This window comes from Schistosoma haematobium, chromosome 4, assembly GCF_000699445.3.
Source record: "Schistosoma haematobium chromosome 4, whole genome shotgun sequence".
NCBI lineage: Eukaryota > Metazoa > Platyhelminthes > Trematoda > Strigeidida > Schistosomatidae > Schistosoma > Schistosoma haematobium.
The window spans coordinates 10,497,768-10,569,856 of NC_067199.1; the positions used below are offsets into that span (position 1 = coordinate 10,497,768).

General features: G+C 36.7%; 1 protein-coding gene across 1 annotated transcript; it reads left to right on the forward strand.

Moving 5' to 3' along the window:
- Positions 1-4,751: 4,751 nt before the first annotated feature.
- Positions 4,752-29,239, forward strand: CHD1_2 (transcriptional regulator; the record flags this gene model as incomplete). The annotated part of the gene is made up of 10 exons (XM_035730077.2): positions 4,752-4,830; positions 5,108-5,168; positions 12,881-12,995; positions 13,151-13,357; positions 18,130-18,296; positions 18,504-18,575; positions 19,309-23,092; positions 24,771-24,943; positions 28,015-28,443; positions 28,542-29,239. Coding segments are annotated over 10 exons (5,544 nt in total), but the record flags the coding sequence as incomplete, so codon positions are not given.
- Positions 29,240-72,089: the final 42,850 nt, after the last annotated feature.

Here is a 72,089-nt window from a genome sequence, read left to right on the forward strand (position 1 = left end):
ACGAGCCGGCGCAACTGCAAGACAGGCCATCCCAGTCATAAACTCGAATAAGATGATAGCGTGATCGCATCTCCCTAGAAATAGTAGGAAAGTCATTTGACCGACATCATCACCGTGCGTGAAGACAAAGTCCAAGAGAGACGAGGAACTGCGTAATTTATTTATGGTGGGATCTCTAATGTGCTGAAATAAAGCTAGGGCAATTGTCGTTTCTAAATATTTGCAGTCCAACGACGCTGTCGATGACTCTACTTCTAAGTTTACCCAGTTTATGTACTACTCATTAAAGTTTCACACTGTGAGGCTTTTGCCCCAATTGCAACATTAATAAAGTTTGCTTAGGAGGAAGTCATCCACTACATATCCTGGACTGCGGAATACTAAAACTGATTCAATATCTTGCCGTCTAAATTTCAGCCTGCAAAACACCAGTTCATATGTTCCTGAATCGTATGCCAATTTTTCAACAGTTCGTATGGTTAGGGTACTTTTTGTGTACAGGGTAACCCCACCTTCCCCATGGTCTAGTCTATCCACTGGATAAAAAAGCAGTCGGCTGAATTTCATTACCAAACACTTATGACCTTAACCAAGTTTCTGAGACAGCAATGACATCTGGGTTCTCTGTATCCATCATTGTCCTTAGCTACACTGTTTTACAAATTTTACAAATGAATAAAAATACATGCGCGCACTTTATGAACCGAAAGTCTAGTCCTAACGTGATTTACATTTCTCAAACTTTTGCTATGTCCCAACGCAACAAAAGTACCAATTATGAACTAAAGAATCTGTAGGGCCGGTGAAATGTCACTGAGCCCTAGCCAAATCATCCGGCAGTTGGATCACTGAATGTCGAACAGATCATCGCTCTCTGCCAAGGTCAAGTACAACCAACGCGCATTAGTTAATCGTATACCATGGACTGGCCCATGCGGCAGTTGTCTTACTTTCGCTTGTATCTACTTTAACTAATATATTTCTGTATTAACATCCTCTGTGTTGTACAGTCTTCAAAGCATCTATGGTACCTTGATACGCCAATGGGGTAGTCCACGTAAAGCGCTGACCATGAGGTGTGACTTGGATGTTAGTTAGTTCGTCACAACATTCACGTCCAACTCGAGTAGGCCTCCAATCATTTCGACATAGATCATCTACGTTGGTGATCTACAAATCTGTCCTGAGATTTACGTTCGGTAGATTACTTTTCTTTTTGAGTTTTACCCGGCTTGATAGTTAAATGTGGTTTCGCCTCAACTTACTATTCGGTTTTTCTGTTTTTTACGTGAAAACTAGTTTCAATTTATCTTGACCTTTTGTACCACCCGTTTTTGTCCATTTTTATCATCTTTTAGTGTACTGTTTTTTTACGGTCGTAGACTTTTGCTAGTATCCATGCAACAATTTACGTAACTATAGTCGCAGAGTATTCATGCAAGCGAAGCAGTTGTCGTTTTGCTGTCACTTCTGGCATGCAGTGTGACGATTGCAAGAGTTCGTTCCACGAAGCGTGTACAAGCCTTAAAGTAACTGCTTATAACAGACTCAATAAGTCTGATCAGAAGTGGGTAAATGTCACGTGCAACCCGAATGCAGGGGTTCTGCTGAGCAACATCATTCTCTTGACAGATCTACGGAATAAGCTGTCAGCAAACCTGAATAAAAGGCAGTCCTAAAACGGGTAGGCGAACAAAGATGTGCAGCGAAAACAAGAAGAGGGATCTCGACAACGCTACTATCGATGTGGTATGTAATCACATTAGTGATGACATGCTGAAACTCAGGGCCATCATAACATCGACGGTACTAGACTCTCTCAACAAACTTGGGTCTCCCAGCACAGCATTCCTGAATGCAAAGATGGTTCCCAAAATCTCTGTAGATGATTGGACACACGTTAAAAAACTTAAAAAAAGATCGGGTGTCACCGTCTAAGAAGCTGAACATCCCAATTATTGTAGTGAAACCAACTGGTGATTTGAACGCACAGTGTTCTCACAAGAATGTCCAACCGGTCAGCAAAGAGCATAGAAGTCGGAAACGCACTTCGATCTCCAAACAACAAGGTCCTCAACCTGAACGTACCCGAAAACAATTGTAGAAACATGGTATACTTCGTTATTAGTACCGCTCTAATAATGGGCTTAATCTTAAAATTGTTGATTTGTCATGATGTAACTGTCTAATCTATAAGATCTTACGTAGAAGTCACATTATTACTTTGAATCACTCATCTCGTCGTAAGTCATCAATATATGGTGAAGAACACACTTAGGCTAGAGATAGAGCAATATATTTAATATGAATGAAAGATATATAGCAACACTCAAGAATGACCACGTCTGCAATGCCGAGCCATCCAATCCGATCAATTTGAATTGATTCAATTAGTTGTTGCCGCTTTCTACATCGTTCGGTTTTTCTACACGTTAAATATTGAATATCTATTTTCCCAGTTGTCTTGTCTTTAGCTTAGAGGATTGTGGGGTTATGGCCCAATGCCACTGCACAGCAACGATTCGCGGTGGTTCTCTCATAGTTATGAACCCTGAAAACAGTCCTGAGCTTCCCTTTAGTTTGCAGGACAAACATGATAGGATGCTCTGGGAAGGGTTAAACAAAATGCTCGAACTTCTCAAAATTAACCCTTTGACATTCACACGGCTCACTCGAGGAAAGGACTCTAAGCATCAAACTCACAAAAATGTACTTCGTGTAACACTCACTAACGCTACCGACGTAGAGGATATTCTACTGGCTAGCCACTTACTGCAATCAGATGGGAACGTAGGAATACTGCCTGATATACCGTATTCGGAGCGCAATCCCACCAAGAACATTCCCAAGGAATTTCAACAGTTAGGTCCTAATGGCCCGACCAATAACGACGGCGACGCCGCTAACCTTTTGGCTGAACAATACTCTCGGACATTTCAACCGACCCACACTAACTACATTGTTGAAAGCTTCATCTTCAACTGCACTGGACTTTTTGAAGCGGACCTGGGCGTGTACCGGAAACTGCAACACCCAAAAAAGACACTTCTCCTGGTCCGTATACGGTTCATTCTGCCATACTGAAGGAAGCAGCTTCAATCCTGGCAACTCCACTTAGCGTGATGTTCTCAACTCGCTAAGCCGGGGCACATTACTGGTAAATTGAAAGCTGGCTGACATCACGCCAATTTTCAAAGGAGGTCAACGCAGCGAACCTTCAAGTTACCGACCGGTGGCCCATCTCTCTATAACTTCAAAAATCATGTAGTCCCTGATATGTGGTGGTATTCATAACTATTTGCTGGCCTGAAAATTTCTTCTCACCTCAACAGCATGGTTTCAGGAAGGGTTACTCTTGTATGACCAACCTGCTGACTAATAGGACAGATGGACAAGCATCCTCGATTGCAAGGGAAAGGTTGATGTCATCTACCTTGATTTCTCAAAAGCTTTTGATAAGGTTAACCACATGTGTCTTATCAACAAGCTCAAACGACTAGGTATCAAACCACCCCTAATCGATTGGCTTACTTCATACCTAAAAAATCGACACTTTAAGGTTAGGGTTAATTTCACTTTATCTCAGGCTATGGAATGTCCTAGTGGGGTCCCCCAGGGCTCAGTACTAGGGCCTCTTCTCTTCTTGATCTACATAAATGATCTTCCTCAACAGGTAACGTCAGATTTATTACTTTTTGCCGACGACGTGAAACTTTGGAGAGAGATACGCAACCAAGACGATACACAGGCACTTCAGGAGGATCTGACTCGACTTCAAAGTTGGGCAGACGATAACGGACTTACCTTTAACACTTCAAAGTGTAAATTAGTCCATCTGTGACATGTCGCAGACTACAGTTACAACTTAAGAAAGTCCTGTCTAGTGGTATCAGGAGTCGAAAAAGATTTAGGAGTCCTGGTACGCTACGATTTGAAGTCTTATGCTAACTGTGAGAAAAATGCCTTTCGAGCAAACCCAGCACTGATAACATTGAAGTGCTTTTTTGGCCAGTTTGACGGAAAACTTTCCACATAATCTTCAATAGTTTTATCCGTCCCCACTTAGGGTACGGAAACATAGTATTTCCTCCCTCACTCCAAATTGATAAGGACACTCTGGAGCGTATACAACGGCGAGTCACGAAATCAGTTCGGGGACTCAAATTCAAGTCTTATGAAGAGCGCCTCCATTCACGAAACCTTCACTCATTTGAGTATAGGGGTCTTATAGGTGATCTGTTGGCTTACAGTATCCGTAATACTTCTGGACATCTTAAACACTTAAGTTTAGCTCCAACACAAACCTTAGATGCAACACCCATAAACTGAAGACACAACACAACAGAACGGACTGTAGACACAACTTCTACTCCTTATGAGTTGTCGAATGCTGGAATTCACTTCCTGCAGAGCTGGTCCAGGTGATTTTCCAGGAGTCCTTTAAGAGGAAACTTGATATGTTCTTAAGGAACAAGGATAGTATTGTACTATGGTTAACGAATTTCTTTTTGTTCTTTTATCGTTAATATACCTAGGTTCCTGCCTGGAGGTATCAGTGACCCACTGATACTATAGTCACGGAATCTCGTTAAGTAAAAGCTATTCCGTCCACAACCATTTGAACAATAGTGAAATTACAAATACATAGGCATATGAACTATTACTTGTTTCTCCGTCTTTATAGGCAGTTTTGCAAGATTAATATGCCTTGAAATCCGTCCTTGTTTTATCAAGTTTTTGGCATTACGTGTTTGCTTTTCAACCAATCAGAGGCTTCAACAACGGGCAGCCATCTTAGTTTGTCTATCTGTGTTCAGCCATTGCTACCAGGTCAGTTGTGTTTATGGCTGTCTGCTGTGCGCTCGTTGCTCTGCGTTGTTACTCACTTTCCTTGTATCTTCTGTGAAAATCTCGAAATGATTGTGCGTCTAGACTGGGTTTTTGTAGTTTGTATCAACCGTATTTCTGGTTTTCTTTATAATAGTCGTTTTTTGCCGTGGTATTAGGGACTTCATAGCTACATATTGTAGGCGTATGTGTCTTACGTATTGTTTTTTATGTAAATCTGGATGGATTTCTTAACTCTTCCTCCGTCTTTTCGTTCCAGTTATGGTGGATGAACTTCACGTTCTTAAGAAGAGGATTAGAACACTCAGTGAATCCTCCAGGTATGATTTTAACAAACGTCTGTACTCTTTTCTTCGACTCTTAATCGATGTTCCGTATTCATGCTGTCCACACATTACGTTTTCTATGCATTCATTTGTTCACAATGCTTTCTGAATGTCAGCCTAGGCGACTTTAGTTAGGTTTAAGATAGTAGGCTTTTACTTCAAATCTCTTGAAATCGGAGCAGTGACAACAAACACCAACTGAAGACCAAAAACGTGCCATGAAAACAGTGTCAGTGAAAGCTGTGTGTTTTTGTTCTATCATGAGATATTAGGTTGACTCAATGTACTCGCTATATGCTAGTACTAGGACATCTTATCCTTTCATTTATCCAAACGTCACGTCTCATACCGACCAAGGTAAATTTACTGAATACCACTTTAGAACGTCGAGGTAATTTCGTAGATTTCCTGAAGTAACAATTACTGTGTTGCTTGACATTTTCCTTCCCTATGGTGGGATGTTGCTTATTGACAGACCGGAATGCCTAGTGGAAAGGTATTTTTATCTGACGGGGTGCACTATCGTACAGCGATCAACCGCTGACCGGGTAGTCACACATGACTAACCCTCGTATACGTTTTAGACTAACAGGTGTATTGTGATTGTCTGTTTTATGCCTCTGAATGCTGACCCAAGTGTCGTCTGAACATGCTTCAATGGTCCTGTAGATTTTTTATCAGTATACATTGAGTAGCGCAAAAGTCAGCTATGTTTCCATGTATTTATCCACTATTTACCAGCGAATCCAGACCCTCTAATATTGTGCAAAATAGTAAACATGATTAAATTCTACTCACTTAATCAAGTATCGCGAGACGTAATTAGTCTCAGTCAATTTACTAGGTCTTTTAGTGGATAAAGTGGGTTGAGGGTTGTAACGTTTTGGCTATAGTTTGTCGATTAGTGAGTTCTCGTATCTGTTGCTGCTACAACATAGTACTGGGACCAATGCACTCACATTTCTCAATATATACTCAAGATTTGCTTCATTGGTCAGCGAATATTTTTTAAGTACGGAATGTCGATGTGTAGTCTGTTTTGTAAAGCAAGATTTACATTATTCCTCTGTATGGACTCATTTAAAATGTATTCTCATAGGTGACAGATATTGACTTGTATATGCCACTTCTAAGTGTTCGTCCTTGGGAATGTAGCTTTGTGCAATAGCATGGATAACTTCCTAAATACTTAGAAATATTCTGTGTAAAAGCAATTGGTGGCGTTATTCTATCGTTCGAGGAAGCGAACGGAATACATCAGATGGCAGTATGGCATCTCCAGAATACTCTGTCAGCCACGCTTCGAAGGCTTTCGGTAGAATGTTTATCAACATCCAAATGACTGGTACAGGTTGTCTCTGGATTATATTTACCAGTACTGAGTCACAACGGATAGTATTCGGAACCAATTTGAAACACCACATAATGCAAGAAGTCACACTTGAAAAAAGTCCCGGCAATAAGTAAATAATCACCAGGAATATAGCTCAAGAAACGTTTAAAACCACATGATGATTAGTATCAGCTTTTTTTAAACTAAACAAACTTAGACTAGCTTTGTGAGATCTGCTAATGTTACAGTTGCCTAAAGCACGTTGGTAGGACGTTGCTTAAACCTCGTGACTAACTGTGGGTTTTTGATCACTGCTGTAGCACTGGATTTCATGATACTCGGCCATGTAAAACAGTCAAGACAACGAATGTAGTTGCGCTAGTGTGGCCTGTACGGAAAATCTTTGGTAGTTCTCTAGTAACGTTGGTTTTAATCCTCGGTCAAACGAGTTAGGAATTCTCAAAATTCGCTCCCATTTTTTATCGACTGAAGTGCGAACTGTAACAGCCACTCGCCTCCAATCCACACTCTTGCGAGCCCTTGCGACATGTTCAGAACTTCTGATCCTCACGGTGTGCATCCTTAAGACTCATGGCACCTGCCGAATGCTAGGAGCCTTAGTGTGTGCTACATCGATAATGTTAGCTACGTTAGGCAGTGCACGTTAGATATGTTTGGTGACCAATTTTCACAGTATCAAGTACAGAAAAATAATCTTTTTGACAGGCATGCACCTACGCTCTAACCGGTTCTCGGAGCTGTCACTGATTAATCCTACAGACAAAAATAACTTTGTGGTCCAGATCAAGCCGTCATCAGATATATGTCCGCATACTCAGCTGTAAGCTACATTTCCAAAAGCAGCAAATGTGGTTTCCCGTAGGTGGACTAAGGTTCATTGGTCTAAATCAAGCTGTGCTGTGCATCAAACCACCGCTCGACCACTAAGCTTTGAGTGCACAAGTACTCAGGCAAAAGTGCTCAAAGGTGAGACTCGCGGCGTTGAGTTTCTGCATCTCAGCCGTTATGAACATTCGTAGGTTCTGTATAGACTCTCTCTTGGAGTTTGTTTATACTCAATTTGCTATTTGTATCAGGTGATTAAGGCCAGTAAAATCAAATGGGTTAGTAGCGTTCCACGTTGGTCATCATGTTCCAAGTTGTTAAACGACATTTGAGGTCACTACTATAGGACTTCAAAAATGAGTTAACCCCTTAGAGACTTGTGTATTGTTACATATTGGTGACCAAGCTAAAGGAAACTCAGCACTACACTAGATAGGGTTGGGGGCTACTCGTACGACCGAATTCTTTATGCGGCGTTTGTTACCTTGAAGTTCTTTGTCGTCGATCATGAATTCATTCTTGTAAAGATCCATCCTACTTATACTGAGTACTCTAGAATCGGAATGGTAACACGGTGTTTTTTGTAAGGCTATCTTCCTTCTTAGAGGTATCCTGCTTACACACCTTAGTTTCCATCGTAGCTAGCATACTTCAGATTCACAGGCTTCAGTCTGGGATCCTCAAAAAGTTCTAACCGACAGTACTTCATTAAAATGGAAATTATCATGTTTCGGCGTTTAAAGTTCAGGATGAATATATGGGTCGGTTGATCAGTAAATCTTATTCTTCTACAACTTCCACTTTTTCGGAAATATGGTATCCCATCTGACTTCAATGTACAAACCTCAAATTTTCAAAATTACAAACCTAATATATTTGAAAATGCTACATTAATGTTTGTACATTATAATCTTCAATATAATTCCTATTGTAAATTTTCTACGCATTTTGCACTCGAGTTCAAGCAGGGATGCTAATTTTTCTTGTATAACTATAAGAAAAAGTAGTAACAGTTCAGTTGAGTAGTTGTGCTAATTGGTTCTCGCATAATTTTGATCAATGATAAAGACCAAAAATTTATGTTAGTAACAAATAAGTAGCATCAGTTGTGGTGTACACCGATTATCTCACAAAAACAACATCCAAACCTGTTTCCATATCTATATCCAGTGCCATAAACAACTATCACTGGGAAGCTCCTATACTATTATTACGAATATATCTCTGATCTTACTGCTCTCCACTTTCATTTCAACAGGTTTTTTCATGTTAAGTATAACGTGGTGCAGTTAACTACTCTGCCCCATTACTAGTAGTGACATAAGTTTGTACCTTAACCATTAAGGTTAGTGGGTTATAGTATAAACTTTCGGATGTTACGTACATACCGGCTAGCGTATTGCTGTATAATTAGCAAGTCAGGTGTAGGCTCATTTTCTTCAACCCTGCTTTTCGTCGGTACCTAACCGCTTGATGTGTTTCCATGTTTAAAGCATATGCTAGGTGGGACCAATCTGCACTTGGCTCGGAAATAGATAAGCGTTTCTAAAATATCCAAGTGAGATTCTACTTCAGCAAAAATCAAGGAGTTAGTGCTGTATGCTCGTCCAAAGGCGATTACGCTCTACACAAAAACCCCTAAGTCGAAATCTATCCTGGCTAACGTATCCACGTATACACTAATTTGTGTATGAATAGTGTAGTGTCTCCACAGTTCATATTTGCGGTCTAATGTCGGCGTTACCGATAAGTCGCTTAATAACTAACCAATCACTCGTAAAGAGACGTCCGGTCGCTCTCCGTTTTCATGTTAGTTGTTCTAGGGTGTAGCGATACTTGTCATGCTTTTTATATGTAGCTCTCAGAATCCTCAGCGAATAAACCACTCCTGTTGAGCATAATAAGTGGAGTTAAGCTGTCCTAATTTAGTTGAGAAATCCGTCCGTCTACGCACTTGATCGTTTCCAGGTTTATTATACGATTACCTAGACAATGTTGTATAGTTTCCGACGTTCACACATTGGTCAGTGGAGTTAAGTTTTGAGATCCAGTTGTTGCTGCTTCTACACATAGGCTAATAAATGCAATCCACGGGTAGTATAAGTTAGTTATAGTTACTTTAGGAGTGATTATCATCAATCCAACGTAAGAGTACTCGGTACAGATCTACAGCGGATTTTAATTTGCCCAACAATTGATGTCAGTTCTTCAGTAAATGTAGCCGACATTGGTACCTAATTAGTAGCTTTACACCTGTAACATTAGCGCTCCCAGGTTAACTGTTCAGTTTCGTCACGTCTAAAAGTTCTACCGACTTCAGTTTCTCGAACTGATTAGGCTTTCACATTATAGGGTTCCTGTTGTGTTGCTATCCGAGTAGTAGTTACTAAAACGGCATCTGGTGCTCGATCAAGTTCCATAAGTTGCTGTTTGAACTGGAAACCCAGTGACGTGAGATCTAGACGTTTGTTGACTCTCAATGAAGCTATTTTGGTGTATGTTAATGTAGTGTAGCTCATACAAGCACAGGTTTATATACTAAACCACATTTGGCGCCCAGATGCAGGTGATACTATCCGACTACCCAAACCGAAACAGATGTAACGGGATTCCAACAAGCAAGTTCGTGGTGTATATATTATCTGATTTAAAACCAATTAGAACCCCACACAGGGTGCCTGTGACTAACAATTACCGTTATTTCCATGAAACAACAGGCGCGAGACTCAAGATTCCTGTCTAGTCATGGGATACAGTTTAAGAGCGGACGACTTATCACGTTTGGTCAGATCAAACGGGATGATATCCAGACGACTTCTTATGCGTTAAATCATAGTTCAGGTAATTCCCAAAAATTGGTCACACCACTAGAACTTTTTGATTAAGGCATTCTAATCTAAGGATTCTTTATGTGGTTGGAAGTGAGATCTTTTCATCAACAGCATATACTGATGGCTGTGTTTACATGTACTAGGAAGCATACAGTACACCGCGTACCCTAGGAAATAACGTATCATCAGATGTCGTTCTCGGGTGTTATTTGTGAATTGATATCGCCTGCTTGGACCTAGATCAAATAAGAGTTCTGATTCCCATTCTTTAATAATTGATCAGGTCACATTAGCCCAAGTAATGGTTCGTTGACATCATACGCTTGAATCGTAAACCCTTTATATTTTTACATCGATGTACTTGGCAGCTGATGAACGTGTGTGTTGCCAGCTTAGTCTTTCATAAGGTAATTAGTAGATCGATTCAGAATTCTGTTATTTGAATGCATTTTTTGGTGGATATAAATGTCTTCCTAGTCAACAGAGTAGTCATGTCATAAAATCTTATTGGCATGATACTGATTTAAGCTTGACCTTCGTCTCTTAATCTCCATTTTATATCAAACAATTATTTCTTTTACCTTCCTTTGCTTTCCATGCTTGATTATCGTAAATGTGAGACGATCTGTTATGTGCCTTGTATTGCTGTGCTTATGATCATAGCTAGTGTGACTAGCTCACAGGAAACAAGTTTAATTTTCTACAAAAACTCATTTCAGACAAGATAGTCGTCTTTCATTCCAAACTACCTAATATTAGCTTTCGCAAGGATCCCGAAAAATGCTCAAACAGAATTAGGCCTACATCTGTAATAAGGTATGTTAAGTACGTCTTAAAAGTTCCTGACAGTATGAGGTTCCGTGGTTTCGTAACATACTTTATGGTGTTAAGTGTATGCTGGTGTGCCATTGAAAGGACCTGCATCCAAATCGTTGATTACTAACGAACCAACTAGATTTGGGTCTTTTATTGTCCTTTTATCGTGTAAGTGCCTGGAATTCGTGAGTGCTTATTCCCAACTCAATTTTTATGCATATAGTCGTGCAAAATGTACGCCAATCGCCTACCCGCGCATTCAGATTTCAATTTCAGTCCCAAAGACACTTTAGTAACATTTACACAAAATGTATATTAATTGACCTTGAGCGACTAGATAAAGTGCACCACAGCATACAGTTCTTGTTCAGTGACTGCGTCAAACTTTTATTCCTGTTCAGTGTAAACAAGATTTCAATGGTGAATAGTCTTAACGAAACAGGTAGATATCAACCGTCGAGTACCTTAAAGTAAAAACAGCCTACAAATTTGCTGTGCAAAAGACTAATTCATTTCTCGACAACTTTATTTAGTTTACGATTTGTAGTACATGATTAGGGCTTCTGCTAAACGAATGTTTCGAGATGAAGCACAGTGTGAACAATATCCTTCTTGATGGCAAAAGAGCTGTTCCTACCACTTTCTTAAAATACTTTGTTTCCTATAGTTACGTTGGTTGACCTATGGTACAAACCCATAAATTACCGTTTTCGTATTTGAGTACGTCGTTCGACTTTTAGGGTCAGTCTTCTGGATGAGTATCTACATTATTTACAGTCCATTTATCGTTTGTGGACTTATGGTGCTGTGATTTTGCGAATCGTAGGTTTTTTGTTTGCAGCTTATAGCTACTACTTATACCGGAAGTGAAATCCGCACGAGGATTTAGTGTCTCTAAGCTTAAAGCCGTTATAAGAAGCTAGTTCACGGGAAATACAAGCTGACTTTCTAGCATACAAGAAAACCTCAGTTTCCTTTTTCGGAACTCGACACAACCATATCTCCGGTGTTAGCTGCTATTTCCTATCCAGCTTCATAATATCAGAACATAGTCCACGCCAGTCGCTTAGGCTAAGCGATCACTTCGTGATTTGATCCATAGAATTCGATCGTCACTAAGACGGCTAGACGTAGGCGATATTGGTCTTCGCTCTGTGACAAATCAATGTTAGCAAGAATATTACTTTGTAGTCTGTGCGATTCAATTGAAAAGGGATAGATTATGCTTATTACCGAGTTTATATACATAATTTTTAATTAAACAACGACATATAATCGTAGCTAAAATTGAATTAAGGATTGTAAGTTTCACTGTCAAGCTTCTTTAAAGTAATTGGTTTTTGGTTAGAACCAATCTCAAGGATACAAAGTAATTTTTTGAATATTGTCTTGCAGTACCTGGGATTGTTTTATTTTACAAAATAGTATGAATAAGTTATAATTGAATTTACATGATATTATTATTTACATAAAGGTCCATCCTACGTGATACATTACTTGAGATTGTCTACGATATACTAATTTTCACCAAACTGTGTATTATATCCAAATCCTCAAATAGTTAATGAATCGGTTGAACATCAAGAATTTGTCTTCCTATGTTGGTGTAGCTATCTGTATATGTATAAATTCGATGCTGATAGATGACACTTATCTAAGAATAGAAATGAATTGTTTTGCTGAATAATATACAAGACACCGTATTACTTTTAAGCTACTTATATTATTACGGTATTCTCATCAGTTTATAATGAATCATTACTTGATTTCTATGTTTGTTCAAGATATATTCTAATGTAATCGACATTCTAACATTATCTGCTTAATTAGCAATACCAAAACTACCGTAATATTCTTCGCTTGCTTGTTTGTTTTTGTAGGAGCGATGGATCCATATCTCACACAGACCAATCTGAATCTTCACCTCAGGAAGACACTGTTTTATCAAATTCACCACCACAACCAGTCAGATCTAGAAAGCAAAATATAAGAGAGGTAAGCTTTCCTGTTAGCTATAGTCATTCCGCATATGATTATAGATAATACTCACCAAAAAATCACTTTAATATCATAATCTTTATTATTATTATTTTTAGTTGGAGATTGATATTAAAGAATAATTTGTTTTTTCCGTTTTTGTTTACGTTTAGCTTCGTGAAGAATTTGAAGATTATCCTGAATTGTATGGTATACGTAGATCTGCACGAAGTCGCAAAGAACCATTACGTTTCAAAGCATCAGAGAAAGATACACCTGATGCACTTTTTCGAGAAAAGAGAAGAAATCGTTTTCCTAGCAGTTCAGATAGTAATAATGTAACAGATAGTGAAACAGACGATTGGAATGATAATATATCAGTAAGTTTTTAATAACAGTATAGACAGATTTCTGACAAATTTTTCTATCTTGATTGTCGTACTAATTTTGGTCTTTAATATCACAAAAGTTTAGGAATCGAAATAAAGTAGAGTGAGTGTAAGCTAATGTAATCAACCATGCGTCACCGCATCTCTGAAACTCAGCTGTCAAACTTGACTGTTTTTTGAACTTGAATTTCTTTGCTTAGTACACGTTAACTGTAAATAGTTGGATTGTGGATTGATTATTGTGTTGAGTAGCATAGCTCACTGTTAAACATTCCGTGTTGTAACTCAATTTATGTTTGGGGATATATTGAACTTAGTCCAAAATCTATAATTGGTTTGTAGTAATAAATGAAATAGCCTCATACTCTTAGTATTCGTAAACATCTCGTTGACATACTACTTATTTTGACGTGATATCTGTCGATTTATTCATTGACCATTATTGAATTGAGCGGTGTTGGTATGTGCAAACTACCTGATTAGGATGTGATAATTAGGAGTATTCGAATTACTATACAAACTAGGAATCCCAGAAAAAACGCAATTTAACCAAAAAGTACTAGATGAGCACAAATGAACGTATTGTATTCGGAATTCGAAATCAAACAGTCATCAAGTACAAAGGAATCATTAGTTCATACAAACACCACAACCGCCGATGCTTAAATGAGAATCCAGATTTCTGCGATCAATCGTACTTCTCCTTATGTTCATCATATGTCTGTCCGATTGTGTATTGAATGTAAACTCCTTATGATCTGGAATGCACTCATTAGTATTAGAATTATCAACTGAAATTGGAGCGGACTCACCTGAGCCCTGGAATTGTATACAATCACCATGTCGGCTGTGTAGTGAAACCACTGATATCTAGAATTTGAATCATAGATTTTTTAACACTACCCTCCCCCACGAAATAATGTTGGGTCCTTACGTCGCAATGTCATGACCGACTTGACGTTCCCAATTCGCATTATCTTTTTATGTCTCACATTTCGATTATTATATGTGAGTATTTGGGGATATACTGACTTATAATTTGGGGCATTCCATCATGTGACAAGTCCATTGTTTCAGTTATCAGATAAATATGCATTGATTTTTGTAATTGATGCATGTGATTCATTTAGGCTTGATTCACCTGCAAAACAATCAAGTAGAAAATATGCATCTGTCTCATACTCATTAGGATAATCTTGGACTGGATTTGAATTTTCTACCTGTGCAAACTGGTTCTCTGAATGCTTCGGGAAAACTTGCCATTCCCTCTGATTCTTCATACCATTGACTAGGGATTCTATTCGACATACATTGGTTGTGAGACTATCCAACATGAGATATAATAAAATCAGAAATGTGACTGGAATTCAACTCATTCGGAACATATTTGTCACATTCATTAAGGATATCACTGGAGATGAATCCATTGTGCGAACAAATAACATTTGATATGACATCAGGATTTGGTTCTTCTGAAATATTTTCCTCAAATTTATTAAGAATTTCATTGGAGAACAATAGATCATTAGAAAAATCAGCATCTATCAAAACTGCATCAGATTTTCGATCACGACTTGATTCATTCAACATATTTTCCTCAGATTTATAAAAAATTCCATCAGAAATATGTGAATCATTTCAGGGGGTTTTCCTCCTTTACAGCATTCGAAATTTGTATACTTAAGGTGGTCTAGTAATAGTTCCTTGAGGGTTGTATAAGGAAGCGAAATAGGCTTTTCTGGAAATGCCTAAGTTTTTAGTAAGCTGTATGCTTCTTTCCCGATAAATGTAAGGAAATGAGCCACAATATTAACATCCTCAGCATCCTCCTTGGTCATAGTCCGGATTTCGAACCTTTCCACGTAATCCTCAAAAGCATCAAGATCTGAATGTATGTCCAATTGTTCCACCACAGGCTCCGTAACGACGCCAATGCGATAATTAGGGGTATTTGAATTATTATACAAACTAGGAATCCTAGAAATAACGCAATTTAACCAAGAAGTACTAGATGAGCACAAACGAACGTATGGTATTCGGAATTCGAAATCAGGCAGTCATGAAATACAAAGGAATCATTAGTTCATGCAAACACCACATAGGGTCAGTACGATAACCGAAATCAGCGGATGGAGATATGGGGTGGGGTGGCTCAGAATTGGTTGCAATTGTTGTCCAGATGAATCCACTGTTTTCCCTTATATCATCAACTCCATAACTACCCTATGCTGTTTTATTACAACCAATTCATGTCTGTTTTCGAATCATCTTGAATGTAATAGTTACTACTTATACTACTCTAGGATTTGTTTTGATAATTTCATCTTCTTGTGCTAATTGTGGTGTGGCAGTTTGAACTAATGCGCACATTTGTCTCAGATTTTTCATTCCTTATGGCTGATTTATTCATTTTTCTTCCACATAAAATTTACATCAGTAATCAAATATCGTTATATTACTCAATTATTACTTGTTATAATTGTGTATTTAAGGCAAAAATACTGTTAGGATATGTGATTACCCTCTGATAGTAATTGGTTAGTTTATCGATACTATAGTTGGTGTTAGCTCGGTGGGGATCGGAGAAAGAAGGGCGAATAAACACTTTTCAGAAAAAAATTTATCCGTAGTCTTATTGTAGTTGTAGTAGATAATTACCTGTAAGCTGCTCTTTGAGTTCAAAACTTCCTATCAAGTACTTCTAAACAAATGACATTAAAACAATATAGATCATAATTAGTCGTTTAGATCAATGGTCACTTTGTTATTTGTTTGATAGAATTCGATCCTAATAAAAAACGTGATAAAAATTATATTGGTTATTACTCATTAACCAATTGGTATAAAATAAAATAAAATTAATAGAATATATAATTGAAGTACAGTGAGAAATAATATCACTTTCGAAATATACCACATCAGTTTTATTTCTCATTCAGTCTTCGATGGTTTTTTATTTTAGTTATTCCGATTTCGACTAACGGGTTATAGAATAAAATCCTAGTCTACCTATCAGGGTTATAGTACAAGTAGATGTAATTCACAATGATTTGCAAACCCATCTTCCAATAGTATATATTCTATGGACTGTCTCATTTTTCCAATTGTATACTATTTGTTTACTAGCTGAACAAGATGAAATCCTTAAAGTAATGTTAATAATCAATGAAATGTTCTTGCACACACGAATTGTTCTCCCAGTTATATCATTTGCATTTATTCTTGAAATTCAAAACGTTATTGTTATCTTCATACTTTCTCACTAGGCTTATGTTACGTAATTTTGGTGTCTCTAAATTAATTATGTTCGTGATATTTGTGTAACTCCTGGTGTTGATTATCTTTAGAACCCGTTCGTTATTTTTGGTTGAAATGTAAAAACCTATAAAATACATAATCTAGTCCTCATTGCCATCGGAATTCGATTCATTTAAGTTCGAAACGTAATTAGCAGATATTGTAGATCATACTGACACTGTCATATATGCTTCGTCATATTCATCATTACGATGTAATGATCACCTTTAATAAAGTGATCCATAAAGTTAATCTATGTACCATATCAAACATTTCATGTTGAAGTTATACTTCTCCCCGCTGGCTCTATAGTTTTGTAATTTCTGAGAAACCTTCAATTCTTAGGTTCGACTCCATCTCCACTACTCTGTAATTCTACTGGACAGTGATTAAATAGCAGAATTATTCGGTTTTACTCCACTAGGTCTCAAGTTCTAACTCCGTTCCACCTTTGTTTGCGATTTTTGACATTATCACTAGTCTCTGCACAAAATCAAATGTAACTGGAAGTTGATTACTTAAACCTATAACTATAACCTATAACCTACGACTAGCTTTTGCCAACTTGCGTCATTTATGGCGTAGGCGAGATATCCGTCTATCAACCAAAGGACGTGTTTACTGCGCGGCAGTTCGTTCCGTCCTACTTTATGGCAGTGAAACATGGCCGGTAAGAGTAGAGGATATCCGTAGGCTACTAGTATTTGATCATAGGTGTCTTCGAAACATTGCTCGTATATCATGGGACCATCGAGTAAGTAACGCAGTTGTTAGGAAACGGGTACTAGGTAAGGATGGCAAATCAATTGATGAAGTAGTGAAACTTCATCAGTTGAGATGGCTGGGACACGTGTTACGTATGCTCAACGACCGACTGCCTCGACGTGCGATGTTCAGTGGTATAGGAGTAGGTTGGAAGAAAGTTAGGGGCGGCCAAACCAAAACATGGCACAAGTCCATGAAGTCACTGACAAGTGGACTGAGTCATGTTGGTAGGTGTAGACTACCTGGTTGGGGACCGCGAGATGATAGCAACCGATGGTTAGAGACCCTGAATGACATGGCTCAAAATCGTTTGCAATGGCGCAGGTGCATCCACTCTCTGTGTTCTCCCAAATTCTAATCTTCTGAATTCTTCATGTCCCTTTTTTTCCTCTTTCCAAATTTATTTCACTGGATTATACTCTTTAAATAACATCTCCAAACCCTAATCTTCCCGATTACTGCTTATACTCTTATTACCTCTACCACTATGGGATTTGAATCGACAACTGCATCTCTGTGCTAATGTGGTGTGGCAACTCGAACTGATGTACGTACGTACGAAGTTCTACGTTGTTACTGACTGACTGACCTATAACTAGTTATTAAGTTGACAATTTCCTTACCTTTTATGTCTTATTGTCTGTCAATCTTCCTAATCTACATGATTCACAAAATATATCTGTTATTTGTTTTTATCTAAGACAAGACATCGTACTGTAAGAACACGAGGAAATCGTGTCAATTACAAAAGTGCTTTCGTAGATGACAGCTTTGATGAATCTAACGATGAACCATCGGAACGATCTAGTTCGAGTATATTTAAATCAATCAATCAACGAACTTCATATGGCACTGTACCAATACTAAAGTAAATACAATATTTATTATTATTATTATTGTCACAGATATTGACAGTTTATGTTTTCTGCATGTATGCAATGGATTTACTGTGTATTTTCATCTCAAACACATACATATATGTATTTTTATAATCTCTCGTCTTTTTTAATTATTAATTTACTATCGTTGTCGATGATGATGTCACTTGCCTTTTTTTCTCTGGCTGACATTTCAGTCAACAAACGTGTTTCCAAAAGCCAAGAGGTCCTCTGGTCCGAAAACCTTATGCACCAGTCTTGGCAAGCAGGTTAGCGATATGTTACTTTTACTGTTTTATATATATATATATATATATATATATATATATATATATATATATATATATATATAATTCATCTCCAAAAAATTAAGTGGCTTCAACCTATTTGGCTTTTTTATTCAGTTTGTCTTGATACTGTCATTGCTTTTTTATCCTACGTAATCCACAATATTTTAATCCTAAAAATTGCCGATTTTGACTTTGGTTTCTTTGAAAAAGCGTTTTCCGTATTTTTAGTAAGCTTTTTGCATCAGTTCACAGTGTTCTCACATATGTGCGCTTGTGTATTTGTGCTTGACGTAGTTTTGTGTTGTTCCCCATCTCTATCGAGAAATAACGTCTCATGTTTGTATACTAGGAGGGAGGCGGGCTTATGGAAATTGTTGGTGGTATGGATGATAGTCGCACAACATCGCGAATGAACTGAAGTTATTTATGTGGACCACTAGATGACAACTTAGCAGTCTGAAAGCTAAGTGGTTTCCGTGATGCCTGAAGATTCTGTTCTTAGTCGTTCACGAGGTTGTAGAGATGCTCTTGATGAAAAGTCGTATGCTGGGGCGAAACAGCTGTCCTGGTACCTCCAAGTTTTTAATGGTTATTTGACTACAATTATTCTGTAAGTGGTTTAGACAAATAGTGTTTTTGTTTTCATTTTTATTGAACTAGTAATTTCCTCCATCTTAAAATTGTTTTGTTTACCTCCTCTTTACCGTTTTAGAAATTCCAAGTCGTTCATAAAATCAGAAGATGACAATAATCTGGACCAAATTGGCGTAAATGAACAGTATTCAGAGGAGGATGAAGATGGCGTAAGTGGTGAAGTTAACCGGGAAATTGAATGGGGAGTTGATGATGAAGAAGTGGATGTTATTGAAGAGATATTAACTCATGCTATTCGACGTAAAGGTGCCACTGGTAATCCTACCACTCTGTATAATACACAATTGGAAAAAGATTTAAATGCTGGTTTTAATCCTAAACAAGAGGATGGTGAATTACAATTTCTCATTAAATGGCGTAATTGGAGTCATATTCATTCAACATGGGAAACTGAATCTTCATTACGTAATCCAGATCGAGGTGCACCAGTTGCTGGTATGAAAAAATTCTATGCATATCAAGCAATTATGCGAGAAAAAAGTGAACGTTTACAATATGTTGAAAGGGAAGAACTAGAAACTGTGGCTTATGAAGAAGAACGTGATGAACAATTATTACAAGATAAAATGAATGTTGAACGTATAGTAGCCCATAGCCGTGATCCAGAAACAAACACTTTTGATTATCTCATTAAATGGTTCCGTTTGGATTATCGATTTTGCACTTGGGAATCGGGGAAGGTTATACATTTACTCTATGAATCAGCAGTTCAAGCTTATGAAACTCGTTGTAATTCTACTACACTGCCTAATCGAAAATGTGAAGTGCTTTATACACGACCAAAATTTCTACCACTAATGGAACAACCTTCATACCTTGGGCGCTCAAAGGAACTTCGTTTACGTGATTATCAACTTGAAGGTATTAATTGGTTAATTCGTGCTTGGACTCGTCGGAACAGTGTGATTTTGGCAGATGAAATGGGATTAGGGAAAACTATTCAGACTATTGGATTTCTTTCATATTTGTTTAATGAGCATCAGGTATATGGACCTTTTCTTATTGTTGTTCCTTTGAGCACTATATCAAGCTGGCAAAAAGAACTGCAAACTTGGGCACCAGAAATGAACACTATAATATATACTGGTGATCATGTATCACGACAATTGATTAGAGAGCATGAATGGTCAACTGGAGCTTCTAATAACAGACGTCATCAATCATTAAAATTCAATGTTTGTGTAACTACTTACGAAATTTTATTGAAGGATAAAGGTTGGCTTAGTCAAGTAAATTGGGCCTTTTTAGGAGTTGATGAAGCTCATCGTTTGAAAAATGATTCAAGTCAATTGTATAAAACTTTAAAAACATTTGAAACAAATACTCGTCTATTGGTTACAGGAACACCTTTACAAAATACTATGAAAGAATTATGGGCATTATTACATTTTATTATGCCGGATTGTTTTCCAGATTGGGAAGAATTTGAACAGACTTACAGTGTTTCTCCTGATGATCCAGCTAATAAAATGAATAATGAAGCATTTCATAATCTTCATAAAACATTAAAACCTTTTCTACTTAGACGAGTGAAAAAAGATGTAGAAAGTTCATTACCAGAAAAAATTGAACAAATTTTGCGAGTTGATATGACTAAAGAACAAGCAAATATATATAGATTAATTTTAGCCCGTAATTATGATGGATTATTAAAAGTAACACGTGGTCATAAAGCTTCTTTTATTAATATTGTTATGGAATTAAAAAAATGCTGTAATCATGCTCATTTAATTGCACCTCCATCTGAAGTTGATCAACAATATTTAACCAAAGAAGATCGATTAAGATTATTTTTAAAAGGTAGTGGTAAAGGTACCTTATTAGATAAATTATTACAACGTCTTAAATCAAAGGGGCATCGAGTTCTTATCTTTAGTCAAATGGTTCGTATGTTAGATCTTATAGCTGATTATTTAAGTTTACGTGGTTGGGGTTTCCAACGTCTTGATGGATCAATAAGAGGTGAAGTACGTAAACAGGCATTAGATCATTTTAATTGTGAAGGTTCAACTGATTTCTGTTTTTTATTGTCTACACGTGCCGGTGGTCTTGGTATTAACTTAGCAACAGCTGATACTGTCATCATATTTGATTCTGACTGGAATCCACAAAATGATTTACAAGCTCAAGCACGTGCACATCGTATAGGTCAAACTAAACAAGTATCAGTGTATCGTTTTGTTACTCGTGAATCTGTGGAAGAGAAGATAATTGAAAGTGCTACACGAAAAATGGTTTTGGATCATTTGGTTATTCAAAGAATGGATTCAGCTGGTATTCGTAGTGGTCGACGTGGCGATACAGCTAAAGGTCATTTACTTACTGAAATTCTTCGTTACGGTGCAGAAGGATTATTTAAACAAGCAGACGAAGATGCTACAGAATTGGAAGTTGATATTGATGATATTCTCAATCGAGCAGAAACACGAGATACAGAAGCTACAGTAGAGTCCAATCCAGCTAACGCTTTGCTTTCTTCATTCAAAGTTGTTAACCTCGACGCATTGGAAGAAGATACTGATATTAAAAATGGGAATGACTCATTAAATTCTTCAATAAATGCAGGCTGTGAAAAAACATGGGATCAAATTATTCCCAGTGAGTTTCGGGGACAAGTGAAAGCAGAGCAAGACAGAAAAACTCTAGTTGAACTTGAGTTGGGTCCACGACGTAGGCGTCCTGTCAAAACGTTCCAAGCAGGACTAAATTCCAACCAGTCTTCTTCTGAAACATCGGAGACTGAAGAAAATGACAAAGTTCTCCCAACCCAACTTACAGAAAAAGAAATTCGCGCTTTGGTTCGTGCGATTAGACATTTTGCACGCCCTCTAGAACGTATTGATGCAATAGCAGCTGATGCTGAGCTTCCCGATCATTCTGAGTCTGAACTTCGTGAGGTAGTAGATGCTGTTCTAAAAGGTTGTCGAACAGCCATGGAAGCGGCCTCCATCAATTCAAATGAAGAGTCCCAGAAACAAGCGACTGGTGGTAAAGGACCTGTTTTTCAATACGGTCGCGTTAGTGTGGCTGCAAGACCTTTATTACAAAGTCTAGAATATCTAGAAACCCTTCACTTGTGTCTACCTTCTACCAGTAAAGAAGCACGTATGTCGTATGAATTGCCCTTTTCTCCGAAACTAGTCGCTTGGTCATGCAATTGGGACAATACTGATGATGTTCGACTTTTAGCAGGAGTTTACGAGCATGGATATGACAATTGGGAAACAATCAAACTAGATGCTGACTTAGGCCTCGGCTCTAAATTACTCCCAGTTTCACAAACAGAACGTCCACAAGCCAATCATTTACGATCACGTGTGGATTATCTTTTAAAAATGTTAGCTAAATGCCATTCATCAGTCAGTAAAAATACTGAGCAACAGATGGTTACTAAAAAAAGAAGAAAGGACGACAGAGAGTCAAACAAATCAAATCAAAAAGCTAAAGCAATCACTTCAAAAGCCAATGTAAAACATACTAATAAGCAAATATCTACCCTAATAAATTCAATGCCTAAATCAGCAGAATTTGTAGAAACTGACGATTCATCATCAGAATCAGACTGTAATAAAAATAATGATGACAAGCAAGAGGAAAATGATATTGATAATGATAACACATCAAATCAACTGTTAAAAAACACTAAACAATCTAGAAAAAGCACAAATAAATCAAAAATTAAATCTGAGAAAAAAGATAAATATATTTCAGAATTAAAACCACCTACACTTCAACCTTTATCATCTAATCATCAAGAGAATTTATCTAATGTACCTACAATGTTGTTTACAAAAAAGGAAGAAGATGAATTTCGTAATATGCAAGGTCCAATTTTTGTAAAAGTAAATTTACTCTATATATTTTTAATAACTTCATATTTCATTTTACATTATGCCTAGTTTTCTTTGTATATTACAGTAGAAACAAGTATTTAAAATTAATAGCTTATAGATCATATCTTATGAGAGAAAGTGACTGTTGGAGATTTTGATAAAACCAATACTTTGTATGGTTGATCAATTAATACTTTCTCTATTAACTTAATTTGAAAGATAAATGTTATTTATGTCAAGTTCACTACTGGGTTGATATGATTTATGGTTATGCTGAAATAACACCAGTGTTGGTAACATGTATTCCAAATAGTGTAAATCAACTGCTACATAGTTAATATTCTCTTTAATCTGTATACACAATGATGAAAGATGTTCAATATAAAATAACTTTAAAGCACATTTTGTAACAAAGTTATTGATAATACTTAACTTTTTTGACCATAACTTTTTAACCATAGCTTTAACATTCAGGTCAGTTAAAAAGCTATTAAAATAAAAGCCACAACTTAAAATACAAGGGTGAGGTCTTACTACCAGCTCTACTGAGATCTGACAAAATTAAAGTATTTTCCTCAAATAACCAACATATACACCGCTTCTGCCTTGTCACAACCAAAGTGGAAGGTTGGAAAACATCGGACCTACCAATAACACATCTCACCTTTCCTCTAGGATTTCCGTCACCAGTGTTAAGGTCTAAGAAGTATGAAGCTAACACAAGCGTCTACAATTGGTAAATGAAAACCACCCTCATAAATCTAAAAGCATTCTCCATCATTGAAATACAAAATAAATGGGTCCGGGAGTGGTTAAAACATGTAGCAGAACAGTCAAAAATCATGTGCTTCAATTATTAAATCACCAGTGTACATGTAGAATAACACATAAATCGTTCGGCTACCACTTTTAAGCTATCGTACTATTACTCAGCTAATCAGTTAACTAAACATAATTCATTTCATTAAAATGAATCGTCTTTCTTATAGTCTGTAAATGAATAATCTTAAAAATATGCTCAGCAAGAAATAAAAACTATATATTTATACGGGCTAAAAATACTAATTAACAGTATTTCATTATCAACCCAGCTTGAGTTAAAAAACTCATCATACCAGTATTTTCAGCAAGTCAAATTTGTCAGTAGGCATCAAATAAATTAACGTATATAAGTGTGTATGCGTGTTTTCGTGTGAAGGTTAATATTAAGTCTTGATTAAACAATGCCAAACAATTGCTGAGTGTGTTGTGAAGTGTTAGTTGTCAATTATACTCAGCAGCAATTTCTCTTATCTTAGTCAAAGTTCCAGAGATCAATGTTAAATATGATATTTCCCGTCTCTGCCAAAATTTCCCAGCATTGACTATCACCACAATAGTTATTATAATTGAACATAAACTTGATTGAATGAATATTTGACCAATAATTATTTATTTGTATTGAAAATCTAGAGGTGAAATTTGAATTTGTTGTGTATTGAATTTCACTGTTCCATTGACCATTGAATTATTGATTCTACTCATCAGTTATGGTGTTATTCGAGTTCAACTGCTTTTTCCTAAATTGCAGTAGTCATGATCCCTTTTTTATAACACAAACACAATTCAGTTATATTAAATTATTACCAAAATATTCACGAAAATTTACTGACCTGTTTATGTAAGAAAATTTGTTTTTACTTTTTAGTGTAAAAAGAAATTTGTACCGATTAAGAAGCATTTCAAAGAGTTGGAAGATCTTGAACGAACTGATGAACAAAATCCAGTAAAACTGGCTAATGTCGTTTTACAAATTGGTGATCATATTCATTCCATTGTAGATGTATATCCCGATAAAGAGAAACGTCATGCATGGAAAAAGTATGTGTGTGTGTGTCCATTGTATTATATACGAATCTGGACTTATTTTGTGTTGTTTTGTTCTTGTTTTCTTTGGTTGTCAAATCGTTATGTTTTTCTGCGGAGTAGTTCACTTCTTAACAGTTGTGTTTTATATTCATTTCGAAGTTATATCGAACCCCAACTAAGTAGATCACTGGCTGGAAACCTGTCTTATCTATTTCAGTTTACTCAGTCGGGTAATAATGACAGTAGTAGTGGTATTCAATTACATGTATTAACAAACGTGATTTGGTCACTGAGTCATATTTACTGATATCTTAGTAGATATCCCTCTATTAATAACTCAGTTCAAAAGTTCTGATTTTGACACTTTGTAAAAACTCCTCTTCAATTGTCGTAAAAAGTAACTTATCACAGCAATAACCCTTTTGTTTTATACTTCTGCTATCATGTATCGTAATTCTTATCGCCTGATGTTATTGATAATTCTTGTGTTTTAATTGTGCGTATGCTAACTTTTTCCTGGTAATTTTTGAGGTGGTTTTTACTAAAAATATCGGTCGGTTAGTCAGTTATATGCAATATGCCTGGTCCTACGTTATAGAACATGAGATAGATATACGCATCTGCTCGAGCTGTCACGTCACATTACCACGAGGAGATAAAATTATCAAGATAAACTCCAGGACAATGTGATTAGTAACTGTATCAGTGGGACAATTCAAGGAGAACGAGTGAATTCATGCAATCAAAATAGCATAAGATACTTTTGGAACTCAGTATGTGAAGAGTGACAAAGTGTAAATCCTCACGTTACTCCACTGCCTCGTGGATTATACCTTCAAGTCAAAGGCTTGGGGTGTGGCCCCCTGGGAAAACCACCTGCTTCGGTCTGGGCACCCGGACAGTATCCCAGTCCCCATACAAGTCGAATGATTCATGTGGCGCATATCTGTTTGACGCCTCTTTATACCAGTGTTTGTGTTTGAATATATATATTGTTATCTGTGGTCGTCACTGATTTTTATGTCGGAATCGCTTATTACTTATACTTATAAAGCGGGGAAACACTACAACTCCCACGATGCAAAATTAAGAACACAAAGACTGGTACAAATGGAGATTTACTAACTCCGAAACACGACGAAAACGAGGACTCTAGTCGAAAATGCACTCATATATTGATTCGTACACCTATTTTGATGATTGATTAGGATGAAATCAAATACATGACAAATCACATGCTACATGTCATGTTGAGCATAGTTCATATTGATTTAATACAAGAATATCATATGTTATAGAGAATAAAATATCATACGGGAAAACAAAACGAATACTACACTGAATAATTATCATATTGAATTAAACATACGGAAGTAATATTGAACAAAAATCATGATGAGTAAATCAATTTAATTTTGATTTTTCATCTATTCAATATGACAACTATCTCTCAATAGTTCATTAGATAAAGGGGTTAAACAATAAGCTAATTAAAAATAAATAGAATAGTCATAGAACATGAAATATCATAATCAAATAACAAAACCATTGGACAGCGTCATAGTTGCTAATATCAATCTAAATGAATTTATGATTCATTTTCTGATTCATTCTATTTGCACATATCTGCTGAATTGTGATAAATTGTCATAAAAAATATATATAATTTCAAAATTCAATAATAACACAATCTAAACAAAATTACTCACTAATCAATTGTTTATTCGCTATTATTACATATATTAAGATTTCTGTTAAAAACTGACGGTATATATCGGTGAAAAATTTAGTTGTATGAGACAATTGTATTGAATTTACATCAGTTAAATTTTTATCTGTGTTCATTTACAGATTAACATAGGCCAACTGTAAAGTTGAAACCTTATGACCACATAAACAAGAATGTTTTACATTCAACAACTTTTGTGTGTTTAACGCGCAGAATTGATAAAGTATTTAGTCAGTGGTATTGTTATATAGTGTTTAATTTTTGGGCTATTTAAATAAATAAGTCATAATTTACATTGGCAATATTATCGAACTACCAGACGTAAAAACATATCAGAGGAATGAACGACAACTGCAGAGTTGGTTCAACTGTTAAAATAAGTGAAAATGAGAGATGTTTCAATATTTTGTAACAAAATTCAGTACAAACTTAAAGAATAGTAGTAGATTACTGGAAACATAACATTCAGAGTTTCGTGTGCACTTTAATTTTGTTTGAAACATGAATTCAAAATCTCACTCAGTTTACTTTGACTGTAACAAACAGACAGTTAACATTTAATAGTCTTCAAACAAACGTATATTATAGGAATCCCGATGAATTCAGTATACTTCCAGGATAATTTAATTGCAAGTTCTTAAAGAATAAAGTGATTTTACGTAGATCTAGTGAGTAATTATGTTGTAACGTGTGGGACTGCAGTTTAGATGGAGCAGCGTTTATATCAATCGATTCGGTGACACGGTTAACACGTAGCGAACGACCTAGTGCCCTGATTGGCCCTGCTTCGCTGTCTGTCCTAGCCAGTTGAGTCAAGAACACAAGTCACAGCCTCTGAGTTATAAATCATTGTATTTCAAACATACTCTATTTATATACCAAACAAACAAACCACATCGTACCATAAAATAGAAAACAACATTTACACAATATGTAACGAATGAATTAAATAATAGCCAATAGGGGATGTACATTTTAAGTCCAAGGCCACCATAGACTTAACACGATAATTATTGGTATATTTTTCCGACTATCCTAACAAATTAAAACTAGAAACGCAAACTTTTAAATACCGACTCAGTAGTTTGGAGTTCAAACACTCGCTCGACCTGTAGGTGCTAGATTTGATTTTCAATGGGGTAATAGATACATACTACCAATGTCTCATACTAGGACAAAACGGCTGTCCAGTAGTATTTCATGGTTCTCAGTGGTTGCTTATGATTGGTTTTTGGTGTCAACTATGAAAGTTGTAATTACTCAACTGTTAAATGTCTTTTTATATTTTCATTTCATTCTAAAAAGCTTTATCTAATAAAAAACAATAACCACTCTGTTAACTATTATTTTATAGTTATCTATGGGAGTTTGTACATATCTTTTCAAAGAATTCCACTGAAGAACTTCGACATATCTACAGACATGCTGTGAAACGTCGATTAAAAGAACAAAGAAAAAAAACAAACGATACCGATTTCAATTTTTCGCCAAAACATAAAGATTCATTACGTAACAGCAATAGTAGTATAGATTATTCTGAAATGACATCAAATCGTCATTCTTCAAATCGTGACTACTATAGTAATAATAATGATAACAATACTGGCAACGCTGCATTATTTCGACGATATCATACAAATAGATTATCGTCACATGACCGAAATGATCGTCATGAACAGCATAGTGGGTACAGCCATGGTGGACAGAATAAATATTATAATAATAGTGATAATGATTGGCCTTCTTCCATTACAAGTTCACATAAAGAATTCAATCGAGATAGGTAGGCTATTTCATTTTTGTAATTGTTCTAATTTTCCTTGAATGTTTTGTTTGAATTCGTTTTTATTTTATTTTCCATTTTTATCTTTTTTTTCTCAGGAACAACAATAGTTCACGTTTTGATAATGCTTTTAATCGTCCACCGGGTCAATCGAATATAAAACATCACAAAGATAGTGGGAGTTTTACTTCACAAATGTATTCACCTCGTGTCCCATCTAGTCATTATCATCAACAACAACAGCATAATTCCAGTAGTTATTCTTCTGTTCATCATCCTTGGACTAATTATTCATCATCAGACGATATGATAAATAGTTCTCCTAAAATGGAAACATACAAATATACCTCACATTATCCACCTGTGTTATCATCGTCAACATCATCTTGTATGCCTGAATCGATTATCTCTACTACCATCACTACCAAAGCACCATCATATTTCTCATCCATGGGACAATGTCTTCCCCCGCCACCTCCTCTTCCGCCCCTTCTACAACAACATACAACTAGTCAACTATCACGTGATCCTCGACTATCCTCATCAAGAAGGTGATGTTGGCGATGAATAAAGAGCATACAAAAATAAAATTGAATAGTGTACAGTCAATAAACAATTATGTACAATGTAAATTTATATATATTATATTATATTATATATATATATATATATATATATATATATATAACACCCCTTATCACTTTCCGATTTGTACTTATTATTATTTTTTCTGTAAAAAAAATCCAGAAAAGATTTAAATGCATTTCTCTTGATAATCCTATTTTTATTGATATTAGTGACGATGATTAGTGCTTATATCGATAATGATAAGACCGCTGTAAAGTTGTTTGCTTGCCTCTTGTTTTTGCTTATTTTATCCAAACAAAAGATCATCTCGACTTCATTTTATGACGATGGGCCTGGCGTAGTCTAACAAACTGATATCTATAGTATAAAAAATACGTAGGATTTTTATTTGGTAGTTAGAATCATGGGCTGATCTTTGTTGGACAAACAATAAAAACAAGAGGGCATTAGATAACTGTTTTATCTTAGCATTATGACTTCTCAGCTGTGTTTGTCTGTGACCCCACCACAGGAGGTCGAACTCATGAACTTTAGACCTCGTAGCTAACTGATTACCATTTCTAACTTCTATCAATTCTCTATATATTGCACAACTACCGAGTTCAACAATCTTTACAAACCCCCTGTCTGCTAAACTTATTATTTTTGTTTATTTGACATAAAGTTCGGTACTATTAGGCACAAATAACGATACATACTATTACTGTTTTGAAATACTTGAATTACATCCTGTCAACAGAATGCACAAATTAGCTTGGTGCGGTTATTCGTTATGGACGTAGCTAGACTGACATCTACTGCCTTAACTCAGTCTGATTGGTGGTTCTTTCGTGATTTAACTACCTATTTGTAAGAATTGTAATTTTTCTAATAATTACATTTATCTGGCGATACAGTGCAACTGTACATTCAGCTATTAATGTCCGCGGGTTTTGTTCTCATAGTTCAGTCACTCGTTACTCACTAAGCTTAGCCCACTCCGAATTTCTACTTGTTCCTAATGATCATTTAGCGACGACACCGAAGCATGAAACAATGAGGCATCCAAATAATCCGGCTTTTCAAGAAGGATGTTTTGGCCAATGAAAATGAGGAATGGATGAGAATATAGCCGAAAATGGCCATTTTGGTAATGACAATGTGATTGATTTACCCTGTTTTTTCAAATAAAGTTCTTGTAATCTTGGTCCATTTATTTATTAAGACTCAGTGCTAACCTACTATTAATTTGCTTGGTTTAGCTGCCAGTCTCTCCCTACAAAGTAAATTAGATACAAATGTCTTATCAAACCGTTGAATGACACAAATTGCATTGATTACTATCATAAATTCATAACTACTCTACTGAACTGTTGTACCCATAACAATCGTCATGTTTGTAGATTAAAAGATGTAATCATTGAAGGTGCACCAGTAATAATTGTTGCATAGATTTAATTTCTTTCAAACATTTATTCTATTGACCAAGTTTCTTGCTGCTGTTTGATTTTGATCAGTCATCTAGAGTTTTAAGTTAGGTTTTCGTAATGCAAGGAATTCAAACTCTGGTAGTCAATATTTACATGATTAGATGTCGTGTTTTGGTTTGGTCACCGCTAAATTGTTTCCTATTAATCAAACATTTTTTTGATAATCGTTGAATGATTACTCTACAAAACACTCGTCGTAACCCGACCGAAGCTGCTACCTTGACGCGGTGGTCGGGCTTGCCTATCGTGATCACCCAACCGAGCTATACTGGCTGGAACATATGTTCCTGTAGGTTCTACCATGCCAGGCAGGTCGATTGGAGAACGGTAAGACTAAAAGCAGCAACTCAAGGTCTGAAGGCGAAGTCGTACTGCTGACTGTAGAGAGGTGTGACAGCAGTAAGGTGTTTCAGTCGGACAACCAGCATGACAGCGATGCTGCCTTCCCACAAGGAAGCGTGAGGTTAGAAAAGGTCGACCCTAAAAATGTCATACCTCACGGATTTCCGTCTCCGGCGGTAAGGCCCTTTGAAGAACGGAGCTAACACGTCAAAAACCTTCCACAAAAAGGCCGTGCGCGACCGGCCTCAAGCAGTTGTCCCTTGAGCTCTGCGGTCACGCTCCCAGGTCGTCAAGACCAACACTAATCCAATTTCCTTTTCAGGTTCCTCAAGAAATACCCTTCCACGGTGTGGGCAGCCGGGATGTGACATCAGCCCTCATACCCGTAACAGCACACGAGACCAAGTTGGTCACATTCAAATCCTTCTTACACCTCCTAATACCTCTCTTATCTCCATGACTAACCCTCCTCACGTCTCTTTATCACCTCGCACCGCTAGGGCAAACTATTCGAGTACGTGGAACGCTATTCCTGGTCTTCTGAAACCACGCTCTAAACTACACGTAGGAGCTTTTAACGTCCGAACACTTTGCCAAATAGGACAACAGGCTTCCTTAGCTAGGACTTTAGAATCTCGCGCCATCGATGTGTGCTGCGTCTCCGAAACGCGCATACAGGATCCGAGTAGCGTCATCTATTTGACCTCACCATGCCAAAATAAAGAACCAACTCGATTCACACTTCGTGTATCTGGAAGCCCTGATTCTGCTTCCCGTGGCCTCGCCGGCGTAGGTATAGCATTGAGTTCTAGGGCAGAACTAGCTCTCTTAGAGTGGATCCCAATAGACAGCCGTTTGTGCTCTGTCCGACTGAACGGAACAGTAAGAATCCGAAAAGATAGGGACACTCGTCGTTGCCTCTTCGTCGTCTCTGCCTGTTCTCCCACTGACTGCAGCTCAGATGATGTGAAAGATGAGTTTTACAGAAAGCTCTCGGACCTTCTCTGAAAAGCTAGGCGCTTTGATGTAGTAATAGTGGCCGGTGACTTTAATGCTCAAGTAGGTGAACTAAGCGATAGGGAAAGATACCTAGGTGGATCTCATGGTGTCGTGGCTCAAAGAACAGATAGTGGAGACCGTCTGTTGCAGCTATGCTCAGATAACCGCCTGTTCCTTGCAAATACTAACTTTAAGCATAAGGAAAAACATCTTTTAACATGACGACCCCTAATTCGTCCCAACGTTGGACCCAAATAGATCACATCGCTATCAGCCACCGATGGAGGGGCTCGATAGAAGACTGTCGCTCATTCTGGAGCACATGCTGGGATTCAGATAATGCTCTAGTGCGAGCGCGTATTTGCTTGCGTCTTACTGGACGTAGGAAAGACGCTGCAAGGAAACCTCTTAGGGGTCTACTTAATGATAGTCAAGCTAAGAGTATATTTCAGGAACAACTAGGAAAACAGTTAGGCAGCCATGTTGGTGATGCCCACCCTGATGCAGCATGGAATGATATCCGAAAAGCTGTGGAAACAGCAGTGATATCTGCTAGTAAGGTAAACCAGAAGGTTAGGGAGCAACACTGGATCTCAGCAGCATCTATCTCACTGATAGATGCTCGGAAACTCATTCCACCTGGCTCTGAACATAATGAAGAGCGGAGTCAGCTTAAGCATAAGCTGACAAGAAGCCTACGCAATGATCGTGAACAGTGGTGGGTAGCGAAAGCAAGAGAGATGGAAAAGGCAGTGGCAATAGGTAATAGCAGACAATTGTTCAGACTCGTTAAGGAAACCGGAATTAGGAACCCGACCGTTAGCGATACAATCTCAGAGAAAGATGGACATATTATTCATTCTCAATCCAGGAGATTGGATCGATGGGCAGAATACTTTAGGGATCAGTTCAACTGGCCTTCAGCCACACTTCGGTTTCCCACGATCTCTAGTCAACCTGAATGGCAAGCTAATGTAGGTCCTCCGTCCCTTTACGAAGTTGAAAAAGCCATAGGAAATCTGAAGCGAGGGAGAGCAGCAGGCCCTGACAGATTTACTCCTGAGATTTTTAAGGATGGTGGTCCAGTATTAGCAATGAGATTAACTGAGGTCTTAGGTAGAATTTGGGAACTGGACGTAATCCTATCTGACTGGTCTCAATAACTGATTGTGCCAGTCTATAAGAAAGGACAAAAGTCCTCTTGTGACAATCACAGAGGAATCAGTTTGACTAATATAGTGTCTAAAATTTTAGCTTCAATAATACTTCGACGCCTAATCAAAGCTCGTGAAGAGCAGATTAGAGAAAACCAGGCCGGTTTTCGACCTGGACGTGGTTGTATAGATCAGATATTCACACTACGTCAGGTTCTAGAACACAGACACACATTCAGACGCCCCACAATGGTAGTATTTCTCGACCTTAAGGCGGCATTCGACTCTGTTGGTCGTGATGTTTTGTGGCAGAGTTTGTCACTGAAAGGAGTACCAAAGAAGTACGTTAACCTTATGAAGGCTCTCTACTCGAACACAACTGGTAGAGTGAGAGCTTATGGCGAACTGTTATCAGAATTGATTACCTCAAGTGGTGTTCGTCAGGGCTGTCCACTCTCCCCGTTCTTGTTCAACTTTGTCGTCGACGTACTTTTAGAGATAACACTCCCCTCATCTAAATTTCCAGGGGTTGAACTTCTACCGGGAGGTTCACTTGTTGACTTAGAATATGCTGATGACATAGTTTTTTTGGTGAAGGCGCTGACAAAATGCAGAGTCTTCTGACCACTCTAAGCAACAATGCAAGCATGTTCGGGATGCGATTCTCTCCCTCGAAATGCAAAATGTTGCTTCACGATTGGGTTACATCGACACCCAAACTAGTGATAGGGAGTGAAGTAGTTGAGTGTGTCGACCGCTTCACTTATCTTGGAAGTCTCATCAGCCCTTGTGGTCTAGTGTGTGACGAAATCTCAGCACGGATACAGAAGGCTCGACTAGCTTTTGCCAACTTGCGTCATTTATGGCGTAGGCGAGATATCCGTCTATCAACCAAAGGACGTGTTTACTGCGCGGCAGTTCGTTCCGTCCTACTTTATGGCAGTGAAACATGGCCGGTAAGAGTAGAGGATATCCGTAGGCTACTAGTATTTGATCATAGGTGTCTTCGAAACATTGCTCGTATATCATGGGACCATCGAGTAAGTAACACAGTTGTTAGGAAACGGGTACTAGGTAAGGATGGCAAATCAATTGATGAAGTAGTGAAACTTCATCAGTTGAGATGGCTGGGACACGTGTTACGTATGCTCAACGACCGACTGCCTCGACGTGCGATGTTCAGTGGTATAGGAGTAGGTTGGAAGAAAGTTAGGGGCGGCCAAACCAAAACATGGCACAAGTCCATGAAGTCACTGACAAGTGGACTGAGTCATGTTGGTAGGTGTAGACTACCTGGTTGGGGACCGCGAGATGATAGCAACCGATGGTTAGAGACCCTGAATGACATGGCTCAAAATCGTTTGCAATGGCGCAGGTGCATCCACTCTCTGTGTTCTCCCAAATTCTAATCTTCTGAATTCTTCATGTCCCTTTTTTCCTCTTTCCAAATTTATTTCGCTGGATTATACTCTTTAAATAACATCTCCAAACCCTAATCTTCCCGATTACTGCTTATACTCTTATTACCTCTACCACTATGGGATTTGAATCGACAACTGCATCTCTGTGCTAATGTGGTGTGGCAACTCGAACTGATGTACGTATGTACGAAGTTCTACGTTGTACTGACTGACTGACTCGTCGTAAGCGGTATAAAATAACTATAACTTCTAGTGTTTTAAGGTAAGATAATGAGTGAATACATTCGAACTACTGTGTTGAGTCTTGAGTTTTATCAAATTAGGTCTTCAACCATTGATCAGGATTTTTACTTGACCCTAACTGATTAATGTACTCTCATTAATACGACTTAGACCAACGGATTTTGGTTTGGATATCTAACTTTCTTTTCAATCCGCCATCATACTAGTCAGCATTAAAATATAATCAGTTTTGGGGGACGTTCTGATACTAAACTAGTAACCGATACTGGGACTAGTAATTCTTGACCAGTATTTATGATGAGCATCTGAAGTTGTCTTTTTAAATTTGTCCACCGATTTGTATAAGTGGTAAGTTATCCATAAACAAACAGTTATCCTGTTTCTAAAAGGCTATCAAATATAAATTAATTTAGTTCAAATCTAGTTAGTTGCATCCATGTTACTTTAGTATTGGAGTTTCTGGTTATATTACTAAACTACAAGGTCTACACTTGACCAATGAATATCAACGCAGCTTCACTTAAGTTTACTTTTTAGTTGACATTAACGTCAAATACAACCAGGTTATCCCTAAATATGCCATTGATTATCACTAAAGATTCAATTGATCATGGTTTATTATTCACTATAGGAAAAGAAATTCTCTACATTGATTGATTACTAAATATTGACCAGTGTATTGTGTGTCCATGCCTTAGTATTAGTCGATTTCTATCCACCAAGTTACACTGTTCTAAATCATGTGACATCGCGCTCACTATTTTGATAATTGATTAAGCAGCAACTAGTCACTGCTCAAATAGCTCAGTACTAATGTGTCAGACTGTAAAATCGAGTAAGCCGGGTTCGAATCGTCCTTAGAGTGTCAGTTCCTTCAAGACTGAAGGTACACCTTGTTAATGAATCCCAACCAATATAGAATCAGAGTTGAACAGAGTATCCTGGTGATTGTGTCTGACCACTTGATGAGAACACTTGATTCTTCCAAATTTTTTTAACTTGTCACCAGTTGAATATGATATTCATAACCACTCATTAGTTTCAAGGTATATATAATTACATCACAGTTCCAAGTAAAAGTCCATAACCTATGAAGTCGACTTAAGTCAATTACAGAACATTTACATAATGATTACAACCTAGATCACCAACTAACTGAATTACTAAGTATCCCAATTATCATTAAATTATCAATCTAGTTATATCAAGTGACATCACATTTCTCTTGAGAGAAAAAGTGTTTAGTTGATTTTGTCTGATTCGTATAATGATTGACACTTTATATCAATAAGTGCTAAGAAACTTGAATTGTAATGATAGCTTTTCAATGTTAATTTTTAGTAGTATTCGTATCTATTCTTACTTTTAATTATAAACTAATAACAGCTAAACTGCAACTATTACTAATAATGAATAATAATTGAGAAGTAACTTTAGGATAGAATATGTGTGTGAGTGAATTTGTAGCTTATGTGTTTTTCAATGTTCAACATTTGTACAGCATCATACATTTTCGGATATTTTTCCGTTTATTTAATGATTGAGCGCTGTATTTAAGGTAAGTTTTCACTAAGAATTTCATTTTGAAATATAATTCTCACTTTGTTCTCATTCATCATTTGGAAAGTTGAAATACACTACAGTCAAATGTTCATAGAAGATATATTTAGACAGATTTAGATGATTTTAATGAAATTCTCAATGAAAATTATACTCTTATATTAAGTATTCAATTACTAAATGAATGAAAAAAACTAATTGAAAATGCTTTGATTGAATATTGATAAAAGGATAGTTAACTACACATTGAAAATCATCTTATCATTAAATAGTGTTTCTCTAACATTATCATTTATTGGTTTTTATTATCAAATGATTGTTAGGTTTTATGATTTGAAAAAAAGTTGAGTAATTAGATCCTGGGTTCGATTCTCGTGGGGGGCGGTATCGTGGTTGCCCACTGCTGAGGAGTCCCGTACTAGGACGAAACGGCCGTCCAGTGCTTCCAGGTTTTCCATGGTGGTCTAGCTTCAATTGACTCATGATTTCAACTACTGTATTAATTAATAGTTAAATTTCATTACAAACATGTAATATCTTTATTTAAAAAAATTAAATATGAAATTTGTGAAGAAATTTATGTAGTTTTATTCACATACACAAAAACATGTTCAATTTGTGCAAGAGTTTGGGTTTTCTCTGGGTAATATTAAGGATTGTAATTGATCAGTTTCTGTTTGAGATATGTGCAACATTCTGTGTGGATTGTCTCTGACATTTTATAAGTTTTATTATATTTGGATTGCAGTTGGCAATAGAATCTAGAACATATATTTCATTATATTTGGGACTAATCAGTCGGATATACTTGCATTCAAGTGTTGAAGGGATAGAACTCGAACCTAATGCCTTTCATTTCAACGGGTTTGAAGTTTTATGTATACGGAACAGGTTAGGGGCTACCTGGACTCAGTTTCTCTGGATAATACGCTGTTTTGATAAACATCAACCCTAAGTTGTCAGTACCTACAGTTGATAAAATCCTGAGTTAGACAAGATACCACCTTTGGATTTCAATTCAGATATTCTGATATATAATTTATTTATAGACCTCAAATTTAGTATGTATATATGACTTCACATCTTTGGAAATGAACTCGTTGAGGAGTCTTTCGCTGAATTTTAAACCACGTTAGTTCAACAATAACAATTATTTATACAATATCATATAGTTAATAATAATGACGTTACTACTACGATAATTGCTAATATCTTCTGCTTTCCCGTTACCTGTTCTGTCCAGGGGTTTATATATATAATACATAGAGCTTAGATTATTGATATACAGTGTACTACTTGAGCACTTGAACGCTAGAACCCTCCAAGTCGCAAATCAGAAGACGAAAGGCGAGTGAAGAGGAATGTTATTCCAAAGTGTCAACTATGGTACATAACTCTCAGGTATTCATAGTTTTTAGTAAAAGCGAAATCGTCGTTATAGTGATTCAATCCGCACACAGTGGTTCTTAGAATTTGTTCAAAAAGGAGGCTACATATTGAGATTCTGGAATATTCTTTCAAAAGATGATTGGATGAAATGTCTTCGACTCTTTCTGAGCTTCTTACAACTTCCATGAGTTCACCCATGGGCCGTCCTTCAATATACCATTGAGTTGTAAACCTTATCATTCGGTTTCGATACTAAGGCTTCTTACTCACCCATTCTCAGTGGACTTTGTTTTAAGTAAATTATTTTGATTGGACATCATCGATAGAACTCTAGACCTAGGTTTCATTATGTTTAGCACCCATAACTACGAAGGCATATTGATAATCTCGATAAAACTGGTTTTCTGTGTGGAAATCAAACCTTCGAGTTTTCCTGATAAGTTTCAACTATCGCGAAATGTAGACTCTGAGCTGACATAAGGAAATTCTTTATCAGAACAGGCACCCCAGAATCTCTATTTAAGTAATACCTTTATGTATGAAGCAACCTAGTTTGTTTCTCGTAATTGATAGGCTGAACGAGCCTAGACATATGACATTTCTATGTTCACAAGGTATATCAAGGTCAAATACTAAGTGAAACATCACAAACGAGGCACTATTGGAAGAAGCTGGCTATGATCCTAGTCAATGTTTCGCCTTACATGTCCCTGTCTAAATGAAAAATATAAATCTATATATATCAATAATATGCGTGCTGAATTATGTGGTTTAGCAATCACAGCTTCCTGATCACTTTTCAACCCTCGAACTCACATAACTGGTTGGACAAGCGTTTGAGAAATGTGAGCATTTAAATTAAACATGATGTATTGTTATTCTTATTTTTTCACAATAATGTTATTCGTGATGATGTGAATTGTCAATACTAAACTTTGTGTATGCAATTACACTGAAGAAGAACTCGAAAGGTAGAAGTATAATACACTAACGGTATTGAGTTAACCAATCAGGATTAAGACAATTCCTCATGTATTATGTGTTAAATTTAAAGTGCAGTGATCGGTAGTTTGTATCTTAATATTAAATAGATGAAATTTGACAATAAATAACTGTTAAAATGCTCAGGATCAATAAAAATACCTATTGTGCAATCAAAACGTTAATTTAAGATGGTGCTTAACTTGAATGACAAAACATACCTGTTCTTAAGGGAAATTGTGTGGTAAAGTGCTTAGTGTGATTGAACGCGTAGTTGAGTGTTTAGTGAAGCTATATAATTTTCTCCCTTCCTAACTCTTCCTCTATATCTCAACCCTAAGTTTCTTAAGTTTATAAACAGAAGTGTAGCTAACAATTGCATTATAGTTCATTTCAGTCAATGACGAAAAGTACAACCCTAATTTTCAAGCCTAACTCAAAACTCCAGTTTTACTTTTAATATTTTGATTGAGATCATGAACCGATTGATGTTAGACCACCATTGAAAACATGGGAGCACTGGACGGCCGTTTCGTCCCATTGTGGGGCTCCTCAGCAGCGCGCAACCGCGATCCCGCCAGCGGGATTCGAACCCAGGGCCTTCAGTCTCGCGCGCTAATGCTCAACCTACTGAACCACTGGGCCAGCATCCAATGGTGTTAATGTCTAACCTTAACCAATCCACGAAATTGCGCGACCATCTTCCATCACACTGAGGTAGATACCTATCTCTACCCTACACGGATTAGTTCCGCTGGTCACGGCTTCTCACTAGAAATTCGAGAATTCCCTCACAGAGCTAGTCACTGCTGTGGAGTCCCACAATAGGGCGGAACGGCCGTCCAGTGCTTCCAGGTTTTCTATGGTGGTCTAACATCAATCGATTCATGATCTCAATCAAAAAATTAATAATCTTCACAAACCCTATGGTGATAATTACTTTTAATACCTAGCCTTATCCTTTTTACATTATAACTGATGATATATGTTAATGAGAACCCTATGGAGTGATAACGACAACTCAGACTACTATCCCAACTCTTATTATGTAAAATTATCTTTTTCCTTTACTAGAAGAAATAATTCGTCATGTAAGGATTAATTATTCAAATCAAAGCTGTTATTCTATAACTTTTTATTGTAAATTGTTTTGTAACCATGCGGCGTTCCCAGACTGACTGATAAGTTGCCCAAGGTCATCAGTATATTATACCTTAACCATTTGAAACAGTGAACTATCTACTGATTCGGTTATACATAGTTAATAGACATCGCTATGCCCAATTATTGGCATGCTTATCTACTCTACAAGTAGTTTACTGTTATTTTAAGACAATTTAAGACAATATGCCAAATAAAATTATAAACAGAATATGTATTATACTATCATAGAATAAATGGATTATTGTACGAGATTTCAAACAGTTGGTTCCCTTCACAAATTTGAACGAAGTAAGAATGACAATATTTGCAGAATACAATGAGTTCACTATTTTCTCTTCAACTACAACCAAGCTTACTTACTTACTGATGTGAACAGAGAAACAAGAAACCTTGACAAACTACCAAAGCTATTTTTCGGGACGTTATTTCATTTAATTCAGAGCTTGTAAAAACAGTAACATTTATTTTTGTCCCTAATCTATTCTACAGACCATAAGCTTTCCTTTGGTGTATGATTCACTGCCATACCCTTTTTTGTTCCAAAGCTATTGTGATTTAAACATAATATTTTGTACTGTATTTTCTACTCTAACTCCGAGCTTTGGACGGTAGACGCGCTAATTTCAAAAAGGGCAGTGAATTTTGTACTTGTGGTGATTATACTTGCTTTTGGTACTTATTGCACTAAAAAGCATTCTTGGTCGACTTTAACTAAGAGTTCTTTGGTTAAAGTTTGAAATTTTCTGCTACATTTTGTCCTGAGTACCTGTTTTTAGTCCTTGACTAACACTTGTGTTCACATTGTTATCATTTTTGTTTTTAAACCTTTTAAATCGAATCACAATGGTTGGTAAGACTCACAAATGTGGGCAACCAAACTGTTTGTTCCCTGTGGAAGAGGGGATGCAGTGTGACGAATGCCATAAGTGGTTCCACAAAATGTGCACCCGCTTAAGTCCCACCGCATACAAAAGATGCTCGAAGCCTAACTCACATTGGCTTTGCATGTTTTGCTGTGCCAACAAGGCATTACTAATACAGGAGGCTATGAGCCTGTTGGCTTTGGCCTGTAAAAAGAAGGATGGCATATGCACCGACAACACGGGCACTGACAGCGACGAATGTGTCAGTGTAGTACCTGCTGTTACGCGACGCCTCAAACAACCGACTCTGACTGACGTAAAAGTGGAATCTTCGTTGACATTAACAGGGGGAGTAGTACCACCTGGTACTGACATTGTTAATAATGCACCTTTAATGGGAACCAAAGATCTGGATAAAACAGTCACCGTTCCAAATAGTCCCAGTGTTATGAGGGATGAAAAATGGACTACGGTACGTAGGAAACGAAACGAAAAGAAAAAAGCTGTAAGCAGTACACAGGTAGTTAGTAACTCACTGGTGGACCCAAATTGTGAGCCACAAATTGCACTACCAAAATCTGAAGGTAAGAGTGAAACCCATCCTGGCGTGACTGAGAAGAAAAATCTAATAACATCGAATATTATTGTGAGCAAATTACGGGAGTCAAACGACCCTGATCCGAAAATTAGATACGCGCATGACTTAGAAAAGCTAGGAGAATACATTCGTAGTATTTTACCAGATAACTCCAAAGGAGTTCAGGTCAAAAAATTGGTAATAGGCAAGAGGACCGAGGACAATGTTGAACCCCGTCCATGCAGACTCCTTAAGGTAATCCTAGGATCGGAGAAGCAACGGGATCTCTTGTTAAGTAGCGCTCGTTGTCACGACAATTCTGACATCCGAGTTAGACCTGACATGTCTCTCGAAGATAGAATAAAAAGGAAGAAAGCACTAGTTGAACTTGAAACCCGTCGGCAAAACGGCGAGGAAAATCTCCGACTAGTGGGTTTTCGGATAGTCAGGTCTTGGAAGCGAATGCTACCAAGGCCTGTGTGGATAGGCTGTTCTACTTAGGAGTTTTATATGCCAACGCTCGTAGTTTACGAAATAAGTTCTATGAACTAGAAGCACTAGTAGACAGGTTAAGGCCACTCATAGTAGCAGTGACAGAAACTTGGTTAGTCCATGACTTAGACATTACTCCAGAATTATCCGGATACCATTGCATCAGGAGTGATAGACATAGATGTAGAAAAGGAGGCGGCGTCCTGTTATATATAGCCAATGGCATAAATATCCGCTCCTCTACTAGCGAATTCCATGATAGCGGCACTTGTGAAGTCATTAGCTGTAAGTTGGCAATAGGATATAGTACATTTATGCTAGGTGTCATCTATCGGAGCCCAATCTGCTTAGCTGATGACTTTGTTTTAGAGCACATTCATCTTTGGAGTGATAATACCAGGTGCTTGATAATAGGAGACTTTAACGCACCTGATATTAGTTGGACTGATATGACCACAGAAGGATCTATAAACTCCTTTGATAGTAGGTTACTGATAACAATAATGGAGCATGCACTAGTGCAGCATGTATCCCAACCCACACGTTTTGGTGTTAACCAGGGTTCTTCTCTGCTGGATTTGGTAATCACTCATGAGACTGAGGATATTGTCGACTTAAATATTCTTCCACCGTTAGTAAACAGCGATCACGCTGTTCTGTCATTCGCGTTTAGAACTAGGGACATGTTATACGATCAGGTTACACCTCGCCCAAATGTATGGAAAGCTAACATATCAGCCATTCAGGAATGCGCTGCTAAGACAGATTGGTTAGTAGATACTAGCATATCAGTTGAAGAAGCATGGTCTGTATTTAAAGGTAAATTTAGACTAGTTACGTCCCCGTTCATACCATACCTGGTACCGCGAAGACCGAATAATAGTCCACCATGGATAACTAAAACGGTCAGGAAACTCCTTAGAAAAAGGAAGAATCACTGGAATATGTTCATCTCTACTGGCTTAGAACAATACAGATCCAGTTATTGTAAGATTAGGAATGCCTGTAAAGCGTTAATAAGCAAGACTAGACATTCATACGAAAAACAATTGGTTAGGGATTCTAGATATAGTCCGAAACGGTTATTCTCGTATATAAAAAGGCGAACTAAGAGAAGCGATGGAATTCCATCACTTTTGATACGAGACAATCCGTTAATCTTAGCAGAGAATGATGCCGAAAAAGCTGAAGCTTTATCGGAATATTTTAGTAAAGTGTTTTCTATCGGTAATGAGGAACGACCAATGATTCATCGTGACCGTGACGGCTCGCTGATGGATCCTGTAGTCATTGAGAAAGATACTGTTTTAAGGCTACTTCAGCATCTCAAACCTGGTAAGTCCAGTGGTCCCGATGATATTCATCCTAGGATTATGCAAGCCATATCAGATGAAATTGCTGAACCATTAGCGATACTATCCGACATGTCTCTGAGACAGTCCAGACATCCTAGAGACTGGAAAGACGCCATAATAAGTCCGGTGTATAAGGCTGGGGGTAGGGATTTAGTTAGTAACTATAGACCCGTTAGCTTAACTAGTGCAGTTGTGAAACTGATGGAGAAAATCATTCGGATAGCTGTTATAAACTATGTTGAAGGGCAAAATCTTTTCTCCAGGGCACAACATGGTTTTCGGAAAGGCCTATCTTGCTTGACAAATCTTCTCATTGCACGAGAAGAGTGGGCTGCGGCAAAGGATCGGAATGCTCCTGTGGATGTAATTTTCATAGATCTAAGTAAAGCCTTTGATAAGGTTTCGCACTCTGGTCTTAAATTCAAACTGAAACGTTTTGGAATCCATAACACAGTCGTCGATTGGATAAGTAACTTTCTCCATGACAGGAGACAAAGGGTAAGGGTTAATGGGGCTCTCTCTTCGTGGGTACCTGTAAAAAGTGGGGTTCCCCAAGGCACAATCCTAGGTCCTCTTCTCTTTTTACTTTATGTAAATGAATTGCCAACTGTAGCAAAATCATCCGTTCTACTCTTCGCTGATGACATAAAGATTTGGAGACCCATACATAGTATGTCGGATAGAATAGTATTACAGGACGATCTTAGCTCATTGGTGGCATGGTTAGACAGGTGGTCACTAGAAGTAAATCCTAATAAGAGTGTAGTGATGCAGTTAAATAACTCTGATGAATCGTATGACTATACACTACGTGGATTCGTGCTACCCAAAGTAAGAAACTATAAAGACTTAGGAGTTATATTAAGCAATGATCTCAAAACGACTAGTCACTGTAAGGCTGCTGCTGCAAAAGGCTATAGGGTATTATGGTCAATTCGTAGGTCTTTTCAGTATTTAGATGATGAAATGTTTGGATTACTATACCCGATTTATGTGCGACCACATTTAGAATACGGGATTCAAGCAGCGAGTCCTTGTTTCAAATATGAAGCAGATATGCTAGAAAGAGTCCAACGACGAGCTACTAAAATGGTACAAGGTCTAGCTGGCCTATCTTATGAAGACAGACTGAGACACCTTAACTTATTTCCGTTATCTTACCGTAGAGTACGGGGTGATCTAATATTGGCTTATCGTATACTGAACGATGACCTTGGTATTAACATGTCTTATCTTTTGCTTCCGTCTAGAACCGATCATTTGAGAGGACATTCGAAGAAAGTTCAAAAACCGAGATCAAACCGTTTACGTCTGGAGTTCCGTTTCTCGCACCGAGTAGTGAATTACTGGAATTCCCTACCGGAACACGTAATATCAGCACCGTCTGTTAATATATTCAAAACGAGATTGGACCTCCACAGTATTACAAACTGCAAGGATTAATATAGGTCGACAGACCTCCTATCCTTATTACTGAAGACTGAATTGTATTTTCCTAATTATTGTACGTTGTGGTCAGGTTAGTCACCTACTTATTCATGTACTCTTTTACACTAATCGAAATCGGGAATAGATCGAGTAGTGTCCCAGTTGTCTTGTCTTCTCTCACTCACGTGCTTGTCAGCCAATCAGATGGTAGGGTAATTTTCTTCTCTCTACCCCACTTCGACTAAGGCGTACTAGCTACAAGGTTAGACCGGTCAGCCTATCGCATCAAAGTTTTAATCTAGATTAGAGGAGTCATCCTCAGCACCAAAAGTGGGTAGACAGATCAAGGACGTATTACTTACTAACGCCTGTTACTCCTCGTGGAGGAGTATAAGCCTCCCACCAGCACTCTCCATCCAACTCTGTCCTGCGCAAGCAAGCTAATATGTGTAGTTATTTCCAATTATTAACACAATGTCCAATTAAAAAAAAATGAATTGTCAGCAGTGAATAGGTTACTTGGAATGCGAACGAAGTTAATAATTCAACTCTTTTGACGGGTTATTTTATAATTAGGATTATAGTCCTAGAATAGTTGGTAGAATATTAATACGTAATATAACGAAATTTGTTTTAGGAAGTGTGAGAAGAGGACATGTAACTTTAACTCACTAGACCACACATGGTATAATGTTCACCAAATGAATGCATTCAAAGTGATCAATTAACAGTCCGGTTCTATCTTATTAATATTCACAGATGCCATAACAATTAGGTTTAAACCTGACCTTGTGTTCAAAACAATTCAGTGGTTAACGTTCAACTGCTTTGATGATAAGAATGAATTTAATGTTTCGACCTTTTCTTTTTCAAGTAATTGTAATCAAAATCCAGTGATTTAAACTCTTACGTTCTCTTTTTCCATCTGGACTTCCAAAAATAAACTCCGCCATATTACGTAATAATATTGCCTTAAATATCCACGAACTATCATCCTAAGTAATCTACTCATAACTGTCAATTCACTTCTCAAATTGAACATTATTTTAGTAATTATTGTACCAAACTGATATGTTATGCAAAAACTGGCACTGACAACTAGATAGAGATTTTCTATAGGATGCAAGAAAGATAACGGGGAGATAAAGTGGATTTTCCACTGAATTAGTATAAAAGAAGTACTGGGTGCTATTGATGTAAACAAATATGATTACTGAAATAAATATCACACTCCAATAGGACGTAATCTCTCGTTTGATCTCTTAACATGTGACTGATTTGATTAAGCAGAATACTTTTTGGTAATATGTGCGGATTCGCACTGACAACACGTAAATTGGCAACAAATACGGTTGATTCCCTAGCATCTCCGCAATACCTAAATTCCCACTTTTACATTTGGATATCATAATTGGCTATGCAATAGGATTAAACCAAGTTCAATGTTCTGAATTTTCGAGTGAAGGTGCCGCAACAGTAAGCCTGAATATTGATAATCATTTAACGTGAAAATTGATAATTCATTATACCAACTCATTGTCAATTCTCTTATTTCAGTTCTGTCCTGTTATGAACGAATTTGATGAAATAATATGCGATCGATTATGCAGTCGGACAAGTGTGAAACGTAACCATCTGCTTGTAACAGCTTTATAACATACTGTAATTTCAAACGAACATCTACAACCTCTCATGTAAAATACTTGTTAGATAATTAAATGTACCATAAGAAGCGTAATTTGTTAGTTTCGTATCATATTCTGTCATACTTTTTGTTGAAATGCTGTTTGACCAGTTGAATTAAAAATTCAGACATTATCTGAACTCATTTTTGGACTACATTTGATACTCAAGGTCACTATAAAGGTAAGTAATGTACAAACAAGTAAAGCTTAGCCAATCATAAAACCAATTTTCGTCTTGAATACAATTGGCAGATCACTGAAACAGAGTATCTTTTATCCATAATGTCAATGATATATCACTTCATTCTCTTCTGTCACTGGTTCTATCTAAAATCAATAATTAGCAACTTTTTTTAAACTAATGCTAGACATTTTATCTGTTTAATAAATTATTTCACTGGTTTTTTAACGGTACTAAAAGGCAAATTAACTTGGCCTTTAGCATAAATTTGAATGAATGAGTGAGAAGAGAAACAAAGATTACGTCTTTTGTGTAGCTAGCCTTATATTGAATCTCTACATTATGTTAGATTGAATTATATTCTAGGCTGTCTACTTCAGAACTTTACAACCGAACCAAAATCTAGTTTAAGTGTTTTTTATGAACATTTGTCAAAATTCAGACAATTTGCTTAGCAGAAATTTGGCTCCAAGTGCGTAAGTATCAGATGTAAAACCATATACTTGAAGTAATCTCAGTGATCGAAAATCAACATTACGTTTAACAATCTCGTTCAAACTTCTTCAAGGAAGTAAAACTGAGGTTACCGTAATTGCCACTACAGAATCTAAGCTTTGAAATTATGGTACACAAAAAATGTCTAAGATTTCAGCAATTTCTTCAACTTCAAACAAGTGAAAATTGTTAAAGATACTTTGAGAACTACGATATTGATTGGTTCTTTCTATGAGTTCGGTCTACAAACAGATAAGACAATAAAACGGCTATACTACTAAATGTTTAATGGGCCCGTTCTTAAAATGTTTGAATTAAACAATTCAATAGTAGATACACATGCTAAATTCCTTATCAATTCATTGATTACACACAGTTCACAAGAAAATGATAACGTGCTGTATAGGAGTGAATAGAATTTCAGGTAATCTATCATTCAGTTATGTACAGCTCACAGAAAGACAACTATAAACAACCTGTCTGGAGAATTTCTTTAGAAATTAAAAAAATCGAGTCACTTAATTACAATCTCACGTTAAATATTGCCTTTTTATGAGAAATTACAGTTACATTTTCACTTTGACTATTGTAAAGATGAGTTTAATTGTGATAAAAATATTGCAAAATGATTGGTAATCATTCCAGAGCGAAACGTGAGATCTTGATCTTATTGTTAGAACAGGTTAGAACATCAAAGAATGTTTTAATTCAATGTGATAATTGTTAAGTATATTATTTTTGTGTCTTAATTTAGTCTGGTATCCATCAAATACAGCATCCAATATTTGTTTTGTATTAATTCATTGTCAAATCTATTTTGTACTTCTATTATTTCAGTTTTGTATTCGTTGACTCATCACTAAATCCCAGTAAAATCTGTGCCTAAGTGAGTAGTGTTTGATTAAAGCGGTTGTCACCATGTTTGTCGAAACTTGAATAAAACCTTTACTTATCATTAATTTTTGTCATCGTCACTGCGCTGCCCAAATCTCGGTTTCATTCTATTCCAAGACCAGTTTCCTTAGTTATAACACCTATACACAGAATGATCAACTTTCTTCAAACGTTAACCAAAATCACTGTGATAAAAAGAAGGATATCAGTGTAATCCGATTATTTAAAGATATTTTTTATCCGGTAGTGGTGTCAGATAGAGAACCACAAAGGTCACTGAATAGCCGTTTATATTTTTGTTACGGAATACTCAGTGATACGCACTGGCAACAACAAACAAATATGATAACATTTGGATACTGAGTTGTAATACAGTTCTACAACTTCAAACAGTTCAGAACAGACCAACACTGACGAGCTTGATTCCTCTATATGACTCTAAACTAGGATTTCCTGTCCTCCTAGTATTACTATGAATTTACTGGAGAATATTTAGAAGCTAAAACACTATTTGTTGAGACTGTGTATCGTTAATAAGTAATAAGATTCAAAAAACATGAATTGTGCAAGTACATAGGAAATTGAGCAACTAAAAAGTGTAAGAATTGATGTATGTGTTTATGAGTGCTAATCTAAACGTGGGTAAAGTTATTGATTGATTGAGTTTACAATCAACGAGATGATAGATAAAGACTGAAGTGCAGACATGCATTCAATCAGACTAATACCGATGTCTAAATTACAATGATTAGGTAATAAAAAATATTATAGGCTTACTACTATAAGACCATCCAATTTCATCAGTGAGTAACTTTGTCAAGTAAGATATAACACTAGCTTCACGGGGCAAATATTTTCACTAGTACTTCGGGATCAACTGCCAGTCACTACCATCTTCAAAAAACCATATGAAATAACTTATATTGGAAATATAAACCATTTGATGAAAATAGTTAAGAGCCTGAAGTCCTTAGGTTTGACCTCTGGTAGGTTTGTCAATATGCATTACTCAAGAGTTTATACTAGAACGAAGTAGCTATTTGTCTGTCTCATGTTTTCGTTAAATTGTTGAACACTAAAATCAGTCCATCAAATAAACTTTAAAGCTGGCTAATCAATATTCACTTACCTTGACTCCCAATTCATCAATATTTATTGTTAGTATTTAACACATATAGCATTTTGTGTGGACAACTAGTTTTTTCATTCTAATCATAATTTTTGTTTAGTCTTGTAACTATAGTCGTTTAAGCAGAGATAATGTTATTTCTATGACCTTCAGTGTGCCGACTGACCTTTTATGAATAATATTTAATTTTTGTATTGTAAAGGTACGGAAAGACAAAAATAAGCCTTATTCATTCTTTTTAATTATTATTATTGATTTATTCAATAATAACCACTGGAGCCTAGGGTAATAACCACCAAGCCAGGGTACATTCAGTCCAGCACGAAGCCAGGTGCATGCATCATTATATATTTTTGGGTTATGATAATGATCCTTCCGCAGGTTCACCTACGGGAACCTTGTTACGACTTTTACTTCCTCTAAATAGTCAAATTAGGTAATCTTCTCAGCATCAGTCGAGCGGCAAAGCCACTACAACGACACCAGTCCAACGACCTCACTAAACCATCCAATCGGTAGTAGCGACGAGCGGTGTGTTTGACGCGTTCTTGTTTGTATTTTTTTTTCGATGATGCAATGAGAAGACGTAGTTTATCAGAATTATGTGATATATTTGCGCAATACATTTCGAACAATCTGATCACACATATACTTGTTAAGAACATTTATATATGAAAATTAAAAGGTCAACTAGACAGGTTAAGGGTAAGTCATAACAAAGGAAAAATATTAAAGTACACAAAAACAAATGTGATTACTACTCTGGATAGTAAATCAGTACTACTAGGATAGGTTAAGTGTAAGCACAAATTGTTTTTGAACACATAAAGGGGGTTTCAATTTTCGTATAGCCAAGGCTTCAATAAGCCTTAGTATACGTCCTTGAAGGCTTTTGTACAACACAACAAATGCTGATTTGATATCAACCTTATGACCCGTCTCAATCAAATGTTTCGCAATGGATGATGATGTCTGTCTATCCTGTGATCTTATTTCACAATTGGAATTCATCTGTTTTTTTTTTTACTTTACACATGAAATATTTGAACCTGAAATATCACTTATCAGTAGTAACTGACGTATCATTTAATTTATGACAATATAAAAATGACTAGAAACTTCGATATAGTTTTTGGAAAGTTTTCTTTACACAGAGTGATTTCTTAGATGGCTTAAAGTAGTCAACAAGACCCCTTACTCCACTTAGACCATAACTAATCTTTTATAAGACTGAATTATTTACAACTGATTGATCACTGAATAACGATTTGATGGATAAAAATCGATCAACACTGAAGGATTAGATAAATATGAAATTGGTTATTACTTAGTTAAATTAATCAATAGTACAAATTCACTACAGCTAATGAACTGTTGAAAAAAGACAGAATAATGGACAGTTATTTTGTCCAAGACTCCTCCTTACAATGCACACGGTATTATTCAATAGTTGTGACGCTATGTGTCACAAAATGATTAAAGTTCCTAACACGGTGGTCTAAATTAATTTTACTCAGAATGACAATAACAAATGATTCTGAATTTTATCCCTAGGAGAATCGTATGTGCACAGTGATGACAGAAAGGTTGAGAATGAACAGCAGAAGAAAGAAGACAGAACTGACTGCAGAATGAAGACTTTATTTAGCTTGAAAAGAACAACAACCACAAGTCATTAATTCAAGATGCTCATTCTTATACATTATTCACTGAAATCTTATTATTAGCCAATGAATTTTCTTACATAACTGAAATAGTGAGGATAAAACTGGATTTTACACTAAGTCACTTTGTTATAATTCCTCTTACTACGATCCAGCTATTCTTATTGCCTAGTATTCTTGGACACTAATTAACTCAACAAGTCCCCAAGTCAGAACACAGTTGAACATGAACGAAATTAAATTTCAAATAACAAGGCTAGATGAAAGTAAGAAGCACAATAGGAGAAACATTAGTATATTTATAGTTTTTACACGAGAAGAATCTAGTCTTCTCCCAGTGTCCACTACCGTTGATTAGTTAAGAAATAGCCTATCAGCGTGCCCCAGCATAATCCCTCACGGAAAGTGTTTTAATCCAATCTATATTCCGCTAACACAATTGAAATTAACGCCGAATGTTATAGCGAACGGATGTCATACAAAATTATTACAAACAAATACTATACTGAATAAACACCACACAATTATCACATCGAATTACAAATAAAAACAACAACAATAAAAACAATAAATACCACATAGATTTAGTGTATGATCTCATGGATCATGGATCTGAAAAAAATGAGTTATCTAATGATCTTCTTTCGAAGCTAATCAACAGACAATCATACATTAACGTCATAAATGTTGAAACTTATTTTATCTACTCATAAGTAGTCACATTAAATAAACAAGAAAACTAGTGTTGTGTAAATTTGTCGAATCAACTCGAATGTGTACAGTGTTAACTAATTTAAAAATCATTTATATGGTTTATTGTGAATTGATCATTAGCCTGCCTGGTTATTAACTTTTCAAACTCTTGGTATTATATAACATCTACCTACTATTTGGATGGCTAGCAATATCGAGTAGATTACACATCCACAATTATTTTAAGTCAATTTCAAGTTGAATTTCAGAATTTTATTTCGTTTAATGTAAGATTTATCTTCATTCCAGATTGATATGAACTGGAAAACCATTGAAAACTGATAAACGTAAGATAAGCACTACATCATAATCTAGTACTCTTTTATAGTATGCACTTGGCTATACCACTTAATATTCAAATCTCTTGGTGAGCATTTTATCTTTAGACTATCAACTAAAAACTTAGTAGTTTACATTTCCGATTTCAAAATTTAGTCACTTCTGCAAACAATCACTTCATTTGTTTTAGGTGACTGGTGATCAGTTGGTAGTGAACCTTAAATTTAAGTGTGTGTTGCCTGGATTTTGTATCAGAAGGGGTTTTGTGGATATTATAGTAATTTTAATAGTTGAGATCATGGGTCCCACAATAGGACGAAACGGCCGTCCAGTGCTTCCAGGTTTTTCATGGTGGTTTAACTTCAATTGACTCATGATCTCAACTATTAAAATCACCTGGAATTCTTCTAACAAGGTTTACGTAGAGTTTTTTGAGGATATTAAACACTTATTCATCCTATATTACAATTACAGAAGTTACAATGAAACTATACAATCAGTGAGAAAAGAGCTCTATGGAAATCAGGCCTCTTTGTAATCAATCAACATCAAATAAATTGTATGACAATGTTGAATCACTGAGACTAATAACTTCACTGTAGCTTGGTCGATAGGATTCCAACAGCAATAATGAGTATAATACATTTTGCCGGTTACTACTCAGTAACCCACTAGTATATTTGTTCTTATAGTAATCACTAACGTTTCTTGTCAATGTCATTATCGAAATGTTTTTGAAGTTAGTGAAATGATTAAATAGGAAATATTTACTTCATATCTATGATAGTGATCACTTATTCAAGTGAATGAAAAATTTAGCTGATATATTGTAAAAAGAATGCCATTCGTAATGAACCGCGTTTATGAATACTCACTAAATATTGAAATAAGAGTACTCATACATTTCAGTGTTTGTTTAAAAGTTCGTTTACATTGTGTAAATAGTTTTCTTTACATTTTGTGGAAATACGGAAGCGCTGACCAGTTGCTTAGTCCGAATTTAAGGCTTCTGAAATTTCATACGGGGACAAGGTGAATATTCTAAAATTCCCGTAATGAGTACTCAGGAGACTTTCCAGAGCACTAAAGTTGAATATAAGTGCAGATTCTTTGGTGGTATAAAACACGACAATAGGCAGGCGGTATGCATGTTTTTTTCAAGAGAAGTTACAAAGTGTCTACATAATACATATACATAGCTTTCAATCTTCCATGTGCATCTTCTGGTGTTTCGCAATCCGAAGTGTCTTCTTGACTGGCCTCCATGTGTTCTGCCAACTCCATGCTTTCAGTGTACTGAAACTCTTTACTTTGTCTGACAACTGTTGCAGCTTCGATACCACGTCCCTCTACACAATACTTACAAACATCCTTGTGAGTAGCGTCCACTACAGCAGTATATTATGGTCATTCAGTTTCAAGTGATATTAACTCATTATTTGCTTGTGTTAACTATTTGCATTCATAAGGAAACAAATGACTGAAAAAGCCAGAACTCACACAAAGAACCTAATCACAGGTATCTAACTGAAAAGATGGAGGTGTTCAAATGAGAAAGAAGACGTGAAGTTATTTTAATTCATTGTGATATTTATTGTCCAACGTTTTGTTCCGTTAATTTACTGAATTATTTTATATCTTTTTTCAAAGGGTAAGTTGTCCAAATTTCACTTTCTCCTTATTCCAAGTACCAGATTTGAGCCGGTTATATAACAAATACTCAGCACTAAGATTACTAACCATTACTACACCACATTGCGAACTAATTAAAGTTCGAAAATGTGGAATAAATAGAACACAACTCAAAAGACTTAATGGAGTTAAGGTCATCACAATATCCGAAATTTGTCCTGGGTGCATATACGCAGTTTGAAACCTAATAATAGGTTGAGTGAAACCAGACATGGAGGGTGCTTGTACTCATATCCAGTTACAAGTCCACTTGCTGAACGAGAGATAACAAACTAAAAACACTACTGGGTGAAGCTATTTATGACCTTTGTTATATATATCAGTTCTATATATCATTATTTGATTTGCCGATTACAACTCACTCTTAATTCTGAGTCACCTCGCTTACGTATGAAGTTGAGCTCGCGTATTGGAAGTATGCATATCCGTATCACAATCAGATAACCTCAGAACATGTTGTGGTGTGTGCTGCTGATATCGACAGATATGAGTAATATGTATCACCCATCGAAAGTGAAATGCCTAGTGGTAGAAGGTTGAGAAGATAGAAGAGAAGAGAACGGGAACAGAGAGTGATTGGTATAGGAATGAAGGAACAATAAAGTCTGAGACAGTTGATGGATATTTTGTAAACGAAGTATTTACTATATGGTTCTCAGATTATACTAAGAGATTCTGTAATTTTGCGTTCTAATACATTTGGCTGTCCCCACTTGTGTTCTCGATCAAAACAGTAACACTAAGTCATTGACAATTATCCTTAATCAAATAACCCTACGGAAGTCCTCCACATGACCACTTTAATTATTATTCTTTTATACATTCTTATTATAACCTAAATGATCCAAAAAGTTAACTTTTAATTCAATCAACAAATAGTAAGTTTTATTCACATTTTATCTTTGTTTGTTTCATTGTTTAAGAAAATAATTGTTTGAAAGATTAACTACTTTTGTACATAATGCACACACACACTATACTTTCTTCTACATATCGTTATTATTATCATTATTACCGTTCAAGCAGGTTAATGTGAACAATTAAAAGATTGAAAGGGAAGGAAAGAAAGAAACAAAAAGAAGGAAATAACACAAGAATATTGAAGACAAAGAACAACTGTACTGACTGACTTTGTTCAATTGTTGTCGTGTTTTTTACTATTTTCCACGATTTTATTTACTTTACACACGCATACACACAATCTGATCACACATGTCATGTAAAACTTCGTTATTATTCATACAATAAACAATCTAATCAATCAATATAAGTAGTAGTAGTAGTAGTAGTAGTAGTAGTAGTAGTAGTAGTAGTAGTAGTAGTAGTAGTAGTAGTAGTAGTAGTAGTAGTAGTAGTAGTAGTAGTAGTAGTAGTAGTAGTAGTAGTAGTAGTAGTAGTAGTAGTAGTAGTAGTAGTAGCAGCAGCAGCAGCAGCAGCAGCAGCAGCAGCAGCAGCAGCAGCAGCAGCAGCAGCAGCAGCAGCAGCAGCAGCAGCAGCAGCAGCAGCAGCAGCAGCAGCAGCAGCAGCAGCAGCAGCAGCAGCAGCAGCAGCAGCAGCAGCAGCAGCAGCAGCAGCAGCAGCAGCAGCAGCAGCAGCAGCAGCAGCAGCAGCAGCAGCAGCAGCAGCAGCAGCAGCAGCAGCAGCAGCAGCAGCAGCAGCAGCAGCAGCAGCAGCAGCAGCAGCAGCAGCAGCAGCAGCAGCAGCAGCAGCAGCAGCAGCAGCAGCAGCAGCAGCAGCAGCAGCAGCAGCAGCAGCAGCAGCAGCAGCAGCAGCAGCAGCAGCAGCAGCAGCAGCAGCAGCAGCAGCAGCAGCAGCAGCAGCAGCAGCAGCAGCAGCAGCAGCAGCAGCAGCAGCAGCAGCAGCAGCAGCAGCAGCAGCAGCAGCAGCAGCAGCAGCAGCAGCAGCAGCAGCAGCAGCAGCAGCAGCAGCAGCAGCAGCAGCAGCAGCAGCAGCAGCAGCAGCAGCAGCAGCAGCAGCAGCAGCAGCAGCAGCAGCAGCAGCAGCAGCAGCAGCAGCAGCAGCAGCAGCAGCAGCAGCAGCAGCAGCAGCAGCAGCAGCAGCAGCAGCAGCAGCAGCAGCAGCAGCAGCAGCAGCAGCAGCAGCAGCAGCAGCAGCAGCAGCAGCAGCAGCAGCAGCAGCAGCAGCAGCAGCAGCAGCAGCAGCAGCAGCAGCAGCAGCAGCAGCAGCAGCAGCAGCAGCAGCAGCAGCAGCAGCAGCAGCAGCAGCAGCAGCAGCAGCAGCAGCAGCAGCAGCAGCAGCAGCAGCAGCAGCAGCAGCAGCAGCAGCAGCAGCAGCAGCAGCAGCAGCAGCAGCAGCAGCAGCAGCAGCAGCAGCAGCAGCAGCAGCAGCAGCAGCAGCAGCAGCAGCAGCAGCAGCAGCAGCAGCAGCAGCAGAGCAGCAGCAGCAGCAGCAGCAGCAGCAGCAGCAGGCAGCAGCAGCAGCAGCAGCAGCAGCAGCAGCAGCAGCAGCAGCAGCAGCAGCAGCAGCAGCAGCAGCAGCAGCAGCAGCAGCAGCAGCAGCAGCAGCAGCAGCAGCAGCAGCAGCAGCAGCAGCAGCAGCAGCAGCAGCAGCAGCAGCAGCAGCAGCAGCAGCAGCAGCAGCAGCAGCAGCAGCAGCAGCAGCAGCAGCAGCAGCAGCAGCAGCAGCAGCAGCAGCAGCAGCAGCAGCAGCAGCAGCAGCAGCAGCAGCAGCAGCAGCAGCAGCAGAGAGAGCAGAGCAGTAGTAGTAGTAGTAGTAGTAGTAGTAGTAGTAGTAGTAGTAGTAGTAGTAGTAGTAGTAGTAGTAGTAGTAGTAGTAGTAGTAGTAGTAGTAGTAGTTAGTTCATAGCGAGTATTTGTCATTGATATAAATTTTAGTATATTCGCTAGAGGGAATTATTCAGCTGAATTATAATGAGATCATTTTCATTTTTGTCTTGGTTTACGAAGATGAATTTCTCGAAGTCTAAGTGAGGGGTGAGTTGTAATACCATTTTGTGTTGAAAAGGTCAATTGTGAGTATAGATGGTGGTTGTTGCTCTGTGCATCACGAATTAATGCAAGTAGACTATTTAATTTAGATTTCTTCAACTGCTTTGCAGTACCGTGGTTGCTCGAAAGGTATAGATTTCAATCTCATGAACAGCTAACAGTATCAGTAACCACATGATTTTCAGTTAAGTGATGAAAATCAACTCTAAATCTTCAAAAGCTAGTTATCAAAAATAGCTTTAACACGTACCGCCTTGAGTAACGTTGATCATGGTGCCCTGTACTTATTCATTTACCAATGGGTAATAATTATAATCTACTTATAAGTACATGTTCTGTCCAATTAGTACGCAGGAATGAGTCTTCACATTCAGTAGTGATTATCCGCGATCTTATGACCAGTAATTCAACTGCAATGATATATTGCCCTCTCCAAGCACCAAACTTAGGCCAATTTTAAGTGTAATCGCTAAGCAGACCGACCAACGGTATTAATAAACACTCAGCACTTTGATTTACTTTAACCTTGTAATGGCTAGGTTGTATTCTTCTGCCAATCATAAACCTGCACCTTTTTAACAAGTGGGACAATAAGCAGGGATGGATGGTAGCTAGCAACAGAATCCAGGACGCGCGTTTCATTCTATTTGAGACTCATCCGCTGAATGTACTTGAATCCCAGGCTGATCAATTGCAAACCTAAACATCAATGGGAAGACTCAAACAACCAAAACAAAAATGAATTAAGCTTGACAATGTTTTCAATGACTCATATTTTGTCCTTTAATTACTGCCCTGTATGTACAATTTTTACTTCTGCATTGACTTTTTCTCGCACTAATTGTGTTAAACTCTGTTTGAGAAACATATCATTTTTACTAGTAGAATAGCTTATTTGTTATTATTACTTTGTGGTTGACAGTTTAAAAGACTTTTAGGGCTCCTATCTTTGGGAAATTGAGTTCTACAGTCTCCCTGAGAATTCTTTGTATTGATAAAATGCTTAAGGGATGATGATAAAATGTCAAGCACCTATGTAATTAATGCACCTGAACGCAGAAGACTTCAGTTCACGCATTTCTTGAACAGACTATGATCATTTATTATGTTCACCCTTGAATGGTAGTTTTTCATAACTTGCTAACAACAACACTTAGACTACAAAATAAAATCAGTATGTACTTTGTTATAAAAACACTAATAATTGTCTGTAATTTTGAATAAAACAAACTGGAAATTAATGGAAATCTCTGTAAATATTGATAGCAAAATTTATATTTATTTTATCTAGCTTTTTCGGACAAGTCTGAACCTTCCAATGCATCACATGACCATCTCTAGATAATTAGTCTTGTCGACCAAACAACAATAAAATCTTGTATGTACAAAATACCTTTAATTCCAAAATATGCCAGATACAAACGAGGTATGTCATTATCAAACTGTCTGGAAATTCAACAAATGAAAAGTTTATTTATTTATTTTTGTATTTATCTGTGAAGGAAAGGTGAGTTGTTGCTGTCATTATTAATGACATTTATCTAGTGTAAGTGTACAACGATGGAATTGTTTTAAAAGAACTTCCAAGTCAAAGAAATGAGAGAAAATTGTTAGCCACTCGATGACTGAATGCATCTATAAAAAAAGACTTCTCTACATAAATGGTAGTATATTTAAGTTATTTGGGTATATGTTAATTAATTGAAACTTACGGGATTTTCATAAAGAGTTAATAATAATGAACATAGTTTTGATTGTAGATTGGCTGTCATTAACTGAGCAATCAGAGAAAATTAAAGAAAATTGAATAATTAGGTAGGAATTCTTCAGTAACACAGACTGTGAATTCGATACAAACAGGTGGGCTCACTTACTCTATGTCATTCAGTCAATCATCGAGACAAACACAATTTCTCGAGATTATTAGAAATCAGTGACTACATAAACTCTAATGCCTTATATTGAAAACATTCAGTGATATTGAGACCAAATGGATATGCGATTAGTTGGAAAGTTTGAATTCAAATGTAATCGTCCGACGCATTACTCATTGAAATTCGAAAAGTAACCGAATACACTAAAAATTCTTCAAATTAGTGCACTATATATACAAATGCAGTCAGGATTAAAAAACTAGCAAGGGTCAGTTGTGATACTTTCTACTACGAAACTCGCCTAATACACACTAAGTTCTCAAGATATTTCACAAAATGGTTGATCGACAGTTAAAATAAACAGTTAAATAAAATTTGATTTATTTAAATACATGGAAATCGGTATAAAGAGGCTCCAAATATATATGCCCCACACAAGTCATTAAATTTATATGAGCTAGGAGTAATACTCTCCTGGCAATGGCTATATACGGGTAGCCACGTGATAGCATTTCGAGAGGGAGAGCAGCTCTTCCTACTCTTGGCGGTACCAAGGAATTTTGGAGTAAAGGAAAACAAATCATGATAGATGGCGAGAGAATTACATACTCACTCCATGATTGATTAAATGAGTACAGTCCGTTAGAACTTAGCTCATTTGAAAATATGTTAAAACGACTAAACATGAGATAAGCCACTGAATGTTGCGGAGACCTAGAAAATTCCTCGAAAAAAGCCTAAAGGAGCCGTAAGAACACTGGGAAACATTTCACCCAATCAGTATTGAATATAAGTTTCTCAGAGACATATAGAAATTGAAGATTCACGTGCCACAGCTCTGACTGGATGATTACCTATCCTGCTACTATCTTTAGAAGGGTTCCAGAAACTCAAGGCTGTCTGGAATGCTATAAATGCTCTAAATTTTCTGTACACAAACTAACCTTGGAGTAAAGCGTTCTTTCCACATTTCGCGCCTTTTCTCTCGTGTCAAAGTTATTGTGCAGATTTAGCCTGGAGGTTACTAGAAGAGCTTAGGAGAGCGAGTCAAGCGTTCAGTCGAAAGATTTATCACTGAATACAGCAAGAAATGTTAGACCTGAATATAATATCAACTACTGATAATAATAATAATAATAATAATAATAATAATAATGGAGAATGTAAGATTCCTCTTAACCCACGTTAATGTCAAACCTGGGTCTGCATACACCTTTAGTTAAAACACGTGTAACTTAGCTTTTTTATATTTTATCTTTTTAAACACAGATAATTGCACTTAGTACAGGGCTAGAAATAATACTTACTTACTTACGCCTGTCACTCCTCGTGAAGGAGCATAGGCCGCTCACCAGCATTCTCCATCCAACCCTATCCTGGGCAATCCTTTCCAGCTCCTTCCAGTTGTAATTCATCCTTTTCAGATCTGCTTCTATTTCCCAACGTAATGTGTTCTTTGGCCTTCCTCTTTTCCGCTTCCCTTCAGGATTCCAAGTTAGGGCTTGTCTCGTGATGCAGTTTAATGATTTGAGTAATGTATGTTCTATCCATTCCCATCGTCTTTTCCTAATTTCTTCTTCAGCTGGAAGCTGATTTGTTCTCTCCCACAGAAGGCTATTGCTGATGGTATCCGGCCAATGGATGTTGAGTATCTTGCGTAGACAGCTATTTATAAATACTTGTACTTCCTTGATTGTGGTTGTTGTAGTTCTCCAAGTTTCAGCTCCATACAGTAGAACTGTCTTGACATTCGTATTGAAGATTCTCACTTTGGTATTGGTTGGCAGTTGTTTTGAGTTTGTATGTTGTTCAATTGTTAGAATGTGGCCCTTGTTTTTCCTATCCTCGCCGTTACGTCTGCATCTGAACCTCCTTGTTAATCGATGATGCTTCCCAGGTATGTGAAGGATTCTACATCTTCCAGAGTTTCGCCATCAAGAGTGATTGGATTGCTGTTCTCCGTGTTGTATTTGGGGACCTTGGTTTTCCCTTTGTGCATGTTGAGGCCTACTGATGCTACACTGGCTGTCTTAATCTGCATTTGTTCGTGTGTACGCGATAGGATGGCTATGTCGTCTGCGAAGTCCAAATCGTCTAATTGATTCTGAGCTGTCCATTGTATTCCGCGTTCTCCCTCAGATGTCGAGGTCTTCATAATCCGGTCGACCACCAGAAGAAAGAGGAAGGGGGAGAGTAAACAGCCTTTTCTGACTCCGGTCCTTACTTGGAATGCATCTGTCAGCTGTCCTCCATGCACTACTTTGCACTATAGTCCGTCGTATGAGTTCCGGATAATATTGATAATCTTCTGAGGAACTCCGTAGTGTCGAAGAAGTTTCCATAATGTCCTCCTATTAACACTGTCAAATGCCTTTTCATAATCAATAAAGTTGATGTACAGTGACGAGTTCCACTCAACTGATTGTTCGACGATGATGTGTAGTGTCGCAATTTGGTCTGTGCACGACCGATCCCTACGGAACCCAGACTGTTGATTTCGAAGTTGGGCGTCTACTGCGTCTTTCATCCGGTTCAGCAACACTCCGTTGAAGACTTTTCCCGGTACTGACAGTAGTGTAATGCCTCTGTAGTTTTTACATTTGCTCAGATCTCCTTTCTTTGGAATCTTGACGAGGTGTCCTTCTTTCCAGTCCATCGGCACTTGTTCCTCCTCCCAAATCTTCTTGAATAGAAGGTGAAGAATGTTTGTAGTTGCTTCGACGTCTGATTTCAGTGCTTCTGCTGGTATGTTGTCGGGTCCTGCTGCTTTCCCGCTCCTGATTTGTCTGATGGTCATTTTGGTTTCTTCCTCCGTTGGTGGATTGACATATATAGGAAGATCTATGTGTGCTGCTTCGATGTTCGGTGGATTCATTGGAGCCGGCCTATTCAGGAGTTCCCCGAAGTATTCTACCCGTCTGTTCCGCTGTTGTTAAATTTCAGTGATTGGCTTGCCTTCTTTGTTTTTGACCGGTCTCCCTGGTTTACTATATTTCCCTGCTAGTTTCGTAAAGCTGTTTCATTCTCTTGCAGCGCTTTCCGGCTAGAAATAAGTTATCTAGAAAAGAAAATATCACGCCTATTTTTACTTAAAAATGGAAAGTGTATAGTAAGGGGACGAACTTAACTGCAACTAATTTCCAGCGGGTTCTTGCCTACTCAGAAAAGTCTTTGTAAATGTATAGTTTATGAAAGCAATGCTTCAGGTTAATCTGACAGTAAACTGAAATACAACGGCGTAAAACTCACCGTTATGGATACAGTTTATCTGTTTTCCTTAACCCTAGAAATGATCTAAATAGATATTTTAAAGTCCTCACATTAGAGTTAGGTAATAAGGGTAAGGATTAGGAGTTTAGAGTTGTGGTTTCCATCACAAACTAACATCAGCTGTAATGCGGTGATGCCCTGTAATCAAATGGATTAATGAGTTGAGCGCAAAAAAGGTAAGAGACACAATCTAATTGATTCATCCATCAGATATAATACCTTCAGGTCAAGTTTTGTTTTACGATTAAGGTCCGGACGTAGGGAGTGTTGAGGTGCCTGTTGTATACAGTTTATAGAGATAGAATTGAATAATTGACAACTCAAAACTCCTTGTTATAACTTTAAACGTTTCGCGAAGTATAAAAATGTATTTATGCTGCTCAACATAGATGATATTTGAACCTCATTCAGCAAAAGGCTAAAAGTTACATTCATGATTCTGATTGACCCGTTTCTTTAAATTTTCTGTGCGATAAACAATGAGTAGCGTCTACGTTTGTAAAAAAAGATTAGTGTCAATCGATTAATAGCTCAGTCATTATCACTACGCTAAATTGACTCAGCCTGGTGGGCGTTTAAATTATAAGGTGATTAGCTAATTATTTACTTGTATTACCTATATATATATCCAAATAATCATGAAATTCAACGGACTGCCTGATTACTCTTCATGATGAGTATTTCCATTATTATTGACTTGTTGCTAGTTTTATCGATTGTTTATATGTAACGTGTTAGTAGCTAGAACTGCATCACAGGGAATTTACATAATGAGTTAAATTTACCTAATGGATGTACGGATGACCTCAGTAAAGATATGAGTGAAACTTGTAGGTTGTATTCTCGTATTGATATCACAATGGATACCATTGACAATCAGAGAACTCTGGATAGTTGTATTGTCTAGAAACTAGACTTTTCGACAATGCACGTAAAATGCCTTCAGAGGTCGAGACAAGGATCGCTAGGGCTCATGATGAGTATTTAACCTTTAAATCACTGAGTTAGAATCCAATGATCTACATATGCAGCTCCAATCATGATTTTACCAGTGACGTGCTTGAGGTTCCGCCTCAGTATAAGTTCTTGAAGTCCGAGTAGAAATTCATAATCAATGAGCTTCAACAACATCGAAGTGAATGTCACTTATAATCATATTGGATTATCGTTGTATTATATCGTAATTCGAACAAAATCAGACATATATACCATCGGGTGCCAACTCATTGGTTTGAGGATTAAATGTTCAACATGAGGTCTAGATTTTCTGGTTTGGATCATGGATAGAGTTGTGTGTGCAATTCTAAGAAATCACATACTAGGATGAGACATCCGTCCAGTTCCCTATGATATTCAATGCTACCTCAAATGATACCAGTTCATGACAAATTCCTATAGCAGCTCAGGTACATTTGAGTTTGTTCACATTTAATTTGGTTAGGCCTTTTTATTAACTTATTTAACAGATAGTTATTAGTACAACAACAACAACTTATCTGTACCATTGTACTTTTATCATTGTTGCGCTTGTATGAACCTGTATGCTTGAGCATTGTTACAGCCTATACACATATTTATTCGGCTAGCTTTAGTATTAGTCGCTTAAATGATTCAATGAATCATATATATATGCGTGGTTCAATAATAAACGTAATCAACTCTTCGTATTCGTATTCTGGTTTATACACCGTTGGGCGTTATCAAGATGAACAGTATACGAAGTTAAAGAATTATATTGAATACCGACCACCACATTCCATTGCAAATCAAACTAGCCTCTAAAAACCATATCAACAATTACATCGGTGAGATTTTCAAATTTTCACTGAAGTTATGAGCCAAACTAAGTTAGAAAACCATTGAAAGTGTCAAAGCACCGGACGACGGTTTTGTTCTAATGTGAGACTCCTGAACAGTGGGCTTCCACGATCACTCACGCAAGACTCGGACCCATAACGTTCAATCTTGCGCGAACGCTTAAACTTTAGACCACCGATACGGGATTCAACAGTGTTAATGTCTAACCTCAATCAATCCATGAGAATGCGCGACCATCTTCTGTCGTAGTCGTTGGGCAAATGCCTTAAACTCTACACGGTTGAGCTCCACTGGTTACGGCTTCTCATTAACATATATCGGCTCCCGATTTCAGTGAAAATTAGCAAAATCCACAACCGTATACTGACTTTTAAATTTTATTTATGATAAAAAGTTCATAAACTTCGGCAGAAATATTAACTAGTTTAAAGTCTACTATGAAAAAGTGCTACCACGTTTTTCTTCTTTAAAACTATCATATGTTGCTTTGTTATTAGCCTAAATTTTGTACAGTTTACCAACCAATCATTCTTTGTACAAAGCATGTTTCCATGTTCATATGGCCTTGAGAATGGATTTTAAATAAAGGTAATTTGATTGACAGATTTATTATTGTGTAACTTTCGGCTAAACGTAAATAATTATTCCGTTATTTAACTAAATCTTCAGTCCAAATGCTGAATTGATTAGAATGTATGATTATTGTTATTTTTCCCACAACTATCATTACCATCATCTTTAAGAACAGCAGCTGATCAAGGAGCTGTGCTGGCTGTTGACAGACAGGCGACTGGCAGTGAAGTTATACTGTAAAAATAGAATGAAATCAGCAGTAACTTGAATATTAGGATTGAAAGTCAATAAACAGTTCTAAACTGAGACCGAATATTTATCCAATATTGTTTATTTATTATAATGTTACAAAATAATTCATTATATATACAAAAATCATTAATAACACAGGAAAATGTAGGACACATCGTTCATTGATTTATAAATGGTCATAGTAATCATGGAAGCAAGATTATCGGTGATCCACAGTACCCATAGGAACTAACTGAATCATGATGCAGTCAATAACAGACTTCCTTGTTGATCCCTCATTGGTTCTCTAACTGCCCTGGCTAGAATGATTTGATCTCAAAAACAAGCATTTTAGAAATTTATTGGGTCGTCAAATTAGCCAAACCAAATTCATGTTAATGTGATAGCTAGGAGAGGCCAAACTATCAAATGACAGCACTCCAAAATGTTTTTAACATTCAAACTGAATCGTATCGGTAGGTGCAGACTACCTGTATATGATCAGAGGAATGACTGCGATCAGTGGTCGGGGATGTTGATTGAAGTAACTGCAAATCGGTTTCAATGGGGTAGATACATTAATTCCTCGTCTTCCTTCAGATCTCTAATTCCAGTATCCTTTCATACATGCTTTTCCACTTTGCTTTTACAAACCATATTCCTCCCTTTTGTTCTTTCTTCTTATCAATGCTACTACATAACTTCAATCTCTTTTTTTATTTTCATCTCGTTGCATCAATTTGTTATGACAACTTAGGCCAACATTCCTCTGTGCCATACTCTATGTTAATGATGTCTGTCTGGTTATCTGATAGCTGCGGATGGAGGATAAAAATAGATGATAGATTCGAGAAAATATGATTTAACTTTACTTCTATATTCAAGGAAGAATTATTTGTGTATTACGTTTTCTAAATAAACCAGTAGTTGATAGTCTGGGAAAGTATTGGTATCATACGAGTGTGTCCATATGACCCCTCAAGGTCAAGAGGTAGTGGAAAAATTAAAAACGAGATATGCTATTGGAGGAGTTCAACTATCCATCTAGTCAAGATTCCAGTTTATATGTCCCTAACTGGGTCTGAAGGACAACCATTTATATATACCTATGCTTTGTGCATTACGATTCTGTTTGGTAATTAAACCTTCCTACTTATTTCATTTTCTCCTCTGCTTAATGGGTTGATATACAGTGGGAAATGTATATCGTAACTGATTTGAACTCAAGAACACAATGGCAACATTTCCTACACGAAATATTAGGGATTTTGTGTTGATCAGCTGAAACCAATCAACATGAAGGTCAGAACCTAAGTTCAACATATACTTTAAATCTAATGATGTTTTTATAAAGTCTTCATTGGCTTTATGGACTTAGCAGCTAAGTGTATAACGCGATGATATTTGAAACGAAAGGTACTGAGGGATAAAAAGCCTGGGGTGAACAACAACTCTGGGATGCAGGTATATTCAGATGACGAGTCTCAAATAGTATGAAACTCACATCCTGGATTCCGCTGCTGGTCACCATCCATCTCTGCCTATAACGTATGTGACTTAATGGCAATATTGAGGTAATCCACGCAAGACGAACATACCAAAATTGACTGGATAATTGCATCCCTAAAGATTAAGAGGAAGTCCCAAACAACCGATAAATATGAAACAAAATTAAATTTTTATTGCCTCATATAATATAATAATTAAACACAAAGGCGATGTTTTTGATACTCTCGTCAGATTATATAGTTAATGTCAGAGAGGATTTGAAACAGTCGATAGTTAGATGGTTTTTACAAAAATCCGGAATTATATAGTCAACTTCACCTCCGTGATGCCTAAATTAATATCTTTCTAATCAGTTATTAGACGAGCTGTTGACCATGACTTCTATATAGCAAAAATTCTTGAGACTTTGAAACGATGAGGGACACGGTTTACTGGTTACCTTTACACGAAGTAGGTGATGGGAATGTTGTCTAGAGTAACAACGAGAGTCTTAGAATGAAAAGAACTACCGGAGATGTTTGTAACGTTTCGAATTCCATCCAATTTCACATCGCTTCAACATAAAATAGTTTGACAAAAAGAACGAAGTATCAACAGGTGTCGTAAATAATAACACACATTCTATTTCTTATTTTCCGCAAAAATGCTGATTAATGCTCAGATATAGGTTTTAAAAAGAGTATGTTTTGTGTTGTCTGATCTCTAAACAATACATGGTTTCCAAGACTAATTTTTTTAATGAACGCTTCATCTAAAGTTCATATTGCAGTTGTTGGGATATTCAGAAAAATATCCCAAAAAATATTCTGTTAAGTCTAATGCTATCCATGGACTTGAGATGGTATCATTTTCCTATTGGTTAATATTTATTTCACGTGTCATTTTCCTGTTGGCCAAATATTGTACGAATGTTATTTTCTATTTTATGGTGCGATGTAGTCTGCTTGATTAGTATATAAACAGAGTATGTTTGAAATATAATGATTCATATCTCAGAGTCTGAGACTTGTGTTCTGGACTCAACTGGCTAGGCTAGACAAGGAAGCAGGACCAATCAGAACTCTAGATTGCTCATACGGTTTTACGTGTCATTGATCAGATCGATAAGTCACTGCTCCATAATCAGCGGTCACAGTTATAACAGCAGTAGAAATAACAAAGAATCAATAAAAAAAGATTACTTAGAAAGATTTTGTTCTAAAAAGTTTCGAATTGTTTTCTTCATTCAACAAATGATCCAAGAATATATTTAGGATAAGTTACTATTTCGGGTTAGCTCGATGTGTATTCATCAGTTTACTTACTCTTGTACAATGAATTATTCTGGTCACACAAATCGTTCTATCTCCAGATGAATATTTTATTTCTTCTTAAATTCTATTGACAAATACGTATTATCCATCAGTGCTTACAGATAATAATTAATAATAATTGTAGTATAATGTAGTTGTTGAAATAACAGTAACTTGTCACTATTTTTTCACATGTTAATTAATCACTGAAATTCGAATCATACACAAACTACTGAAGTAAATCATGACTAATCACAGCATGTAATACTCTCTTCTTTTTGTAATTGAAGGCTGTTTTGAATACATACGTATTTATTTTTGTGCTGAGAAATGTACATTTAATTATGACACTACAGTTGTTTAAAACTGAGAATTCACATGCTTACTTCTGACATAATAGTGATTAGTATGAATATTAAAAATAATAAGATAGTTTTACAAATCAAAAAAAATAAATACATGTAGTCATAACTACACACTCAATAATAAATCCAAAATTCGTGCTTTTCAAAGTATAGAATTATTTGTTGAAAAATTGAATGTATATCACATAACTCATTGAATATCTCAGTAGTAATGTGTTTGACCGTGAAATTGGACGACTTGGTTTCAAATCCACTAGGAAGAATCGGTTTCTTCAAGATATGAGGTACGCCTTATTGACGAGTACTGACAAGCACGAAACTTAATTCCAGTGCTTCCTACTAGCAACATCTAGCCACCCAACATCAAAATATAATGCACATAATTCTAAGTTCTTCGACTATTGGACAACATTAATTACTAGACAAACTTCACACCAATCACTACTCAGCGACCGAGATCATTTTTCAGTATGGGGTTGTGGAGATTGTTGAACCTCATTGGAATTATCAAATGACCCTAAGTTAGACCTGGACTGAAAGCGTCGAGGCCCTGGACGACTGTTCCGTTCTAGTATGGGACTCAACAGAAGTACACATCCATGACTCTTCACTTAGGACTCAAACCCAAGACCTTCAATCTTGCGTGAATGTTTAGCCTCTAGACTACTGAGTCGGGATCCAACGGTGTTTATTCCTAACCTCAATCAACCCACAACGTTGGGCAACTATCTTCCTACGTGCAAGGTTGTGGACGCGCACTGGTCATGAGTTTCATACCAGGGCCAAATAGCCACCCAGTACTTCCAGGTTTTCAATTAAGGTCTAAAGTAGATCGGTTCATGATTTCATTCAAACTAAAGATCATTTCGTCATTACTTAATATTCATTGACTTTATAACTGTCACTGGACTATTTAATTCTCAGGAGGTCGAACACTCAAGTGGAAATACAATACTCACAAATGATTTGTTTTCAAGTGTTTCTTTTGAAGTACTATTAAAATATCATAGACCAGTGAGGTTGACAAAACTATGGGAAAGATAACATTAAGTGAATATTATGTTGCACGACGAAATAGACTGAAATTAAAAAAATATGAATCAATAAACTACTCCAACTCATTGGCTTACAGGTGTTGTGTTTTCGGCGTGAATCAACTGTCTTAGTTTCTGTTCTACGTAAAGTTATAGCTTCAAATGGATGATGCCTCCCAAACCAGACCGGAACAAATAGATATAACCTTCTGGTTGTTCCATCACTTGGTTAGCTACCGTAAAACTAGGATTTGTGTCAATTCAAGTTATCCCACCGAGCGTTGGTTCAGTGAAAGAGGGAGGCAAATAAGAGGAATTGATTTTATCTCCAATGAAAATTTAAACACGAGAAGGAGTTCTGACGAATGAATGATAAGTTAGTAATAACGGTTAAGATTTAGAGGAAGATTAAGAACGAATGTAACTATTACACCATGAAAGACTTTTTCTGTCATTTAATTCCCATAATATTGATCACCCAAACCCTAGCAAGATAGCTTAAACTGACCAGCACTGTCTCATCTAACAAACAGAGGTTTCACGATCCAATACAAAGTCTTGGTTCGGCCACCTTTAGTTTGTTCAGTTGTATTCCTACGCCAGCCAGTACTGCTCGACGAAATAAACAGTGATTACGGAAACGTAATATATATTCCGGTCACTCGAGTCAATGTATGTTCAAAGCCCCATCAACCAATTTGTGATATTTGCCTAGTTCATTATGTCTAACCTCAGCATTGCTAACTTGCTTGTAATGCCTTAGTCTAGCAATACTTCGAATGTATTCAGATTAAACTTATAATCCACTTTTAAAGGTCATATTTCACAGTCATATAGTAATGTAGAGTGGTATGGTGAACATTATATTGAATTCGTGGTTGAAGGATGAACATTCCGCCAACCATTTGGTGTGAGAATTTGGCAGACGTTTGTTAACCTTTTTGAACCAGTGCTTAGACTTCACCAGCCACCAAACTACCAGGACTAACGAAACTTTTAATATAGATGAACTGGCCAATGCATTCTACTACTCCAATTTTTCTGGTCAAGCTAAGCACTGATACCAACCTGTACTTAAATAACCTTTCATGTTTAAAGAAAGAGGAAACTCTCTAAAGACATGAGTTTTAAATGAAAATTATCTTTAAAAAATTTAGTCTGGGAAGGTGTATTTAATTTTCTTGTATTTAACTAGTTTTCTGACGTTAAAGTCTTTTAATTAATTATTGTATTGGTTAGAGGTCTACCATAATTAACCGTAAAATAATGTTTATAATTCATTATAATATTGATCAGACAGGGAAAAGATCACTTTATATTGAAACACCTTGGAGCACAGATAATAACTAGAAGAATATACTTGTTATGATTGTATATTAAAAATGATTCGTTGTTTATGTATGTATTTTAAATGGAGGTTTCTTAATTATTTATCTGATAACTAGAAGTAATAATGATAATAATTAATAAACACTATACTACGATGATTCATGGATGTAATTTTTTAAAAATTTAATCCTAGATACTATTTACAGAAATCAATAGTTCCAAATTCAGATTGTTAGTACTCGCGCCATGACGTTAAATATCGAGGATTTATTTGAACTACATTAAATTTTGAATTAATTGGATATGGTTAGTTAATTAATTGGAATGTCTGAGTTATCCATTACTTTTCCATGTTAACAAAGTGGATTGTACCCAGTAATTTTGGACATCTTTTTCGCTTATCTATGTAATGAGTATTGAATATTAGAAAACGATTGTGATTGGAGAATTAATTTTAAGCTCTAAATTCTACGATATTTGTGTTTTTCTTATAGTATCTTGGGTGTACTTATAGTAGGCTTGGGTAGTAATTCATTTTTTGGAAGCTAGAAAAGAGTAATAGTTGCTTTTAAGTAAGAACAATAAATCGGGCATCATTTTTCTTCGTTTTTTCTGGAATTTCACAAGCAACATGCTCCAAAAGGCCACTTAATGAGTGAATATCCAGACAAATAAAGAAATCCGAATTGGCAGCGACACTTATTCGAGGTAAAAGCTCTACATTAATTTTATTGTCTACCGAAAATTACATTAAATTAAACGAATTGAGATTTAAAAACAGAAAACGCACTGAAACGCTAGGAAATTGATATCGGGACAGTTGTGAAAAACTATGAAAAACATTTGGCCCAAATGCAAAACTATCACTCACATTTAAAAATTTGCAGAAATACTAAAACTTCAGCATACTAAAATACTAGATATTGTGGTAACTCTATAAAACGAACAAAAAAATAGGACAAAATACTTCTTCAGCATGGCTTCCAGAGAATGACAACCGTCCCCCCACCGCCAGTTCATTAGTTCGACTAGTTACCAGGACGACTGTCAAGCATAAATGTTAGTGAAGGATAACTCATCACAACTGGAATAAAAGAGAATTTATTTCATATAAATTGATCACTGATTAGTAAGTAACCAATCTCATGTTTATCTTTATCAATCAATCAATCTTCTGTTTTGCTACTAATCTCAGCGATTCGTAATTGCGTGCACTATATTTTAATATTAGATAATCGAAGGTGATAGATAGGAAACCTTGTTTGGTTCAGGTTTCTTGTTAGTTACCAAATATCTAGAAGACGTATATGTAATGTTGAAAGGTTTAATGTTTTCCGTAAGATTTATACTTAACCCTCCAAACGTTACAGTCCGATATATTATAACTATGTTTTTCTCTGACCATAATTGACATCGTGTAGGATTTAGACGCTAACATTGATCTCCAAATAGTTTGTCAACGATTTTCCGTCACTTTATCTATCGAGAATTTACTTATATTACAAATTAAACAATCTTATAACAGAATACTTTTTAATATTTTAGTAATGTACGCTTTCGTACAGAATAACATAAAGCAGTAGTCGTAATTATTGTCAAAACTATAGTAAAAATCAATAAGTACACGATTCAAGTTTCAAATGAATTTAGCCTTATCTATTTCATAAGTTGAAAAATTGACTGAATTCTCCCGAATGTAAGTAGTGAATTCATCAAGGCAGTTATTATGTGTCACCGTATCAGAGAAAAAGTATGTGAATTCGGTATATCGACAAAATATAGAATTAATTCTTTCTTCTATTATTAACAATGAAAAGAAAAATAGTCAGCTAATTGTAGTTCCAATAAGTACTATGCTAATTGGTGTGTTGTTTGTTTTAATGTGTTTTTTTTCTTCCTTACGCAATATAATTGCTCAGTTGCAAATTATCAGAAACATTTCGTTCTAATTACTAAAACACAATATGTATATGGACTTTGAAGAAACAAAATCATTCTTCCCTTATCTTCCTTACAAATACTTTATACTTATATTTTTAAAGACCTACTGGTGTATTGATCACTTTAATATTCATCATGAATGATTGATTAATTGGGTTAGTGAATTAACCAATCAATCAGCCAATCATTCAATTTGTTAAATTTATTGATTGTGTGTTTTTGATAGGTTGACAACTAGCATAAATATGCGTTCTACATCTAACATGTTTATAAACTGAGATTTATGCTTCAGAATAATTGTTTATGTAGATAGAAACAACTTTAACAGTGTGTTTAGTGATCCTATGTCTGACTCCAGTTAGATCGTTTCTGATTGTTATCAAAACATACATACCTTCGATTCTCGTGTATAATTGTCGACTTAAATCGCTTTAGTGAATAACGGAATCATATAAGTCAAATGCGAGAATGGAGTCTGAGTAGGTTTATTTCACACAATCGTTGATCCATACAGACGATCGGAAGAACGAAGCGAAGAAAGGGAAAACGAAAGAGCGAAGCGAAACAGATAGGAGAAGGCATGTGAGTCAACTCGATTTAATCAAGCGTGACTCGATATTTATAGTCAGACAAAAGCAAGTTAC